The 62,500-nt window shown below is 46.7% G+C and overlaps 4 protein-coding genes across 6 annotated transcripts; 1 reads left to right on the top strand and 3 right to left on the bottom strand.

Annotated features, from left to right (window-relative positions):
• Positions 1-16,770: 16,770 nt before the first annotated feature.
• On the bottom strand, positions 16,771-24,586 carry fbxo8 (F-box protein 8). The gene is made up of 7 exons (XM_062478293.1): positions 22,711-24,586; positions 21,523-21,681; positions 21,103-21,299; positions 19,533-19,659; positions 19,102-19,220; positions 18,782-18,978; positions 16,771-18,570 (listed from the first exon to the last, which is right to left on the bottom strand). The coding sequence occupies exons 2-7, from the start codon at positions 21,679-21,681 to the stop codon at positions 18,383-18,385; spliced, it is 987 nt and encodes a 328-aa protein (XP_062334277.1). The 5' UTR covers positions 22,711-24,586; the 3' UTR covers positions 16,771-18,382.
• cep44 (centrosomal protein 44) lies at positions 23,256-26,294 on the top strand. Its single transcript, XM_062478292.1, has 9 exons — positions 23,256-23,515; positions 23,684-23,831; positions 24,224-24,373; positions 24,451-24,543; positions 24,680-24,808; positions 24,904-25,140; positions 25,344-25,579; positions 25,655-25,753; positions 25,838-26,294. The coding sequence occupies exons 1-8, from the start codon at positions 23,424-23,426 to the stop codon at positions 25,701-25,703; spliced, it is 1,134 nt and encodes a 377-aa protein (XP_062334276.1). The 5' UTR covers positions 23,256-23,423; the 3' UTR covers positions 25,704-25,753; positions 25,838-26,294.
• Positions 26,295-28,807: 2,513 nt separating this feature from the next.
• Positions 28,808-33,683, bottom strand: hpgd (15-hydroxyprostaglandin dehydrogenase). 2 transcript variants are annotated; one of them, XM_062477828.1, is made up of 7 exons: positions 33,489-33,680; positions 33,163-33,286; positions 31,968-32,074; positions 31,067-31,163; positions 29,745-29,821; positions 29,470-29,633; positions 28,808-29,335 (listed from the first exon to the last, which is right to left on the bottom strand). In XM_062477828.1, the coding sequence occupies exons 1-7, from the start codon at positions 33,579-33,581 to the stop codon at positions 29,212-29,214; spliced, it is 786 nt and encodes a 261-aa protein (XP_062333812.1). In that variant the 5' UTR covers positions 33,582-33,680; the 3' UTR covers positions 28,808-29,211. The 2 variants fall into 2 exon arrangements, with proteins under 2 accessions (XP_062333812.1, XP_062333814.1); XM_062477830.1 differs by lacking the exons at positions 28,808-29,335; positions 29,745-29,821 and having other exon boundaries at positions 29,476-29,633; positions 33,489-33,683.
• A 2,150-nt stretch (positions 33,684-35,833) lies between these two features.
• On the bottom strand, positions 35,834-57,119 carry glra3 (glycine receptor, alpha 3). 2 transcript variants are annotated; one of them, XM_062477827.1, is made up of 10 exons: positions 56,720-57,119; positions 48,123-48,247; positions 47,311-47,378; positions 43,654-43,877; positions 43,345-43,427; positions 40,810-40,947; positions 38,930-39,144; positions 38,255-38,401; positions 37,613-37,747; positions 35,834-36,405 (listed from the first exon to the last, which is right to left on the bottom strand). In XM_062477827.1, the coding sequence occupies exons 1-10, from the start codon at positions 56,788-56,790 to the stop codon at positions 36,067-36,069; spliced, it is 1,545 nt and encodes a 514-aa protein (XP_062333811.1). In that variant the 5' UTR covers positions 56,791-57,119; the 3' UTR covers positions 35,834-36,066. The 2 variants fall into 2 exon arrangements, with proteins under 2 accessions (XP_062333811.1, XP_062333810.1); XM_062477826.1 differs by lacking the exon at positions 37,613-37,747.
• Between the last annotated feature and the right edge of the window lie 5,381 nt (positions 57,120-62,500).

The raw sequence follows: 62,500 nt of genomic DNA, 5'->3' as shown, positions 1-62,500 counted from the left end.
AATAGGACTGTGTGTGTGTGTGTGTGGAGGAGTTAATCTAGCAGTAGGAGTGTGTCATGTGGGAGGCTGAGAAGCTGGGGATGTTGACTAGAGGTGCTGATTTATCCAGGAACAGCACAGGTCACACACACGCACACTCACACAAACACACTCACTCACAATCACAGCCCTCCCCCACCTCTTTTTCTGAGGAAGACATATTTGGTGTGGAGGAAGTCAGTTTATTGGTTGGTGAAACCTGTGAGATCCAGCTGTTTCCCGTACTCTGTTTGTGCATTCACACCCATTTGCAGTACACACACACACACAAACACACACATGCACCTACATCAGTATTTTGACTGACTGTGTGTGTGTGAGTGTGTTTGAGGGTTAACAAGAATGGGGTGTTTACATGGACAACTTGATGACGATGTAATTGTGACGTCATGGCAACACACCCTATACATGAAAGCAAGTGATTGTGTTTGTGTGAAAAAAGCCCAGAGAGAGATAGAGATAGAGGGATGGAGAGAACAGAGGAGAGCTGTTTTTAGACCTGGTTGTAGAAGCCTTATCATTGGACAAACAGGTCTGGAGCACATGATAAAATCCTGCTATCTGATAGGCTGAAAGGACTCAGAGTTTCCACTGGTAACCATGGTTACATCAGTGGAACAACAGGCTGTCCAGTGGAAACTAAACTACAACATATTTAGTTCACTAAATTACTAAACGTCTTGTTTAGTTAACTACTAGATACCTTTTTTCACTAACACACAAACACACACATCTGCAGCCGAAATGCAACACAATCTGAATGCATCTACGTATCTCCACTGTTGCTGTAGTAACCATTCCCGTATAGGAGCAAAGCAAGACAGGTGTATGACAACAGCAACAACACAACTGCCAGCTGTCTTGGAGTGATCAAATCTGCTGACCTCAGACCTTTTCTGTCTTATCTACCTCTATACTTTCTCTCTTTCTCTCTGTCTTTCTCTCCCTCTCTAATGTATCAGTGTATCTGATCGCCCTGGGGCCTCTGACTGAGATCATGACCCAACCAGGACAACTAAACCTGATTATACAGGAGTCTGGCTCCTCACATCCATCTCCCTTTTGCTCTCTCTTTCTCTCTTTCTCATTCTTGTTCTCTCTCTTTCACTGTTTCTCTCTGTTTCTTTCTCTATGTCTCCCTTGCTCTCTGACCTCTAACCTCTAACCTCCAACCTCTCAACTCTTTCTCTCAACCCATCTCTCTCTCTCTCGCTCTCTCTCTCTCTCTCTCTCTCTCTCTCTCTCTCTCTCTCTCTCTCTCTCTCTCTCTCTCTCTCTCTTTCTCTTTCTTTCTTTCTTTCTTTGCCTGACCGACTTCTGTTGTAGTCACAGACCAGGCCAATATGAGAGCAGTCTTGTACATCCATGTATCTCACTGACCCCTTACACACACACACACACACTCCCACACACATACACTCCCACATGTTACAACAGCACTTAGGATCCCTCATCCCCACACCATAACACTACATTCTTTATACTAGACAGAGGGAGAGAGAGAGTGTGAGAGAGAGAGACAGAGAGACAGAGAGGGAGGGAGGGAGGAGAGAAAAGATGGGGAGAGAGGGAGGGAGAGAAGATGGGGGAGAGAGTAGAAGCAAAGATAGAGAGAGAGAGGAAAGGAGGAAGGAGAAGAGAGAGAGTTTAAAAGTGTGTCAGACAGAGCTTTTAAGAATATAAACAGTATTGGAGTCTGCTGGCAGAGAATCAGAGAGACTCAACTGTAGAATGGATGACTGCTCTCTTACTGACACACACTGCATACACTACACACACTGCATACACTACACACACTTCATACACATACCCACATGCATACACGATACAGCCACTTACACAATACACAAACACATAGAAACACACACGAATATGCACATACATACACACGCCACACATACACTGTACTGGGTTCGTTATTGATTTATTGATAATACATAGAACCATAAATACTGGCTCAGACATTGCATGGATAACTTGAAGTTACTGTAATATCGTGTATGTTGGTGTGTTTTTCCCTTATTTTCCACATAGGTACTGATATCGGTGGATCCTGGCCAGTGTATTTCTGACCACCAGAGAGACAAGCGTGTGTGTGTTGCTCCCTAAAATAGACTGTCAGGCTCCAGTCTATTACCCAGAAGGCAGTGTTTGACAGGCACAAGCCTAGAGTCAAGGGTCAGGATCTGTCTGACCCTTCTAAGTTCACCCCCCCCGACCCTGCTGATCCAGACCACACTCCCTCTAACCCCGCCTCTCACCCCCCAGACCTCCAGGGAACACAACACAACAACCACCTCAGAATCATTCTAAAAATCAATCTAGAATCACTACAGAATCATTCTACAATCCCTCTTGAAATAATTGTAGGATCCCTAGAATGATTACAAAATCATTGCAGACAGTCTAGGATCTATTAACATGGCATAACCAGTAGGCTCGATCTGACCCGACTTCTAGGAGATAGCAGGGTCACAGGAGAAGGGGCTGATGGGAAACCACAGGACTACAGGTGAAAGTGGTTTAACCTGTCGTCACTGCACAGATCATCCTTCTCTCTTTTTTCTTTCTGTCTTTCTTTCTGTATTTAATTCTTTTGGTCTGTGTCTGTCAGTCTTATTCTGTGTATTTCTGTGTGTTTAGGTTTTACACAGACTTGGGATTTTCATACGTCAGGTAAACAATATATTGTATGTCGAGAATGTATATTCTGAAGACTGAAGCTGTGTGTGTGCATGCGTGTATGTGTGTATATTTGTGGAAGTGTGTGTGTGTATGTGTGAGAGCAGAGATCAGAGCATCTGTTCCACTCCACCAGTCTTTAGTACATCTCTACATAGCTCACATTCCTCCACACACTTAATGGAGCCTACTAAGGTGATGTGTGAGTGTGTGTGTGTGTGTGTGTGTGTGTGTGTGTGTGTGTAGGGGGTGAATAGGTTGCTTTTATTGTAGCCAAGTTAAATGACTACTATAGATAATATGACTGCACACACACAAGCCCTCAGTGGTCAGTGCTCTTTGAAGTAGTTGTGATTTAAGGTCCAGTGACCACTGAGCCCATAACGTAATTTATCTCCTATCGCAACTGCGCACACACACATGCACACACACACATACACACACTAATGAATCTGGTTCTTCTTGAGACAGTAGACCTCACCCCTACCTGACCATCTGGCCTGGAAACCCCTCCCCAATCTTCTTGTCCTACCTGCCCTGCCCCCCACCCCTGCCCTTCTGCCCCCCAGCCCTGCCCTTCTGCCCCAAATGACTGACTTACTGGGTGAGAAGAACAGAATCACTTTCTTTTATCTGGTGGAATGCACACACACACACACAAAGTCACCGACTTATAGAAGAACAATTCACCTTGACCTGGGAAACGCCCTGACCCCAGTTGTCATGGTGACGTTCTTAACAGCTTGTTAGTGGAATTGGTTGTAATGCTGTAAAAACACCAACTGCCACATGATCACAGGGACATCCGTGTCCATGGAAACACTTCCTGTCAGATGAAGGTTGACGTGGAAACAGGATGAACTCTTACTACTGTTTTCTTTAATTCCTGGTGGGAAACTGTTAGGGAAGGAGAGAGTGAGGAGGAGGAGGGGGGAGAGAGGGAAGGAGAGAGGAGAGCGAGAGAGAGGAGGGAGAGAAATGGTGGAGTAGAAGAGAGGGAAGAGAGAGAGAAAAGGAGAAAGAGGGAGAGAAGAAGAAAGAGAGAAAATGAGGAAGGAGAGACATTGAGGGAGAGGGGAGAGGAAAGAGAGAGGGAAAGAGAGGGATGTTGAAAAAAGGAGATGGAGGACAGTCCCTCTACTCTCTGGTCAGTAGGTAGGTGGCCTTTGGCCCAGAGCTGGTTATAACTAAGTTAACAAACTCATACACACACACACACACATACACAGACACATAAACACACACACACATGCTACAAGCTAATTCCCCCACAGGCTGCTGGTCACTCTCTGCCTAATGATGCCATTTAGAGGTGTCAGACTGGAGCCAGAGGGAATCTCACACACACACAGTCACACACACACACACACACTCCAGTCTAAACAACAATCTTCTCCTTTATCAAGTGCCTGGCAGGATAATAGAGCACAACAGGTCACATGATCACTAAAGACGGACGCCGATCATTTAGCCTGGCTCTCGGCGGGCGCCAACCATTACTTCCTGGCATGGTGTGTGTGTGTGAGTGTGATTAACCTTTGGTCCACCTAGAGAAAGCCATCAATTACAGATCAATTAACTCAAATTACCCTTAAAAGACATCAGAAATGTATCGTTTTGGAGAACAGATATATGTTAATGTTACACCCCAAATATGTATACATGTTACCCTTTAGTAGAGACATCCAGCCAGCTAGCCAGTCAGCCAGTCAATCAGTCAGCCAGCCAGCTGGAGTATGTCAGGTCCTAACAGGACATTCCTTCTGTAGTAGTGTAACCTCTCCTCTCCTCCTGATAACACTGAACCCCGACTGGGACGACTACACACACACACATACATACATTCAAACACACTGACACACACACACACAGACAGACACACACACACACACACACACACACACAGACACACACAGATACGAGATAGAGAGACTGTGTGTGTTATCTGGTCACATCCCAGGGCTTTTGGTGAGCAGTTTAACAGTGGTTCTCATGGTCTCAATATCTGGTTTCAGCAGTCTCACTAGAGCCCTCCTCCTCTCCTCTCCTCTTCTCTCATCCTCTCTTCTCCTCTTCCAGTGCCACCATTATCCTTCAGCAGGAGTTCAGGGACTTGGCTTCTGCCTTCCGCATGTGTAGAGGGGAGGTTTCTGTGTGTGTGTCAGGGATATAGGTGGAGGACCAGGGATGGTTTTGGGGGCTCACACATATGTAGTCCAGATGCCAGGGAAATGTGTGTGTGGGAGGAAGGGGAGGCAAAGGGGGGTTGGGGGGTGGGGGGGGCAATGCCATTTGACAAAAACATAAGGAGGTGCCGAGCGGGGGGGCATAGCGAACTTTCAAACTAGACTGTGTTCACTCTGGATTGTATGGTTGGACTCGGATAGACCTGGTTAGACCTGGTTCTGACCAGGGTTAGTTTGTTTGATATAGACTTGACTAAAACGGGGTAAAGTTGGTTAGACCAGGGTGGGACCTGGTTATAAAGAGTTAGACCTGGTCAGATTAGGTTAGACTGAGTTAGACCTAGATAGATTGAATCAGACCAGTGTTAGGCAGGATTAGATAGCAGGGTGTTTATCTTAACTGGGGGCTTAGAGGGAGCTACACTAATGCAGGGAAACTGGGCAGAGAGCGAATCACCTGACCAGAGTACACACACACACACTCACACACACACCCTGGCTCCCTGCCCTTGTCCATATTAGAGCATCATATCTGCGGACCAGCTCAGTGTTCCTCTGAACAGCCTGTAACACAGAAACAGTCCCCTTACTGGCCTGTAACAAACAGAACTATAGTGAAACAATCCCGTAAGCTTAACACATACTCCAGGGGTTAGGTGATATCCTGTTAGAGGATGAACCAAACCCTCCATTACAACTAGTTGACACACAAACACATACACACCCATGCACCCCTCATAACACACACGCACCCATCCACACACACAAACATCTCACACTCACAAACACACACCCACACACAGCCCCCTATACACAAATGCACATTGCTTGCACACACGCTGCAGCCCCCCATGAACACACACACACATTATCAACGTCAGCTGTTTAAATCAAGCTGTTAGAGAAGGTAGAGTGTCTGTTTCTTGTCTCGGTGAATCAGAGTCAGTTCAGTAACATGTAACTCAATAGAGATGCTCATATGTCATCTGGATAAGAAGGTTAGCTGACCAGTAATCTCTGCTCTGGGAACTACATCCCCCAGCAGCCACCAGGGCAACCAGGAACCAGGAACCCACATTGCAGCCAAATCTGGTTAACTCTTCACTGCCCCCAGGCCAAAGGCTGGGCAGCAGACAGGGTTGAGTGTGTGTGTGTGTGTATTGTGTGTGCATGGGCAGGAGGGGGTTAACTAAGTTAGTGTAGGGACAGTCAAGGGTCTGGCTTGTGTCACTGTGATGTCTGGTTCGACAGGGACAACCATGACGTTTCCCTGAGTTGGCCATCAAGAACACACACATCAACCTGGAGTATACATCACTGCTGCTCACCCCCCCCATCTCTCTTTCTCCCTCTCTCTCTCTCTCTCTCTCTCTCTCTCTCTCTCTCTCTCTCTGGCTTTTTCTCTCGCATTGTGTACCTGTCTTACCCTCCCTCTCTGTAAATGTGTGCATGTTTGTGTGAGTGTGTCTTTGTGTGTGTGTGTGTGTGTGTGTCAGGCAGAGTGATGGTGTCAGGCCAGAGCAGTGTTCTGATCTAATTAGCAGCAGAGGCAATCAGTTCTGATTTACAGTTTCCTGCCCTCTTCCTCTCACCCCTCCGCTCCCTTCCTCACCCCCCTACTCCCCTACTCCCCTCCTCACCCCTTTTTCCCTCGCCCCCCTTACCCCCTGCCACACCAGACCCTCAAATACTGTACACAAACACACACACATACACACACGCACACTATCACACACACACGCACACTATCACACAAACACAACGGACACAAACGCATGCACACACAAACACACACTAACATGACACACACACCCTTCCCTATCAGCAGTGTTTTGTGTTCGGGCGGTCAGTTCTGACTGTAATTATCTTCCATAGCCAATCACACGCATCCTTCTGACTCCACTGACTGTGTCTGTGGGGGGGGGGCATGCATGTGTGTGTGTGTACGTGTGTGTAAGACAGCATACGTATGATATGGCACGTTCTCTCTTTTGCGTTTAAGGGGAAAATGGTTGATTTCCGAGCGGGCAGGGGCAGGGCAGCACAATGGGGTCCTTTCAGCTCCGCCACCCACGTCTGGACATGAAAGCTGGAGGTCGGGTAACCCTGGCAACCCCTGGCATGAGGACACACTGCTGCTAATGTCTACTGACTGGTAGAGAGAGAGAGAAAGAGAGAGAAAGAGAGAGAAAGAGATAGAAAGAGAGAGAAAGAGAGAGAGACAGTGTGTGTGTGTGTGTGTGTGTGTGTGTGTGTGTGTGTGTGTGTGTGTGTGTGTGTGTGTGTGTGTGTGTGTGTGGTACCATGCTAGGATAGGCTTGGGTATTGATGTCTCAATGAGATAGCATTTATCTCAATTGCACCAGGCTAACAAGATAGCTGTTATCATGGCTCTATAAGGCCAACAAGATGTTGGTGTGTGTGTTTGTGTGTGTGGTCAGGAACAGGAACAAGTCCAGCTGTGCCCCTCAGGGTCCAAGTAACCCTCCCAACTGTCAGCCTTGTTAATGGGTGTGTAGGTGTGCATGTGTGTGAGTGTGTGTGTGTTCGTGTGCGTGTGCACATCCGTGCACGTGTGTTAACCAGCTGGCTAGCAGGTCAGTAGTCATGGTGATTTAGGAGGCGTGACATCAAGGGATCTAATCCCATTAGCCCCGCCCTGGCCAGACAACCCTCGCCATGGTGACCGATCAAAGCATGGGGGGGTCACCATAACGATATGGACGACTCTGGGATGTCCAGGAGATCACAGAGACGAGATAAGAGAGAGGGATGGAGAAAGGAGATAGGAGGGGGGAGAAGGGTGGATGTGATTAGTGAAAGAGATAAGAGAGAGACCACTACTTCTAGCTCCAAACCTCACTGGGAATAGTGCTGTCTGATGTGTAGGATTATAGAGATTTACCAGAATACCTGGAACCTTAAACATGTCAACACACTAATGTTAGCAAGCTATGAAGCTATGATGTGCTTCAAACACACACCAATCCTAACTACACACACTACCTCTAACCTAAACTACACACTCTCGCTCAAACCCCTTGTCCTATCACTCTAGCGTTGTCTTTATCTCTTTCACTCTCGCTTGTCAGTGAAAATAATGTAGTTATTTATAATTTGTCACACACCTCGTGTGTGTTTATGTGTGTGTGTGTGTGTGTGTGTGTGAGGGGGGGGGGGGTTGGTGACACAACATGGTAACAGAACACCAAAGAGCTCTCCACATACCTGTCTACACACACCACACATGTGCATACACACAACAAAATACCCCTCATACACATACACACACACACGCCTGTCTACAAGTCTTCGTCCTGTCTGGTGTTGCTGTGACAACCTGACATCACCCTCTCCACTCTGTCACTCCCAGGTTGAGAGAGGTGTCTGCTGCTCACTGGTGTTTGAGTGTGTGTGTTTGAGAGGGAGAGAGAGATCAGAGAGAGAGAGAGAGAGATCAGAGAGAGAGAGATCAGAGAGAGAGAGAGAGAGAGAGAGAGAGAGAGAGAGAGAGAGAGAGAGATCAGAGAGAGAAATCAGAGAGAGAAGGAGAGAGAGCAGAGGGATGGGGGAACCTCAACAAGTCTAGTACTGGGACTGCCTACAAACATGGGGGATACTGGGATGGAGAGATTGATGGAGGGATGGAGGAAAAGATGATGGATAGCTGGAGAGATAAATGAAGAGATATATAAAGGGATAGATAAAGGATGGAAAGACAAATTAGGTGCAGATAGAGGGATGGGGGATTCAGAGGAAGCGATATTAAGGGATGGAGGATTAAAGGGAGAGATAGATGGTGGGATGGAGGCTGGGTTGTGGTGCTATTATACTGTGCTGCAAGTTACCATGGAGACTGTATCCTGGCACCTTGAGTGATGGGGGAGAGATAGAGATGCTCAGGGTCTCTCTTGTCTCCTAACACTCTGCTAGGCTTCTGTCACATATGTCTGGAAGAGCTGGACTGACCGTGGATGACTGAATGGGACTGGTCGCCACCTAGCGACAATGGAGGGGATTGTCCACTGGCGAACTGGGGACATGAAGAGTGATTGTTTAGTGAGGATTTTTTGATGTTTTGTATGGTTCACCAAGGAAAAGGTCAGTAGAAATGCTGAGTGAATGTTGATATTTTCCTCCTAACGGGAAATGTTAGAGATTGTCTGATTATAATTGGATGATGTAGTATTTGGGAACGATTCGCGTGAGCGTGCTGAGACCATCAAGGACAACGACTCGATGAAAACTCTTGACAGAACCTGCCAGAACCGCGTGCGGTCCGCCAGGATGCTCGTGCTTATTGAGGATGAACCGAGTCCACGTCGCATGAGGCCAGGAAGAGTACGAGACTAACAGACACTAACACGCGCAGTTGGAGAGAACCTTGCATGCGCCATCCGAACAGGCCAAAATGCGATCAGGAATTAATTAACTTAGAGGACGCCATCCCTCTGCTCTGGGTTGTGTCTCGCGCTCACGGTCATGTACTATATCCCGGAGGCTATGGGGATGGGAAACTCGAGACCATTAAACCCGAGCCTTCATTTTCAAAATTGATTATCAAAGCCAAATTCAAATCTGCTTGCTCTTTTGAAATATGTACCTTCCATTAATTAAATATTACACTAATGGCTGTGTGTAGCCTATATAAATATATACGGGTTTGATTGCTTGATTCTTTTAACTAGGACTTATGACAGTGAGATCAGGCGAGACGACAATAAATTGTTGTTATATCCTAAACAACAGAATAAACACAGAGGCTTAATTTTAGATTATGGCTTCTTTCTTGGGCCAACGAATGGTAGCCTAAATAAAACAACAGGCTAAAAGGTAGGCCTATCTTTAAACTTTCACATGTAGTCTATTCATTTAGCAGACGCTTTTATCCAAAGCGACCTTGTAGAAAATACAGCCAATAATGAAGCACCAAAAGTGCGTGTTATACAACAATAACAAAACGTTTTTTTAAATGTTGTTTCTATTTTCTACTATAGGCCTACCGTTTAATAGTTTTTCTCGCGTGTAATTATATGGCCCACCTTTTCATTTTTTGTTATTTACTTTGTAAACACAATAATATTATTTTGTGTGATTCAAAGCGAATTCAATCTGAAAACAAAACTTGTTTTGAAATGCTAGGCTAAATGTTTCTGCAGCCACAGGTCTTGAAACAGACTAAAGTATGACGTCAGATAGTGAAAATATTATAGGCTACTGTTTATCATGTTCTACTTTGGATAGCACAGTAATTTATTACTAATGTACTACTACTAATTCACAAGCAACACACACACAAACACACGCTAGTAATTTCTTCCAAACAGAATTAACAAATCAAGCCAACTCATTATTGATATCAGGAAAACAGTCTAAAAATGTATTATTTTATCCTAGTAGACATAATTATGAATAGGGAGCTTTAAATATTGTAAAGATATTCTTACCTCCTTGTTCATGTGCTTAGGCTAAATATGATTGCCTTTTAGGCAATCATATTTATATATATTATTTTATCTAGACTAAATATTTGGTAGTTTCTTCAAAACAGGTTTTTTCTTCCAATTCTTGCCATTTATTTTATTAATATAACAATTTAATCGAGTATAAGGAAATTATACACGTTAAAAAAACTTTATTGTAGGCCTACAATTATTATTTAGACTTCTGTTACTTTTCTACGGCTGCGCGTTTCACCCGTGTGTTCGGTAACCTAATTTTATGCTGATGAAGAGATGCAGCCCGTGACTTTTTATCAATGACTTGTTTGAAATTAATAAAAAATGCATCCATTCTGTTTCTCAGTTAGCCTACAAACTGTCAGTTTTATGAATGTCCTCAGACTTGTTTTCTGAGATTGAAGCTTACAATAAAGAAGCCCAGGATTATAGGTAAAATTCGGGCTTCATGGCTCTCAGCGTATTTTCTTTTTCAAATTTAAGGCCCTGTCTTTCTCATTGCAGTCACGGCTTCAAATTATGGGTTGAAATTATGAATATTTCCTGTACGTCATTTAGGTGGGAATATAGATGAATGTGTGTAAAATTAGTCATATTTTCCTCTCCAGAATCTCTAAGCGACGTGTTTCGAAACGTGATTATTTACCTCTGATTGAAATAATTATGATTGAACGAATCGATAAAGACATTTCAAATCAGCCCCAGAAAAACAAACACATAATTTAGACCTCATCATCAGGCTGGCGGTGTAGTAGCTTTGATGGCGCGCGGGTTACAAATGTGTATGTTTTGTAATTAAGCGCGCGCTCACCTCTGCCTTCTATTAACGCAGCTCTCCGGTTTTACAACGTAGTAATGTGTGAAAACACGGACGGCCCAGTGGTGACCAGAGTCAATTAGACGAGGAGCAAATCACTCGGTCCTGCACCGATAAGGAGGAAATTACCCGTAATGGCACGATTAATCACGGAGCCGTTTATGTATTTCAGTAGCCAGACCCTGGGACGTATATCATTCCCGGTTCCCCGCGAACATGGCGCTCTCATTGAAGTATTAAACAAGCAACACGTCCGCGGCTTATGTCGGTGTGTCGGCGGGACAACAAATCAGCTCAGGCCTTTATCTGAAATGTGCGCTTAAATATTCCTCACACGGATTGAAAGAGAAAGTCCAGTAATTGTTTATTTACTTGGTTTTTCTGATGATGTTCTACAGCCCACTGAACACAATTATCCATGGGAGCCTTTTCAGTGTTTACATGTTTACAAAAACCTACAATTGTCCACAGCGTGCCTTCGTTTTTGTGTGTATGTGTTTAGGCCTATATTCCACCATGTGTGTGTTTGTGAGTGTGGAGTCAAGTGTGTATGCATGTCTGTGGGTGTGTTTGGAGTGTGGAGATTTGAGTGTGTGTGTTTGTATGGAGGTTAGAGTGGGTTTCCACAGTCCCATGGCACTATAGACATAACACATCCCTCTGACCTGGTGACTGCACCCCCCTTTCCCCCCACACACACACACACTTGAAAATGTAGTCCAGTCCTGCCCTGCCCTGGTCTCTATGCTGCCCTCAGATCAAACAGTTTGACATGGGAAAGAGTCTGGTAAAGGAAGGGGCATGTGTATGTGTGTCTGCGGCAGAGTTGAGGGTGAGTTTGTGTGTTGGGGCGGCAGTGTGTATCGCTATGCTTGTGTGTCGGGCGGCTGCAGAGTGTGTCAGTGTGGGCAGCTGTATGTGTGTGTGTGGGTTTGTTGGTGGAGAGAGGCTGTGTCTGATGTGTCTGTATGTTGGGAAGGGGGGCAGTATTTTAGCTATGGGCGTGTGTGTGTTTGTCGGGGCGGTTTTAGAGCTGGCAGACAGGCCAGGGGTAGATCTAGAGGAGATAGACCGGTCAGGAGCAGACAGAAAGGTCTAAAGCAGATAGACATGTTTAGAGAGACAGGTCTAGAGTAGATATAGACAGGTCTAGAGAGACAGGTTTAGAGAGACAGGTTTAGCCAACAGGCATAGTCTGGTACTGGTAGTGGTACTGACCAGTCTCTAGCATTCAGTTCCCACAGAAGTCTACCCAGGGTTGGAGAGTAGAGACAGGAGAGAGACTCCAGAGTACAGACAGGGCTGTGGAGACAGGATAGTAGAGACATCAGACTAGAGACAGAGTATTCATGTGGAGGCAGGTGTTGCTGAAGGACCCTGGTATCCTGACACTTCCCCACAGCTGCTCCACATCTGGCAGAGTTGACGCACCCTCACTGACTCTACTGGAGGGGGTTTGGGGGGGGGGTTTGTGGGGGGGGGGGACTACATCGGGGCACCATGACGGTCTTTCCGGGGGGTGGGCAAGGGTGGGCTGGCAGGAGAGCGATCTGTTCTGCATGTTTTCATATTGGTTTTTTTACACAGGAAACTCATGTGAGCACAGGGAGAGCGTGTCCCCAAAGTGGGAATCGAACCCAGGACCTTTTTTCTATGAGGCGACAGTGGGGAGAGAAGGGTTAGGTTGGACAAAGGAAGCCAGTAGAGCAAATGAGCGGGAGGAGAGATGGATGAGGTGAAGAGAGGTGAAGAGAGAGATGAGAAGGGAAGAGTGGAAAGCAGTAAGGGTGAGGACAACATGAGGACAGAGACTGAAGCATGTGTACGTGTCAGAGGTGAGGTGGTTAGGAGGTTAGGATAGGTGGCACAAACCTGGGAGGTTATAGGTCTGAACATAGGCTGGAAGCTAGAATTGGTGGCCCTGAACAAAGGCTAGGAGACTAGGAGGCAAGGATAGGAAGCATTGAACAGGGGGAATAGGATAGTAACACTGGAGCACAGGCTAGGAGTCTAGCATAGGTGGCACTGAACACAGGCTGAGATGTAGACTGTAGCCTTGCCTCACTCAGAAGGCTGTACAGTGACCTCATTATCTGAGTATGGAGAGAGGCCCTGTTTGTGTGTGTGTGTTTGTGTGAAGGCTGCAGGAGTTGATCACAGATTTAGAATAGTTTGCCATTGTTAGCAGCAGAGTAACAAATATAGCTCAATCACACATGAAGAGGGCATCAATTCAACATCACCTCGCCTTGATGTCCACACAGCCAATTTATAGAAGTCTGGACTGTTTAAATTTGGGGTAGACAGTTGAAATGGCCATCGTTGCTTTGATTATTTGTCTGCGTAGTACTTTTCGGAAATTAAATGGGCCTACTTCATATCGTTCTCAAGACCGAGTAAACAAAATAGACAAAAGAATAGTAATGTACAAACGTCGGGCTAAACGTCGCGCTATTGTTTTCAAAAGTTTTTTCGCTGTATCATATATCAACACAAAGATTAATTGTCATGCTATTTTGTCTATGAAATTGTAAAAAATCAATACAACAACGGACTAGGCTATAGCTCGTGGAACAAAGTGCTACGAATTGCCTTCTGCAAATAGGCCTATTTTCTTTTTCAATTTACGTTGCGATTTTTTATTCTGTTTCAAAATGTGAGTAGGCCTGTAGGCAATTTGTGTATATAAATTATAAGGAAAGAAAAAAAAATATTGTTAAAAAGCCTATTTATATATATTTCGCTTTTAGTAAGCCGCAAATAGGGCTAGCCTAACTGCAAATTGGTATACAATTGTTCACACAGGCCTATAGAAATTAGTATATAAAGGTTATATCAAGAGATTGTTTTGAGGTAGGTCTGTCTAGATGAGGTTTGAGGTCGATTTAATCCTAGATTGCAGATGCTTGGGTACCGGAAACAATCACCCAAACGCGGCATTTCTACCGATGGCGTCTGGTTTATAGCGGCTTTATGAAAGATGACACGACAGACAGACGGGACCGGCTTGGTCTATCACAGTCTGAGGAGTAGAAGCCGTTTTCATGTTTAATGCTTCTCAAATTCAGATAGGCTAACTTTCGAATTATATTTATGCGCACTATAACCGGTTTTATTCTCTAAACGGTCAGCCTCACCTTCGACAATTTCCCCTTTCCTTTCGTAATAAAAACATTAAATAGAGCTATAGGTCGGCCTTGGCGGGGCCCATGTGCGTGGGGGTGTCGCGAGAGATGTGCCGAGGTCGAGGATATAAACGTTATCGGCGTGCGTCTTAGATCAGGTTCTGTCCTGACAAGACCCGGGGATTCAAACATAAAAACTGTTTATCTAAAACAGTAATCAGGGCATGCCAAAGCTCTCTGCCAAACCACTCTGAAAAGATGGACTAGTTGATTGTCACGTTAATTAAGAACTATTTTCAGACTTCAAACCCAGCAGATATGGACAATAAAAACGTCAATATTCTGTAATCGTAAATTTTTATATAATACTATAAGGATGAAAAAAAAATGAACGAAGACCAAATATCCTATTACCGTTGAAGAGGTAAGCTATTTGGATTTTGGCTGGGGCCTGGGAGGTGCGGTTAGGGCTGGTCTCGAGAGCATCACCAACCTTTTGGCATCTGCTTGACATTTGGACTCGCGCGGGGGTGCCTCGCGTGAGTTACCCCCGTTAAGACGCCTAAGCAACCAACATTTTCAATATCCCAGGCTGGGGCGGTTATGGCGCTGCCATGGCCAAATAATGAAATGAGACGCAAGCGGGGCAGTTAAATTGATTTTGGGTCATGATGTCAGGAATGATACTGGCGAGGGGCCGAGATTCCCACCGTGTTTCAGATTACCATAATGGTTCCAGCATGAGACGGTTTTGAGATGATGGCCTGTTCACCGGAGAGGGTGCAGTCACCATTCACAGGCCCACTTCGTCCATTCCTTTATCCGGACTATATCTGTTTTGTATTTTTCTTGACCTATTTGTTTTTATATATGCAAAACTATTATTTCAGTAAAACTATGTTTTTATTATAATGTTTTAAATTAGGCTTTAATAGACTCAATAATATTGTCTCCATTTGTATCGAAATAGACCAATATTATACTACTCAATCAGATTATCCTATAGGCCTAGTTAGATATTTATAGCTAGGTTATATTCATTTTTCGAGAGAGTTTTGGAAAATATAAGGCATAGCCTACCTATTCTAAAATTGTCATTGTAGATTGTTTATCCAAATAATTGCAATACATTAGGGTAGTTTACTGTATTTTTTTTATTGTAACCCACAGTAATAATGATTATAATTATGTTTCGTTGTCTAGGCAATTTATTACCTTTATAGCGTGTTTAAAATCCAGAGTTCTCCCGCACTCACCCGTGGCCGGCACGGGGAGGCTGGCGTCTCCGTGGCTATACCCGCCCCGCAGGTCACCATGTTGACAAACTGCAGAATGTGGCAGAACGTAAGGACGTCATCAATCATGTCAAATTACGGCCGGCCCCGGTGTCAGCCACAACGAACCAAATGCCGTTACCTGGATAAACACGCGCAACTGATGGAAACGCAGGGCTGTTCATTAGTGGCGGGAAACGGCCTCTGCTGATGGACGAACATCAGCAGAGCACTCAGAAAATTATGAACTGATGTGTGGTTTGATTATCAAAATATGTGGTCTAATAGGCCTAACAGAAGGTCAGGTTTGAGCGTGGTGACCGAGGCCTTCCGTGTGCGCTATGGAATTGCGCGTGACGTGATGTGGGTTACTAAAGTGGACCATGGTCTCATAATGTTGGCCTGGTGTTGTTCTATCAAAGTAGTTCCAAACCTCTGCTTTTTAAAATCTGGTCTCCCTTTGGTCTTTTGTAGTAATGAAGCTTCCTGCTCCTCTCTCTCTCATTGTCTCTCTCTCTCTCTCATTGTCTCTCTCTCTCTCTCTCTCTCTCTCTCTCTCTCTCTCTCTCTTTTTCTCTCTCTCTCTCTCTCTCTCTCTCTCTCTCTCTCAGCCCAGCATGTGTGTTTATGTGCTTGTATGCATGTGCATGCCCGTGTGTGCTTCTTGTGTGTGTGATATCCTTGACAGCCTCTCTGATGCTCTCTCTTTTCATTTTCAGCACATAAAACACATGCAGTCAGGGTCAGAGGTCATGTTGTGTCTGAAGAACATTCACCTCCCTCTCCTCCTCTTTCCTCTCCCCTGCTCCTTCTTTTAAACTCCTGTCCCAGGAGGAGACCATGACTGTGCCTTACATTCCTTCTCTCCTTTCTATTCTCTCATTTTTATTTCCCTCCTCACCTTAGCTCTCCTCCTGTCCCTCTCTGCCTGCCAGTAGGAAACCATGGAGAGAGACCATGGAGAGAGACCTTAACCACAGAGTGGAAGGATCAACCATGGTGGATACATCAGCAAAAAAAGCAGTGATCCAAATACCTTTATTACTTTTTACTAATTTAGCAGACTATTATCTAAAGATAAATTTGGACACTTCAACACAACTGTATGAAGGAAAGTCCTCTGTTATGGGCTGCAGGATGCAGGGTTGTCCAGGGTTAGTCGGGGAGGAACAGACAGCAGACTCCAGATCAGTTTTCTCCAGGTTTATTTGTATACAATCTAGTAGTGGCAGCTGAGCTATGGACATGGTTAACAGGATTTGGTTTTAGCTCATCTGTTTTAAATCAAACTAATAAAACATTGAGTATCCTACAAACAATCATAAACAAACAACTTGTGGGGTAAACAAACAAGTAAATCATGTGAATCATGAACAATTAATTGTTGTTAAACTAGACTTCATGACCATTTTATAAATATAACAATAATATTAATAATCTCAAAGTTTAATTCATGTAGGTATCGGAGTCTGCCAGAAGGCATGTGCGTACATGTGCATCTACACACAGATGTTCAGGATACCAAGATCCTACCAGTGCAACAAACAGTCTTACAGTGAGGGAGAGGGGGAAATACTTCTGTTATAAAACTCCAAAGAAAAAGCATACGCTTATAAATCTCTATCCTTAAATATATACATGATGTGCAAATAAAACCAAATCAGGGTTTGAATCATTGGAGACATGGATTCTGTCTTCTTTTCAGATCCCAGAGTCAGTTCTGTCTTCACGCCACAGGCAAGACTGTTGGCACTCTGCCTAGCAACAACCAGACAGTGTAGCCTTGACAACAGACAGGACACACATACACAGTGGTTCAGCTTGATACTGCTTCTCCTCAGTCAGTTCAGGATGCAAACACACAAACGACAAACTAAACACCACTGGATTGAAAATATGACTTCTTTGGGGAAAAGGGAAAAAAACAAACGATATTTTGGGACCATATCCTGAATTAACTGAATGTGAAGTGATTCATCCCTTTGAGGTTGGTGTAGAACCAATCTGGGTCAATTACAATTTGCAGTCAAATATTTGACAGTGCACTTGACTGATCTTACCCTGCAATGGTCCACAACCTAACTGTGAGGCAAGTCAAACACACCTCTTGCTCCAAATACTTCCATCTAACTGACCCAGGTGTGGTGTGGGAAGGGACCATGGGGAGGAGCTTTCTGTGGAGAGGGTAGGCGGTGGGAGGCTGGACAACCATAACAAAATCCTGAGTTAAAGTGCTCAGTTGTTGATCAATACCTCTTCTAGCCATGCTATCAGCATGCAGACAGAGACACGGATGGTGCCAGACAGTGCTGCTAGCTTGCCTAGCTGGGTCAAGGCTGCTAGCTTGCTAACCTAGTAGAGATAGTGGAGCAGCTGCTACAGTAGTTTGCCTAGCCAGAAGAGTGGAGGGGTTGCTAGCTAGCTTAGCCTGGACAGTGGAGAGGCTGGTAAAGTAGCTAATCTAGCCAGGACAGTAGATAGGCTAATAGCTTCTAGCTAGCTTAGCCAGGAGAGTATTGGAGAGGCCGACAGTTGACAGGTGTGGTGCGAGGACAGGCCCTTCTCTTGGTTAAGCTGGATGCTGTTGGTCATGTGGTTATGCTACTAGAGAGTGTCCATCCTGCTGCAAACTTCTGAGTCCTCCCCCTATGGAAGACCATTGCTTGTGTCGCCGTGTTCCGACCTGCGCTACTATTGGTTAGAATCTTCAGGAAAGGTTAGCCTTCATTTCAATCCTCCCAGTGTCAGTGCAGTCAAAGGCTCCTCCTATTGGACGGCTGAGTGGCAGTGGGGGGCGGTGCTAGGCAGCCACATGGCCAATGAGATAGATGTTGTCGTAGAGATGGCCTACGAAGTCCTCACTTATGTTATGTGCCGCTCGGCGCGTATTCCTGATGAACTCCCTCTTAGACATCTTGTTCTTGACGTGGGGGCTGGTCAGGTCTATGGACAACAGGATGAGGGAGTAGCACAGCACGTACACTGCATCTGGGAGGGTGGGGGTGGGGGGGGTGAGAGAGATTTCCAAGTTAAAAGTTGGGCTCTGAGGGGGATTAGTCACAAATCAACAGACTCCAGTACTAAGCCTAGGGATTGGCTGAACATGGGCAGCCAGCAATGTTAAGCCCTGGTCAGTGCTGGCCTCCTTCAGAACTACACATGACCTCCCTCAGAACTCCCAATTCCCTGCAGTACTTACCAGGGCTGAGGCCCAGGTCCCTGACCAGGCCGGGGTTGCAGGCGCAGAAGCGTTGGGAGAACTTGGTGATGAGGGTCTCCAGGTACTCTCCTCTCTCCTCGGGTGCGTGTATGTGCCGGAAGAACTCTCTCAGTGCGTTGGGGAGGAACTGGTTACTGAAGTTATGGAGCTTCACCAGCTCATCCAACACATCTCTCCTAAGGGAGGACACACACACACACACATTATCAATCACAGATATTTGTTCTCCAGTCTAGCAGCATATTTTACCACAGTAAACATCACCACCACCACCACCATCGTCTTCATCACCAACATACCTCTGGTCGAGGTAGATGCGCAGCATCTTCCAGTTGAGTCTGCGAGTGTAGAAGATGAACTTGGCCAGCTCTGTGGGGTGGTCGGTCAGGATAGCTTTAGACATGAAGTAGTGGATGCCCTGTAGAGAGGAACACACACACACATAAACACACACACACACACACACACACACACAGTTAAAGCCAGAGAGAGAGCAGGCCCACCCCTTGCAGAGCTATCGTGTTTCCGTTAAGTGGAAGGAGTGTAGTAGCAGTAATCCTGCAGATGAACACACTGGTAGCCCCTAGCCCTGACCCCTGACCCCTAACCCAAGACCTGTGTGTATGGGGTGTGTGTGTGAGAGAGATAGCAAGCTAACTCCTGAGAGTCATGGTAAAGGTAAGTGTGTAAGTGTATGTGTGTAGGCGAGGCATGTATATGAGTGAGCTACCTCCTGAGGGTCATGGTTGAAGGTGAGGCTTCCCTCGTCTAGCTGCAGGAACAGTCTCCTGTAGGAGAAGCCAGCAGGCAGCCTTCTGTTGTAGATGGAACAGTGCCCCCACGTGGACTTACACAGACTAGCAGGACAGAGACGTAAAGGATTTAATTACATTTACATTTATTCATTTAGCAGACACTTTTATCCAAAGCGACTTCCAAGAGAGAGCTTTACAAAGTGCATAGGTCACTGATCATAACAACAAGATAGCCACAAAAACATTGCGAGTAGCCAAAACATGAAGCACACATTATGAACAACCAAAGTAAGTGCCAAAGGGAAGAACCATAAGAGCATGTAGTTAAACAAGTTACAATTAAACAACATGAACCGCTATAAGTGCAAGTGTACCTGTGGAAAAAACAAGCAACAATAATAAAAACAATATATCACAGCGAGTACAAAAATTTTAAATCAGTTACCACTAACCACAAGAGCAACATGTCTCTAAGCAAGAGTCATTGTGATCCTTGAGGAAACTAACATCGGGTCAAGCGAAACATTCCTAAGTACCGTTGTACTCCCGGAACAAGTGCGTCTTGAGCCTTTTCTTGAAGGTGGAGAGACAGTCAGTGTCTCTGATGGAGGTGGGGAGTAGATTCCACCACTGGGGGGCCAGACAGGAGATGAGCTTGTGTTGGGACCGGGCGGTCTTGAGCGGTGGGACCACCAGGCGGTTGTCTGAAGAAGACCGTAGGTGACGGGTGGGGGTGTAAGGCTGCAGGAGAGACTTGATGTAGACGGGTGCAGTCCCGTTCACTGCTCGGAAGGTCAGTACCAGGGTCTTGAATCTGATACGGGCCATGATAGGTAGCCAGTGGAGAGAGATGAGGAGCAGGGTAACATGGGAGCGTCTGGGTAGATTGTAGACCAGGCGGGCCGCTGCGTTCTGAATCCTCTGAAGAGGGCGGGTTGCACATGCTGGGAGACCAGCGAGCAGCGAGTTGCAATAGTCCAACTTGGAGAGGACAAGTCAGACAGGTACCTCCTGATCTTCCGGATGTTGTAGAGGGTGAATCTACACGACCGGGAGACTGCAGCAATGTGGGCCGTGAGGGAGAGCTCGTCGTCCATGGTAACCCCAAGGTTCCTGGCAGAAGATGAAGGGGTCACCGTCGCAGATCCCAGGGTGATTGAGAGATCGTGGGAGATGGAGGGTTTAGCCGGGATGATGAGAAGTTCTGTTTTGGCGAGGTTCAGCTGGAGGTGGTGCTCGGTCATCCAGGCGGAGATGTCTGTGAGGCAGGCCTCAATCCTAGCTGAGATCCCCGGATCGGTTAATTGGAATACATAAACAAATCGATCGACCGGTAGTACTTTAGCAGTATTTTGGTACTGCTAAAGTAGTAAACTGCTGCAGTAGTATTTGTTGTGGCCCAGGCCTGGTAGTAAGTCAAAGTCAAATGCACTGAGTAGGGTAGCGTCATCAGGATAGTGAAATTCTTATGACCTCGCAAGCCACATCTACAAAGAAGCAACAAAAAAAATAAAAAATATCACTATAAAAAGTAATCATACTCACCCCTGCCACAGGTACTCGTCGTGGCCCAGGCCCTGCCAAACGCAGGAAGCCAGGCAGAGGTCAGTGGGGTTCAGGTAGGACAGGATGGTGATGCCCAGCTCTGGGGGCAGCATCTCCAGGTCTATGAAGCTGCCATGCTCTCTGCCCCCCCGTCCTGCACGTGCCCTTAGGAGGTGGTAGATATCTGTCCCTGGACCCTGGGGAGGGAAGGGGCAGAGACAACCTCAGTTTGATAACAGTAGGTATGGGTGATAGGTGGGTGGGGGGTGGGATGAACAGTACACAATGTTGGGTGACTGAGATGTTATCATGTTGATATGATACACATGTATCTGTCACACTGGAAGTGAAGTCCTAAATGTTGTGTATAAGGGTTGGCGGTCTCCGTGGAGACCAGGAGCATCCATGCTGCACTTGTACCTGGCAGTGAGGGCTCCTTCGAGATGCGTGGTGGGGCAGGGGGCCATCAGGGGGGTCAAGCATCGCTCCTTCTCCTCTGGAGCGGAAAAGATGCTCTGCGTACTCCTCCTGCAGCTCCTGCTGCTCCCCAGGGGGGAGTCTCCACAGAGCCTGACCCATCTACACACACACACACACACACACACACACATGAACCTACACAGAGATAGACTTATACCATACTAATACTGAGGCTTATACTCTGAGGGCAACCTAACAGGGGAATCCCCTGAATCAGTGCTGACCTAAAGCAGCCAATGATTATGTCCTCTGTCAGGAGTTCTTCCTGATTGTGAACCAATAGCGTGATGGCAGCTGATGCTATCTGGGGCCTGATAGGCAGAGCCAACCTGCTGAGACACATGGACTGTGACAACTCACAGCAAACACACAACACCGGGTTCCTAACTGGTCAGTCTTGGGTTTTGAGGCCTGCTATAATACCAAACTCTGGACTTTATACTTAAGAGAGTGTGTGTCTGTAAGTTCCATGTCCTACAAAGGCTAATATCCTGCTGATCTGGTCAAATCTGATTTTGCTGGCTGGCTGGATGACTGGCTGCACCTGCTCATTGTTCAAAGCAAGGTGTTTTATTATCACTGGCCCTGACAAGTCTACAGACCATACCAGCTCTACAACATTCCCCTGAATAAACTGCAGCCAATGCACACTTTCTTGCATCTAACAACTAAGGGGTGTGTGTTGCCCTACAATGGAATGCATGGAATCATAACTAGCTAGATTAGCACAACTTTAAACTGATTTACAAAGTAGGGACGCAGAAGGCTATGCTAGCTGACTCCACAGAGACTGCCTGACATCAACACAATCTCCTGAGACTGAATATGCCCAACCAGGCAGAGCACTAATGCATTCTCCGCGAACATCAGAGGACGTTTGTGTAACAGGATAAACATGAGATCCATGATCTTATAGCAGACGTCAACATTAAAGTATGTTCAATAGTCGGTGATAATTTACATATCATGCTCGGTTGACCTGAACTCCTCTCCTTTCGTCAGCTCCATTGGTCTAAATCCGTGTTAGGGCCATTCACGCAGAACGGCCATTGGTTGAAGTTGTTGTCATTCACAAACTATTGTTTTCATTGCTTACGATAGATTCCTTGATCCACATATTGACCCTACCTGAGTTTGACGGAATGATTCGACCGCCGCCGCGACTTGCGCCGTGGTTAGAACGTCAACAGCTTCGGTTGGAATAAATGCGCTCGTTCTATCTGTTGCCAGAAACTCTCATCTCCCTTGAAATCGCACCGAAATATAATATAGTCCCGCTGTCCAAGAGAAAAACTCCACTCAGTCAAGCACACAACACAGCTAATCCTCCCATCACTCAGGCAGTTAACTCCCTCCTTTCTACTCTCACCCGCATTCCCTGCTGTTCAGTTTGACGTGTGTTGTTATTGAATCAAGTAACTCCGTCTGTAAAATATGAATAGCACATACGACATAAATAAATATAGTTATCTTAATGACAGATCCTGAATATCCATCAGTTTATCTAATGAAGATTTAGCTGCGTATATTTCTTTGTGAAATATGCAAGCTACATTCACGATTTAATACTCTAATATGAGAAGACGCAACTTGCGTTGGAATGAATGTACGTATCTCAATACAAGTATGTGTTCTTGTGACTACATGCCATGGCAACCAATGGCGGCGACGTCTGTTCATTACCCGGCAAAAACAAAACGACACTCTGAAAACCCAGGAAGTATGTCTGTGTCTAAATAGCTAGGTTGCTAACGTAACACTCACCCGTCTTAAAGTACAGTAGAAGCTGAATACCGTGTAATAATTCAGAAAAATGTCAGTGTAGCTATAAAAGTGATACAATGATGTCTACCGGCGATCTGAAAGGGTGTCTTCGCAAACTAGATACTCAGTTGCGAGCCGTGAAGTATCCACGGGACGTTGACTACAACGGGTAAGTAGCTAACCCGACGTTACGTTACTAGTAGCTAGCTAGTACGGTAGTAGGCTAGACTAGCAATGTCGGTCAGACCGACATGTTATACGCAATTAAAACCATTGGGAGCTTTAGCTAGAAGCACTGGTCCCGCGAAATGTTAAACATCACAAACTGATTGCGCAGGTTGGCGAAAGGAGACGCGTCATCTTGTCTGCCCATAGTGAGCTACGTGTTCACCTCCTTCTCTCCGCTTCTGGTCGAACAGCTCGTGGGGTTAGGGGTCGAACTGACCGGGAAGAGCGACCTGCGGTTTACAGAGACCGTCTACAAGGTACACGCGCCATCTGAGTCTCACACCCTACACTCAATTATAGACAATCTATACGTTAAACACCACCTGTCTTCCTGCTGCATTGGGGGGGGGGGGGGGGGGGGGTGTTAGCGCAGCATATGTAGGTTTAATCTCCTCACCGACACATGTGGATAGCAAGATGTTTGTGTGGTTGTAATTTAGATCAGGCTATGCTAGCCTTTTGACAGCATCAGTTTTGTTGCTGACAGAGAAATTGTGTGCAGCTGGTGAAGTCAGCCTGAAATGTCCTTGGCCTGCTCCTGTCTCTCCAAGCCTGACTGATACTGGTGTGAACAGAAGAACTTACTTATGTGGCAACATAAAAACACACAGGTTCTAAGGGACTAGTTTCAATTATACCCTGTCTCTAGGTGCTGAGGGACCAGTTCCATTATAAACCAAGCCTGACTAAGCAGCAGTTCCTGGCGTTTGGATTCTCTGAGAGGAAGGTGTGTTTGCTGTGTGACATCATCAGCCTCGTCCTCCAGAGACACAGAGAGCTTCATAAGGCCAGCTCCAAGGTATGCCCTGGTCTTCTCAGGATCCTGTTATGTGTGGCATTTGCATGTTCCATGTGTGTAACTTGTGTGTGTTTCAGCCCAAGAGCAGGCCAGCGTTCCAGACAGTGAGGCCATTATCAATGGAAGGTGCTTCCAGACAGGCCTCTTCAAACAGGCCTACTGACTCGACAGTACGCCCCTCTCACAATCATACATAATCACACTCACCTGACATGTGCACACTCACTTTACAAACACACAGACAAACAAACCAACCACCCTTACACACACTCGCAAACACTGAGACATTGGTTATCTCTCTCTCAGTCTTCTGATTGGCCACTGGTTCAGTGCCACATTGGAGGCGCTGCCCTGACCCCCGCCCCCCTACCCTTAGATGAGCTGGATGAGGATGAGGAACAGTTCTATAACACAGCTCCCAGAGACTGTCTTAGGGTGAGACCTAACACTGACTACACACACACACATATAAACACACATATACACACATTCCCTCGGTCTGTTAAGTGTGTGTGTGTTTATCTGTTTAGGAGGAAGAGGGGAGGCTTGCAGCTGTGGAGGCCCAGCTGGGGCAGTGTCTGGCTGGGTTGGAAAGGCTGGCTGCCCTGGAGGCTCGTCTAGAACTCATGGAGAGACAGAGAGAGGAAAAGGAGAGAGAAAAGAAAGAGGAGGAGGGGAAGAGGGGAACCATCACTATTGACAGACAGAGCTGGATAAACCTGGAGAGCAGAGTTCTTCTGTTGGAGACTAAACTGGAGCTTGCTCTGGTAGGTGTGTGTGTGTGCACATGTACTCCAAGCGCCTATGAGCCTATAGGCAGTGAGAAGTAAAGCAGGTGTTGAGCAGATTATGTCATCAGAGTTTCTTCCTCACTGTGTGTTAACTAGTTCCAGATGCACTCGGGGATAGCTGGAGGGTATGTTGTCTGTCTTCTCTCTTCTCCTAATCCATGATCTCTCTGATCATCCAGAAAGACTCCTCATTGGTCACTAGAGGAGGAAGTGATGCCATGGCATGTGCAGTGAGATCTGCATCCTCAGGTATGATTGAACCAGAACTTGACCTTACCAAGGACCAGACCCAAGTCCAGCACCAGACCCATGATCAAGTGATTAAGCACAGCTCAGACCCTGAGCCCCCCCTGTTCTCCAGTCCCACTGGCCAGCAAGAGAACCTCCAGGAGAGACTGGAGAGGATCAGAAACATGTAGGCACACACACTCAGTCAGGTTTATAGACAGAGGAGCCAATTGCTGCCGGTCTGACTGTTCTATCTTTGCAGGATGAAAGAGACATGCAGCCTGCTGAACATCGTGGAACCCTGTATATAAACACCCAGGTTCCTGCTGAAGAACATGGAATCCTGTATATAAACACCCAGGTTCCTGCTGAAGAACATGGAACCCTGTACATAAACACCTAGGTTCCTGCTGAATATTGTGTTATCCTATAAATTAACACCCAGGTTCCATACTGAAGAACATGCCTATGTGTACTCTCCCCGATCCTCATCTGATCCATGAGACGGACAGGGAGGACTCACCCATGTGAAGTCACATATTAACCACAGTCTTTGTTTTTAATGGAATTATGTAAATAATTCTTTGATAAAAATATCAAGCTTTAAAAGTATTAATACTTATCTGTGTTGTGTGTTTGACCAACAGGTGGTGCCAGCGCACCTCTGCTGCTCCTATTATGTTGTTTACCTCTAGTGGACACTTCTGGGCACTGCACAGGCCACACTGACAAACAATAACAATGTACTGTGTCTGCCAAGACGCTCTTAACTTTATCTTTTTTTGTCCTTCCTCCACTGAGCTAGCCTGTGATACTCCTAGCTGTGCTGCAACTGTTTCCAGATGTGTGTGTGTGCGCATTCAGATGTTTTAGCAGAGCAATAAAGTCTTTAATCTCCCCCAGCTCTGCTGACTTGTTTCACTTGGCGAGTCCCCATTCAGGCTCTCTCGCTCTCTTTCTGTCTCTCTCTCTGTGTCTCTGTCTGTCTCTCTCTCTCATATACATACACACACACACAACCAAAGCTGTGGGAACAAACATCTGTGGTCTGTGACCTAGCCTGTAGGTTTTAAACTTGAGTTTAGAATGATTTGTGAAATAAATATATAGTTTGAGGCATGGTTCTCTTTTCCCCATGTATGGCCAATATGCTGGGTGTGTGTAAGATGTCATCGTTTGAGTATAGATACCTCATAGTTTATGCATGTGTACACTTTCATAAAGTACTGTAAACAATGTGTTGTGTGTGTTATGGATCCAATTCCCCCTATAGAGGCCTCCAGACCGCACAAAGGCCAGATATCTGTCTCCATCTGTTTAGTTGAAAGAAAATGTGGGCCGATCACAGTGTAAAAACGAATCCCCAAAACAGATCAGAAACTCGTGTTCGAGTGCAGATTGAGCCTTTTTTTTATGAGGTTTAAAGATCCTTTAGAGTGGAATTGAAAACGAGTTTAAGTTCACCACACCACAGAAGAATGTGTTATTAACTACCCACTAAGTTATTAATTACCCTAAGTCCACATTTGCGACAAAGTTTTCGCGCTTTGCACATGCTTTCAGGAACTAATTTCACACGTATGTAATGTACTGAGAAGCAAATAATTTGCTTTACAGGATCTTTAAAGTAGTTGAGAATACCCTTCAGTTGTAGTGGACCAGTTGGGTAGTAACGCGTAACCTGTGTTCTGGGTCTGGCACCATGTTCACCAGACAGGGAGTGTGACACGAACATTCCATTGGTCTGTAGACAGGCTGCTGAACCCTGTCACCTCTATGCCACCTTGAAGTGGGACACCTTGAAGTGGGACACCCTGGTGACGCGTCAGTCCAGAAAGCATCGATTAACTCCATTGAGGTGTGAAATGTGAGCTGAGAGCAACATCACTAACATCACTCTACACTGAATTATTACCGGAAGTAATTCACTTTTAAGGAAATGTTTTTGTAAATGTGTTCTGGAACAAACAACCACTTCTGTAATCTGTTGACACACTTACAATGTCTCGTAAGTGTGTGGTCTTCCGCAAAACATTGCTTTGAGATTTGAGGAAGTCAAGAAAAATTAATAATAGTCATTTAGCTTTATCAGCTCTGTGCATGTGCTGTAGCATCTGCCTAAAGTGCACCATTTTGTCATCCGAGTGTTGGATGTGTTGAGAGTGTGGTGGTTTCATCCAACTCCTCTTCTGCCCCTCACTCCTTCCTCTCCTCTTTCATTTCCCTCCTTCTCCTCCACCTCCTCTTCCTCCTCGCCCTTCTCCCACTGTAACTGGTTGGACCGGAACATGGCAGACAATCACAACAACTGACATCTGCCAATAGGTTAAGCGACAGCAGCAGACAACTGGAGATGGAGTTTGCTCGCTCTCTCTCTCTCACACACACACACATTGTCACAAGACCCAGTTGGCTCAGGTCCCACAGACCCCTGTGAGATCATGGCCGGTCAGAGTTGTTTATATTACTCTGCAGATAAAGCGGTGTGGACCCACACACACAAAGTCCTTCTTTTCTGTCTGTTTCTGCCAAACATAAGTGTATGTACACAATTCCACAGCTTGGTTGATGCTAGGTTATAATGTGCCTCCCCAACCCTGCCCCCTAAGATTTTAAGATGTCATTGTGACGGGTATGTAACAGACGTGGTCTTGCAAGTTCCGGACCGAGTTTTCCGGACCGTGTTCATCCTTCACCGAGGATCGAACACGCCATCTCTGACTTCCCAAGCGCCACCACTACCAGCTACGCCAAAGAAAAGCTAGCTATTCAATGACGCAGGTGGCCTGTTACATACTTGAGGAGTGAGTTTCACCGATTCACACCGGCTACATCAGCCTGTCAATCACATCCCACAGAATGATGAGGTCATCAGCCACAATGCTGGGAAAGTTGACCACTATGCAGATATGGCACACTGATTGTCTGCATGTGTACATTTGTGACGCTGATCCTGTTCAGCCCATGGGGACTATAGTGTGTGTGTGTAGTGAGAAGAGGGTGTGTTGACTAACTGCCTCAGTGAATATTTACCTAACAGATTAAACTTCCCTGACCTTCCGTCAGAAAACCTCGACAACAGCTTAACTCTTTCTGCCACACGGTGTGTGTGTGTGTGTCTGAGCTCAGTTGTCAGTGCTGGTAATTACATGGCTTTGCACTCTTGCTCCACTGTGTAATCAGCCACAATCAGAATCAAGAGGAAGAGACAGACGGAAAGAAGGGGTAGTGTGTGTCTGTGTCATAGTTTCATGTCACACACCAGTCTAGTAATAGTCCTGTTGCAATATGCCACTTCCTCCTCCTTATCACAATCTTGTATTCTTTCTTCTCCCTAAGCTGACACACACAAAAATGTTACCCACCTTGAATATGCACCACCTTCAGCTACTAGACACAAGAAAACACAGAGAAATGACAGTTCATGCTAGTTTATTTTTTGGGACTAAAACAGATAAGTATATATAATTACACATATATACAGGGGCAAACACTGCTTTAAAAGATTTTAAAAGAAGTTCTGTACATTTTAAGATGTAAAAACCACAAACAACATGATAACGAGTCGAGCCAGAATATGATCCTGCTGGTCCAATCAAATGGAAGGATTCAATAATTGCAGCCGTCTCCATGTGCGTATGAAGGAAGATTAAGCAATGCTGGGTGTTGGCTGTTGGTCCAAGAGCATACTAACTCTTCTTCATGGTTGATGTTAGTGCCATCCTGAACTTCCTGCCTGTGTACTGGCGCTGCATTGTGTGCCTGGCAGCAGTAACTCAAGGGGCAGTCATCTGGCGAGACGGAGGTGGGTGAATGCATTCAGGCTGACAGGGGCTCGTAGGTGTGGTAGTGGATCCCTTTAGAACAGGTGATCTTCATCACTGCTCCATTCAGCCTGCTGTCTGTGATCATCATCATCATCCCCTCAGCCACCAGAGATGGTCTGGAGGGGGTGGGAGGGTACATATGTTTATAGATAACAATGAAGGTGATCACAGCTTCATTCATTCATGGTCCAAACAAACGCTCCACTCTCCTCTCCACCCATTTCTCTCCTTCCCTTTCATGTTTACTTACGTCAGGACTCCAAACTTGTGCATGCGGTGTTTGAAGTCATCTTTGAACTTGACAAACTTGCCCATGTTTTCCTCCAGTTCTACAGAATGGAGCAGGGGTGTGTCCACAAAGGCTGGGCACAGAGTGTTGATCCTCACCCCATAGTCACCATGTTCTGAGGCGTCCTAACACACACACACACACACACACACACACACACACAGAGGCATGTCCAGACATGTGTCTGTTTAGGAACTTGAGAGACGAGCATGCGTGTGTGTGTGTGTGTGTCTCACCGCCATTGCTCTGGAGAAGCCTATGACTCCATGCTTGGTGGCTGTGTAAACAGGCTGGTGAGGGGAGTGGAAGAATGCTAGGGAGAGGGGGAAACCAAAAGGGAAGGGTTACTGGAGGTACATCTGTATAGAAACAGAGTTCATGTTTACCATGCCTTATCACAGCAGGGCACACACACACACCTTAGCACCTAGTGCTTCTGTTTGGATCTCATCTATCTCCTTTCGTCTATCCTCTCTCTAGCCCTCAACCTGTCAGGGAGTGTGTGTGAGAGAGAAAGAGGTTGCCTTAACTGATCTGATTGTGACAGCTGGTTTGACCACAGGAAATGTCAAGATCATTATAAATAACTGACTGGTTAGCTGGCTGGAAGCCTGTTGGTTCTTTCTAGGATTCATGTTGTCCCTGCCTAGAAGCAGCAGTGATCCTAAAAGGCTTTTCCAGACCTGCCAGCTAGTCAGCCAGCCTGGGAGAAGGTGTTTAGGACTATTGTCTGAAATGCTGAACAGGCCGCCAGCCTGTCTCAGTCCAACTCTATCACTTTAAATATTTACAGCTCAAGCTTCCTCAGAACCTTGGCTGAACTGGAGAGCTAGGAGATTTAAGGTAGAGTGTGTGTGTGTGTGTAGATTAGAGAAAGTGTATGTTGCTGCCTGTTGTGTGTATGTGTGTGTGCAAATGTGTCCAGACATGTGGCTACCTGTTGTATGTGTGTGTGTGTGTCCAAACATGTTGTTCCATGTTTGCTCCAGATGGCCCCTGACTCTCAATGAGTGCGCTGCTGATATGGAAACACTCACCCATCTCTCTCTCCTTCACATTTGTATGCACACACACGCACACACACACAGCTGAACAAAGTATGTTCCTATGTAGCCCAAGCCAAGCAAAGACCTAGAGAACCTAGAGAACTACAGCTCAACCTTTGTAAGAGTTGAGAAGCAGGAGGGGTGGGCAAGGGGAAAGAGAGTGAACTGTCCCTTAGAAATCTGGTGTTGCAAGAGCTGTGGTTACAAATATACTTAATCTCCTTTACTGGAATGGGGGTGTGTATAAAGACAGAGGGAGAGAAAAGTTGGGAGTTTGCGGTATAGGAGGTCATCTTAAACCGACAGTTGACACACAAATACTGTCTCCCTTTCTACATTTGTGACTCGTGATACACTGGTACTGGCTTTGTCATGAGGAGGTTGTGTCTTGTGCCAGGCTGACTGACACTGGAACAACAGTCCCACAGGCTCAAAGACAGCTCAGGGCTCAGGGCAGACCAGCTCAGGGCCGAGGACAGACCAGCTCAGGGTTCAGGGGAGACCTGTCCTACCTGCCATGGATGACACATTGATGACAACTCCGCCCTGTTTCCCGTGTTCTTTACTCATATGTTCCAGACCGAGGTAGGTTCCTTTAATCACTGACGTCTGGAGAGAGAGGAGCACACACACACACACACGGTAGGTGCTCTGGTAGAAAACATCTACAGAGAGAGAGTGGTCTGTGGAACTAGAGCATCACCGCCTATCTGATCTGTGTGTGTGTGACTAGCAGTCATGGTCTAGTTCACCTGAGACATGGTGGGGATGTCCAAATCAGTAACATGCAGATGTGTTACTGGGCCAGTCTGAGTTCACCTGACTAGCAATCAATAGTTGGTTAGTTGGCACTCTGACATTTTAGGGGGAAATATTTGTCCTTGTCTGCATGTTTTTTCACGTGTAACACAGACATTTGAGTTCTCTGTATTGAACTACATTCTCTGCACAGAAATCCTCACAACTTTCACAAGTTTCACTTACCTTGTACCATGGTTACAAGGACATGAGGCAACTCATGATAACTAGGATGGAACCCTGTGCAACTCCTAGTAACTAGGATGGAACACTGTGCAACTCATAACTAGGGTGGAACACTGTGCAACTCATAACTAGGATGGAACACTGTGCAACTCATAGTAACTAGGATGGAACACTGTGCAACTCATAGTAACTAGGATGGAACCCTGTGCAAGTCATAGTAACTAGGATGGAACCCTGTGCAACTCATAGTAACTAGGATGGAACCCTGTGCAAGTCATAGTAACTAGGATGGAACCCTGTGCAACTCATAGTAACTAGGATGGAACCCTGTGCAAGTCATAGTAGCTAGTAACTAGGATGGAACACTGTGCAACTCATAGTAACTAGTAACTAGGATGGAACAATGTGCAACAAGGATGTGTAACTCACAAGGTTGACCTCAATGGTTTTCTCCCAGTTTTTCTCGTTGTTGATGCCGGCGTTGTTGATTACGATGTCCAGACGACCAAACTGATCCACTGTGCTCTGAAACGCTTCTGAGGGAGGGTTGTTGTCAGTGGGCTCAATAGATACTAAATGGATCCCAATAAAAAAATGTTTTTCATGGGGCACGTTATTCATGTAGTACCTCCAATGATGGAGGGGGAGGAGAAGGTTAGGACAGCACAGAGGCGTCAGGGAGAGACAGATGTACGTGTTGGTGAACATAAAAGATAATGTCAGGAGGACCGACAGGAAAAACGCGGCTCGGCTGCCAGCCTCATAAAACTGCATCCATATCATTGTTAAGGTGACTAACACGGTGTACACTTTACGGGATTTTTTTTTCAAAACCGGCAGAACAGTTTTGTTTCAACCCAGAGACGGTATAACTTGTATCTGCGTTCACCTGCCGTTACACAAACATTCCTCACAACAACTATCAATTATAACTGCCCCTCCTCTTCTCCTCCCTCCCTGTATCACCTCTCTTGTAAGAGGACAGACCAAGCAGGTGTCATACTGGATATTAATCCGCCTGACGAATGTCTGCTGGGTGAGCTAGCTAAGTAGCCTACGCCAGCGTTGTAAAGCTCGTAACTTACAAAGGTATGTTAGCTAACTTTCTCAAGGTATGTGAACTACTTACAAGTGGCGTTATATCGATTGAGTCCGTATTTACATTTAGCAGGCGCTCTTATCCAGAGCGACTTACAGTAAGAACAGGGACATTCCACCGAGGCAAGTAGGGTGAAGTGCCTTTCCCAAGGACACAACGTCATTTCGCATGGCCGGGAATCGAACCAGCACCCTTAGTCCTACATGTCGCCAGCCAGGTAGTCCGTCTAAACTGCGAAAGGAATTTACTATCCATACTAGCGCAGATGAAGGATTGGAAACATTCCTGTGCCGAGGCCTCGGGCGGATTGGAATGCCTTTTAAAACAAACATATTCACTTTAAACTATGTTTAAACGATACATGTTAACAGCGGATAGGTTGTTAAATTGGGAACACTTACCGAAATCTAAGCACCATCATAAACTCTTTAGAAGTCTAGATCATGATATAGAAGACAGCACAATGCATGAAGGAATTGCTGTGCGGAAAGACAACATTATTTTAAACAAGCTTTTTCTCATCACCTTGAAACTTAGCCGCGTCGGTCACGTCGCACTGGATGAAGCTGCAGTTACCGACTCCAAACTGCTCGTCCAGCTGTTTCTTACACTTCTCTCCTACCTCTTGATTTAGATCCACTATGGAGACCTGTGGATATATAGACGCATGTCCAGTTGAATCATTTATTTGGCAAAAGTTGGAAAACACATTCTAGACGAGAATTCTTTCTTCAGAGAAATCTTCCTCGGTGACGCATCAAACGAAAGCCGCGAGCGTGGAAAAAGACGCGGGACATAAAGTGATAAAACCCGTGAACCGGTGTGTTTTAGCAAATTAACAACGTTCTAACCTTAGCCTCGTTCTTTAGCAATGACTCCACAACAGCACAACCGATGCCCTGCGCGCCGCCGGTGACCAGTGCCACTTTTCCGCGTAGCGCCATATCCAGGATACGGTTGTTTTGTGGAACGTCGCGGCGGGACGGTACCTATGTATACCTGGTTTACCCGTCACGAGGGGGCGGCGTGTGGTGTATCTACTAAATAAACTCCCGCGGATAATGGCAGCGTCTCGTCTTTCAAGTTGTCATACCTGCCCTCCCACAAAGAGAGAAAGAGAGGGGGGGGGGGGGGGGGGAGGGGGGGGAGGGGGGGGAGGGGGGGGAGGGGGGGGAGGGGGGGGAGGGGGGAGAAGTATGCTGATTTAGACACTTCCTCCTGGTAGAGTGAAGTCTGCAGCCTATTAATCTGCCAACCTACAATCACACACCACAGTCTGCAGTTTGGCAAATAAAGCCTCACCCTCAATTTAGGATTCAAACCTGCAATCTTTTGTAATATGTCCCTTAGGTCACCTGACAGGTGAAGCAATGTATCTCTAGTTAGGTTGATGTCTGTTCCGTGTGTGGGTCTGTGTGTGGTAAATCACCTGCACTCTTTCAACTTGTCTCAGTCTCTCCCTGTGTAAGGTACAGCCGGCAGGACCTGCGAGTGAGTGTGTGTTCATGGGGTTGTGTGTGTTTCAAGTGTGCTTGTGTGTTTCAATCAGCATTAAGTCACACAGCAGATGAAAGTCACCAGATCTGGACTGTGTTGGTGTGTCCTCTGCTGTACATTATTGACCAGTCAAAGCCTTTCCTTGACCTCCAGCAGTGGCTTTATTTCAGATATGAAAAGTATTTACAGATGTACACAAAGACAGCATGTGTTTTCACACGCATGTGTGTGCTCTTTCCTCCCAGTTCACAGCAACACGACACAAACATGTTCAACACAGTCCACCTTCCAAAAAAAGAATACATTAATATCATCATGCAGAACATTTAGTAACTTTGTTTTTGTACAAAATAAATGATCTTGTCACATGTAATATAAATGTACAATAAATATACTTCCTGGTTTCCTACTGTGTGTATAATAGCGTCAAACACTGACGTGAAGAGGTGGGTATTCAAATCTCTAGACGTGGGTAAGCTCATTAAGAAACATGTCGTGTCACATGTAAGAAAGCACGTTAAGTAATGTGTGTGCATGGGAAACTGTCCTGGTACCTGTTCTAGTACCTGCTACCTGTCCCAGTAGCTGTCTGGGTACCTGGTACCTGGAACCTATCCAGGTTACCTGTCCTGGTCACATGTCACAGTCAGAGTAGTAACCTTGATTATAACAGTCTTTTGAGAGTCTGGTCAGGAAGGAGAAGCCTAGGAAACACAGGTCTGTCAGGCAGTGAGCTCTCTGTGGTGAAACTGGATACTGTGTGTGAGTGTGACAGAACCCCTGATAAATACCCAGTATGTGATGCACACTTTTTTTTTTTTACATCAGTTTTCTTCAAACCAAATAAAACAATACTGTATGTAATATCACATATATATATATATATATATATAAATCATACTGTATGTAATATACCCTCTTTAAAAAATAATAATTATATAACCATCTTGAACAACTTAAATAAAATTTTCAGTCAAGCAATGCATACAGCTCTGTTATTTATAATAACTGAATGTCTGTAATCTCTCAGTACATTAACTTTGTCCCCCTAACAAAGAACAGGTACCAGACCAGCCAGATATAAACCCGTGGGAACACTGATCTATATGTCCATCGGTAGACCGCAGGTAAACCTTTGTGGCATGTGTGGGTGAGGTGGGGAGGGGGGATCTAACCCCATTGGAAGGAACAATGTTAGACTGGCAGTAGAGCTGTAAGACACAGTGTTACAAACAGTGTTTAGGAGGAGTGTGTGTGCATGCGTGTGTGTGTGAATGTGTGAGCGAGTGTGTATGTGTGTGTTTGGGAGCGAGTGTGTGTGTGTGCTAATCAACAGTATCTTTGGGGTTGGGGCTGAATCGTCTCTATTCCATTCTGTTTTCCGTTTGCATAGTGAGTGACTGTGGGATTCTTGAATATATGTTTTTGCGTCTTATTGCAAAAATTATATTTTTTCTGAGAAAGCCAGTGGCAGTGTTGAGAATCTGGACTGTCAGTTTGGTGGTGAAACAGACATCTCTATTCGATATGTGCAGAAACGAGTTAGATAGCTACTCAGCAATTTTTCTTGTTAGTTAAATGGTCACTCAGCTAGTTATCTATTGCAGCTAAGGCTTAAAGGACTGTATGCTTGGGCAGTTACTCAGTCAGTTAGTCCTTAGGTGTGTCTCCACCGTGACTCTCGCCAGGGTCAGTCTGTCCAGAGAGTCTGACAAAACATCTGCTGAGTTGCAGAGAAAATATGTGTGTATGTTTGTGTGTGGGCTGAAAAGGGAGGAGGGCAAACGTGGGTCATGGGACTGTTTCAGATTCTGTCCTTTGTTTCTTCCCCCAACCTCCTCCTCACCCTACCTAGATAGTCTCCTAGTGTCTCTCATCTCCTCTTTCATCTCCTCTCTCTACCTCCCCATCCTCCCCTTCTCCTGCTGTTGTCTAGGGTTTGTTGAAGTCTTCATGTCTCAGTATTTTGTAGAGGACCCAGTAGAAGATGTTGAAGAACAGGAAGGCCAGTGGGAATCCAGCTCTGGAGACGGTGTCGATCTTCTTGGCTCGGTCGATGAACAGCTTCCTCATCTCTTCGTGGGACTTGGACCCGGGGACGGTCCCGCCCCCTCCTCCGGTTGCCGTGGGCCCCGCACCGGTTGCCGTGGGTCCCGCAGGGGTGGCGGCATTGTTAGAGGTCGTCTTGGCGATAGCGCCCTCTTTGCCGGGGGCGGAGCCCGAGGTTGCCATGGCAGTGAAGCTTAATCGACTCTCACGCACGTCCTCCTCCTGGACAGGAAACACACAGGTCAGAGGTCACGTGATACGTACTGTCCTGCCTCTCCTCTCTTCCCTCCCCTCCCCCTTCCTACTCCTCCTCTCCAACCCTCACTTTCTCAGCTTGGGGAGTTCCAGAGAGGACAGGATGACCTGGCAACAGTTAAACACACATCTCTCCCATCCTCTCCTCCAGTACCCTCTCAGCCAGAGTGCTTCTGCCTTCAGCCTGAATTATTATATTTTGTATCTGTATGTGTGATGATTTTGAAAGGATAGGCCCACATCGTTTCTGGGACAAAATGTTCTCAGCTTAGTAGACCTTAACATTCCCGTAACAAAATGTCACTTGTCATCAGAACATTTGTAGAAACAATGAAACGTTAATAGTCACAATAGGAGCAGAAAACTGGCTTGGATTGAGTCCACTGATAAGATGTCTACAAGAGATAATAGTGCATCAGTTCCACATGGGAGAGAGCAACAGTCTGGTCTGAGTCCAGACCTGTCTGTGATCTCAGGAATCTGGGATCATGTGGAACAGAGAGAAGAAAGACAGAAGAACAGGATAGAGAAGAAAGAATTTTGTTCTTTCGTTTTTCGTATTTTCTCTCAGAAATGCGCTTTAGTGTTTGCAGGAGGGAATGTTGCAAACAGGCATACTTTAAAAGTAGGGCGGGAGAGGGAGGAGAGTGTAGGGAGAGTAGGGGAAGATGGAAAGAAAGGAAAGGAGATAAAGGGTAGGAAACAATGTAGAGAGAGGAGGGTGAGGAGGAAAGGAAGGACAAACAGAGAGCACGGAAGAGTTGTGAAATCACTCAGGAGGAATGCCTCTATTGGTCTGAGGAGACACAGGCAGAGAACTCCAAACTCAGAACCCCACAACTGGTCTATGAACACATATACAGCTGACTGCCTGGTCCAACACACACACAGACACACAGACACACAGACACAAATAGTCTTAAAGACAGACACAGCTTACCATCTGTCTTAACACACACACAACTTACCGTCTGGTTAAACACACAACTGACCGTCAGGTTAAACACACATACACACACAAACACACAACTTACTGTCTGGTCTAACACACACAAACACACACAGAGCTTACCGTCTGGTCTAACACACATACACACAGGTTGTTCTACTGGGGATCTGTAAGGGGTTCTGTTCCTTTCAGGTCTAGGTTCTAGAGTGTTCCAGTGTAGTTTACCCGGATGTAGGATGAACCATAGATGTTCCCCATAGAACCATAGAGGGGTTCTGGGTTCCTGAGGCCATTAATACGACGGAGGGACTCAGCCAGCTCACAGGGGTCCACCGGCCCTCCAGAACCTCCTCCACAACCCTCCGCTTCTCCCTCGCCCTACACCCAGCACGACCAGCAGGGGGCAGCACAGGCAGCATGCAGACACACATCCACACAGCACAGTAGAAGAACAGGTGAGATGAGCAGACATGCAGACAGGTAGAGAGGCAGACGGACAGGCAGAGACAAAGACAATAGACGGACTGGACACACTGTGGAAGCAGAGACGTGATCGTTAAATAAGTAAAAAGCTTGTAGATACGTCCATGCAAGTGCAATGCAAGTCCATGTAAGAGCGTCTGCTAAATGACTAAATGTAAATGTAAGTGACAGTCCATGTCTGCTGCCTACAGTTACAATCTGTGGCCACAGGGTGTCAGTGTTGGTTTATGTCTGGGAGTCCGCCGGCCTGGGTGTAATTAGAGATCTTGGATGTATTCTGTCAAATCCCAATGACCAAAAACCTTTTAGAATCTCTAATCCTAATCCAGCCGTCAGTCACTCCCCCCCCCCCACAGTATTCTCAGATGTTCAGATGTTTCTTACCTTGGTCTTCTTCCTCCTCCGACGGAACCTCAGCAGCTCCTTGTGTTGCCGGGAGACGAAGTTGACGGCGGCGTACTCCAGCAGAGCGGAAAAGACAAACAGGAGACACACAGCCATCCATATATCTATAGCCTTCACATAGGACACCTAGAAAGACACACACACACATTTATATTGGCAGTTCATCCCAAAGACAGTCATCAGATATATATAGCTTTCACATAGGACACCTGGACACACACACACACATTTACAGGTCATCACACAGACAGGCAGTTCTCAGATGTCTATAGAGTAAGCTCAGAAACCCTTCAGCAAAGTGTAAACAGATTATGTGTGATCTAGTATGTGTTTCAGATTCAGACACACTCAGAATCGCTCTCAGTGTCAGCTGTAATCTGGCAGAGTTCTACATGAAGTTATATAAGACAACAGAGGCAGACCATGTGTCTGTCATGCGTGCGCACACACACACATACACACACACACACACACACACATACACGCACACCCACTCACACAGGGAAGGTTCCCATGTAAATGTCACTTTGTTGTTCTTACACATGAACAAATAGCCACCCCACTCTCTCTATCTCTCTCGTACACACACACACCCTCTCTCCTCTATCCCTTCTGAATGACTGACAGGTCCAGGGCTGCGTGTGATTGGCTGACCTTGGGAAGGGAGGTCCTGGAGCCGGAGCTCTGTGTTGTCATGGTGAGCACCGTGGTGATGCCCAGGGCAACGCGGGCGGGCGCGGCATCCATGTTGATCCAGAAGGAGACCCAGGAGAGGATGACGATGAGGAGGGAGGGGATGTACATCTGGATCAGGTAGTAGCCCATCTGACGCTCCAGGTGAAAACGCACCTCGATACAGGTGAACTTACCTGAGGGGGTGGGGGGTTGGGGGGAGGGTCGCAGAGGGTTAGGGTTACTGTCTCACCTGGGGGGCAGAGGGTCTGGTAAGACTAGCATCAGCCTGTGTTGGTCATGCCTTGTTAAATCTCTCTTTCTCTCTCACACACACACCCACCCACACCCACCCACACACACACATACCCCTGCAGACTAACTGTTCTGTCCGTATTGAGGCAGTGACCTGATGAGAAACTTCTAGACACTCAGGGAGGTGTGTGTGTTTGTGATCTAACAAGGCCTGACTGTTAAAGGCAAATGGTGAGTGTGTGGGTGTTGAGACACACGCAGACTCTGACCACCCTGGTCCTTGCAGACGTGGCTGGGAGACCCCACAGCAGGCCTGTGTGAGTGACAGCCTGCTAGACCACAGGAGACCCTCACGGAAGACAGACCACAGCTAACAAATAGATGACTGGGGGAGAGAGAGGAGGGAGGGAGGGAGAGAGAGAGGAGGGAAGGATAGAGAGATGAGGAAGGGAGAGATAGAGGAGGAAGGGAGAGGAGAAGCAGTGTACATTCTGTACTGAACTAACATTTGTGACATGTCCCATCGCAACATGGTAGCATCCATCCCTCCACTTTTTCAGCCCTCCCTCCCTTATTCTCAGGCATGTAGCGTGCTATGTTAATGCTAGTCTTAATGTTACATCATGGTTGTATTACAGTTTTAATCCTCATCCTATGCTGTGAAGAACAACGACCCACATACAGGGTGTGCATGTGCGTGTGTGTATCTGTGTTTGTAAGTGTATGCGTGTGTGTGTGTGTGTGTTTGTGTGTGTGCTGCAACATGTCACCTCAGGGAGCACCTGTCAATCAAAGAATCAATATCACAGTTACAGAACACTGGCCATCTTCAACCCCCCCCCCCCCTCCCCCCCATCTCTTCATCTCCGTCTCTCTCTGGTGCTTTCTTCCCAAGTTGAACAGACATTTGCCCTGAAGTCAAAAATGTCTCAAAGGAAAAACTCAGTCATAGAGTGTGACCTGTGTAACTGTGTATGTGTGTGTGCGTGTGTGTGTGTGTGTCGATTGATGAAGTGTGTGATTGTACCAGCTTGTTTTTACCAGCTGATCGCGTTTATCTTCTATATATTCACAGGAGTGCAGGCGTCTGGGATGGAAGGATGGAGGTATGGAGGGATGGAAGGATGCATAATTGAGGAAGCGAAAGGAGAGAAAACAAGATTTTGCAATCATACGCCAATTATCCCTCTCTCTCTCTTTCTCCATCTTTTTTTTCTTTCTCGTCCCCCACCCTCTCTCTTTCTTTCTCTCTCTTTCTCTCCTGCTCTGTTCAGGTAAAAGAGCTTGTATGGAGGAAGGAGGGTTAGAGGAATACATGAAAGGAGGGAGGAAGGAGGAAGGGATTGGAGGAAGTGTGGACATGACAGCTCATGAAACATGCAACTCGTTTGCTCCATAATTCACCACACACACACGTACACACACTCACATTTACAGGACACACAGTTGTAAACGTGACACATGGGAGAGTTGAGGCCACGTAGAGAGACCAAAGTAGAGAGAACAATTCACAGTCATTGTGTGTTTAGGATTGGGTGGGTTTTGAAAGATGAAGGCGCATGCTGATTGGTTGATAGCTTTCTTGATTGACTGCTCCAAGGTCCTACCTGTGTTGTAGTGCTTGGTGCAGTATCTGAGATCTGATTCATCCTTGAGAAGGAACTGTGGGAGGGTCAGCCCATCGGCCACCTGGACTGGTCCGTTCTCCTGCCACTCAAAGATCAGGTCGTTCATAGTGTAGCCAACTGGAGAAGGGGAGAGTGGCGCGACATGAGTCAGCACAGTCACATATCACCACAGAATGATAGAAGGATTTGTGTTTTTGCGTTCATTAATATAAGTCTTCATTATAACACCTTGTTATAGAACATGTATTGATCCAGAACACAGGAAGTTCTTCTTAGTGGACAGGAAATCATTGATGTTCATTTAGCTCAGTCTAGTGAGTCAATAGACACATTATGGAGAGAGGCATGAAGGTATGTGTGAGAGAACACCTCAGGTAACAGTGCTCCATTAGAAGAGGCCTTCAGTAACAATAGAATAACAGATGTCTGACAAATACTGGTCAGATTGATGAGGAGAGGAGGATGAGGGGAGGAGAAGAGAGGGGAAGAGAGAATGAGAGAAGGAGGAATAGAAAGAATTTATAACCATGGAGACGGAACTCCAGAGGTGTAGAATCGTCTCAGTGAAGATACTAAAAATAAAACCCTTTCAGTATATGAGTTTGGATGGAGGAGTCATGTCACATTTACTTCAAACAACCGTTCTCTGTTCTCTCTCGTTCTGTTCTCTCTCTCGTTCTGTTCTCTCTCTCTCGTTCTGTTCTCTTTCTATTTTTCTGTTCTCTCTCTCGTTTTGTTCTCCATCTTTCTGTTCTCTCTCTATCTCTGCCTGTCTCTGTGTTCTCTTTCTGCCTGTTTTCTCTTTCCTGCCTCTCTGTTGTCTTTCTCTATCTCGCTCGGTTCTCTCCCTCTCGTACCTCAGGGTGGGAGAGAGAGGAAACTGGAGACAAATGACTATTGGTAGAGGGGAGGAGAGAAAAGGAGAAGGAAGAGGGGGTGGAGGAGAGGAGAGGAAGAGAAGGAGATGACGTGGAATCTCAATGGATGAGTCTCTGCAGTATGACTCAAACTGACCTCAACATGACTAATAGTCCAATACAATTTTTCTAACAGTTCATTGTCCAATCAGATTAGACTACAACTATGACCCTGTTCTCCTTTCATCTCGACCCTGGTCTACGGACTAGAAAAGGGACCAGGCAAGCCCCTGGAATGGGCCAGAACCAGGCTAATTGCTGGAATGGTCTAGGAGCAGACTAACTCCTGGATGAACTAACAAATGAGGACATCTAGGGACTCCAGGCGATAGACTGCACCACTCACTCTCCCTTTGGGAGATGGAGGAGGAGGGAAGAGGGAAGGGGGAGGAGAGGGGGAGGAAAGGGGATGAACAGATGAATAAATTATGACTGAGTAATTAGAAGGGTTTCCTGCTTCTTTATATAGCTATTCATGTCTGTCTATACTGCTGTCTCTATTTCTCCATCACCACCTCTCCTTCAACCACCGTCCTCATCCTTCTATCTCCCTTTCACCCATTCTCTCCATCTCTCCATCTGCGTGAGGGTCTGTAGGGAACAGAACAAGGTGTTTGTGTAAATGCAACAAAATAAAGTCGGAATGTGTGTTCTGGGTTATCAGAGTGCTGCCCGCCGTGGGCTCTGCATCTCTCTCTGTCTCTGTGTGTGTGTGTGTGTGTGTGTGTGTGTGCGTGCGTTCATGAGTGTGTGGCCTCTGTGCTCTAAGAGTGTTCTTGTACCAGTCTGTCCCCTTCTGCTCCAGGGAGAGATGTGACAGTGTGTCCTGGGCTACCAGAGTGCTGTTGGGTCTCTCTCTCTCTCTCTCTCTCTCTCTCTCTCTCTCTCTCTCTCTCCCCCCCCCCCCCCCCCCCCTCTCTCTCTCTCTCTCTCTCTCTCTTAGTGATGTTTTGACTGGAGGGAGATAAACAGGGACAAAGTGCTGGGACAGAGGGGCTGGATTAAAAGCCTTTTCGCTCCTCACACACACACACACACACACACACACACACACACACACACACAGCCATGGGGGCATGAGGAGATGAATTATTTTTGTCTGTAGGACACTGGCACGACACACATCTCATGGTCAGTCTCATAGCGGTGAGGGGAGAGGGGAGTGGGGGGTGGCAGAGAGGTACATTTAATGACTGGGATAATGCAAGCAGCACACAAATTGGTCCATTGTATTATTTTCGAATCTATTGTACTATATTATTTTCCAGAAGTCCGTTACCTTAACTGGAGACTGGAAACAAGATAATTCCCTCACACACATGTGCACACACACACACTCACACACACACTCATGCTCACATATGCACACACACTTGCTCATCCAGGACATTCTCTCACAGACACACACACACACACAGTAAGTTCATTATACTTTTCATGGATCAGTTAATGACCTGGATACTGTAGAAGCTGACTGCTCTTACATAACCTGCTGTTGGACGATGGTCAGGGAGGGAAGAGGGGTCTGTGTGTGAGCGGGAGCCTGCGTCTGATCGTGTGTCTGTGTGTATGTAGGGTAGTGTGTGGGTGAACTCACAGCTCTCCAGCTGCATGATGCAGGTTTGAACGTCCATGGGAAAGTTCTTCAGGTCCATTGGACAGGAGAGGGTTAGCGTCAATCTGAAAGAACACACACACAATCAGCATGTTGTCATTTGACATCATTTCCTCACAGCTTCCATCCTGAGATTTGCACAGAAAAATCCACTCTCTCTTCATCTACCTCTCTCTTTCCTTCTCTCTCCCTCTCGCTCTCTTTATCTCTCTTTCTGTCTTTATCTTTTTCTCATTCCCTCTCCCTCCCTGTCTCTCTCTCTCTCCCCTCCCCTTCCCCTCTCTCCCTCACCTGATAGAGTAAAGGACGTTGCCGTTCTTGAAGATGCGCAGCAGCTTGTTGTCCGTGGTGACCTCGTGGAAGTGAGCCCCCTTCTCGTTGGCAAAGAACAGATCTGGTTTCCAGATGGAGTCCAACATGGAGGGGTCCAGATCCAGGCTGTCATCAGGGTACTCACTGTAGGCCAGGCGGGGGTCGTTCCACTGCTGACGCAGGAAGATGTTCACACGGTAGTCCTGGACACACACACACACACATCTCAACATTGTCCTGGACACACACACCTGAGCACTTCATAGCCCTGGACACACAAACACACACACATTTCAATATAGACACAATGGTCTACTCAGATCACCATCATGTCCTTCCTCTCTCTCTCTCTCTCTCTCTCTCTCTCTCTCTCTCTCTCTCTCTCTCTCTCTCTCTCTCTCTCTCTCTCTTACTCTCTCTCTCTTTCTCTTACTCTCCCTCTCTCTCTTTCTCTCTCTCTTTCTCTTACTCTCTCTCTCTCTCTCTCTCTCTCTCTCTCTCTCTCTGTCTCTCTCTCTCTCTCTCTCTCTCTCTCTCTCTCTGTCTCTCTCTCTCTCTCTCTCTCTCTCTCTCTCTCTCTCTCTCTCTCTCTCTCTCTTACTCTCTCTATCACTATTTCATTCCATTACATCTGCCACTACTACATCTTTAAATGCAGTGGTAATAAACTGTGTCCCCCCCAGGGAGGTGATGGTCCATGTATGCATCCTGTCACGAAACACACATGCATCCTCCCCCTTCCCCTCTCTGCCTGGGGGGTGAGTGTGTATGGGTGACCTCTCTTCTTCACTACCACTGACCAGAACAGGACAGGAAACAGGAGAGGACAAGAGACAGGAGACAAGAGAGGACAGGAGACAGGAGAGGACAGGAGACAGGAGAGGACAGCAGACAGGAGTGTACAGGAGACAGGAGAGGACAGGAGACAGGAGAGGACAGGAGACAAGAGACAGGAGATGACAGGAAACAAGAGAGGACAAGAGACAGGAGAGGACAGGAGACAGGAGAGGACAGGAGACAGGAGAGGACAGGAGACAGGAGAGGACAGGAGACAGGAGAGGACAGGAACCAGGAGACAGGAGAGGACAGGAGACAGGAGACAGGAGAGGACAGGAGAGGACAGGAGACAAGAGAGGACAAGAGACAGGAGACAGGAGAGGACAGGAGACAGGAGAGGACAGGAGACAGGAGAGGACATGAGACAGGAGACAGGAGACAGAAGAGGACAGGAGACAGGAGACAGGGCAGCGGAAGACAGGACAGGACACAGCAGAGGAGGACAGGATGAGACGGGATAGGACGACACGATATAGGACAGGAGGAGAAAGCCAGAGTCTAAATCCATGTTTTTAATCAACAGCAACAACAACAATCAGTGCAGTGCTGTCTGTCCCCACTGCAGCAACAGGGCAGTGTACTCTGGAACGCTGGGATGTAAAGCCTCTTATCCAGCCCATGCATCCACCTGCTGCTGCACAACACGCACGCCAAGCAAAACCACACTGGCAGTCAGCCAGTCAGTGGTCCAGCCGGCCAACCGGCCAACCAGACAGTTTTTCAGCCAGTCAACCAGGGCTATGAACGGTCCATCTCTACGGTGATCATCTCCACGGCGATCACAACACTGCTGGATCTCTGGGTCCTCTAAAGGATTCCCCCAGAGGCTCATCTACCAATCTGTCACACACAAACATGGCCTGGGATGAGGAGATGTAGAAGGGAACGAGGGCCAGATGGCTCGGAGAGGAAAGGAGAGGAGGAAGGAGGAGAGAAGAGAGGGAAGGAGAGGGAAGGAGAGGGAAGAAGAGGGAGAAGGGAGGAGACGACTCCGTTAAGTGATTCATGGACAAGAGGCTTAAGTGGGGGTGTTCCCCTGGGCCTGTGACGATCAGAGGTGTGGGGGGGGGGGGCAGAGTGTTACAACCTGTGGAACAACATCCCTTCACAGCGCATCGAGAGAGAACAAGTAAGAGAGAGAGAGGGAGTGGGATGGAGAGAGACAGAGAGGGCAAGGGAGAGAGAGATACAAAGAAAAGGGGACTGAGAGAAGGGGAAGAAGGGGTAATTACTCTTTTATTGGGTATGTGGCTGCTGGAGTATTTATAAAACCTCCATCACTTCAGTGACTAGTTATCAGAGCACTTGTGCGTGTGTTCTGTGTGTGTGTGTGTGTGTGTGTGTGTGTGTGTGGATAGTGGTAATGACAGCAGAGTCATCCCACAGCCATTGACTTATTTAGGCGGTTGCTGCAGAGGTAACAGGGTGACTGTGTGTGTGTGTATGTGTGTGTGCCTGCCTGCCTGCCTGCCTGCATGGGTGTTTAGGAGTTAATGTGTGTGTGACAAGAGAACGTGTCAGTGCAGAGTTAGCCTTGTCAGAATCAAACAGACGGCCCATCCCAGAGTGTGTGTGTACGTGTGTATGTGTACGTGTGTGTGTATTGTGGTCTGCTCAAGGGAGCCTCTCGTTTCTGTTCTTCCATCTAGACTCATCAACGCATGTGACAATCAACCCAGAGACAGATTGCACACACAAGCACACACACACACGCCATGGTGACAGTCCTCAGTAGCTGGACCCTAGGTGACCAAGCTTCTCTATAAGAAACAGTAAAACTCTTATCATCATGCTACTTAACAAATGTATGCCAAATGATTGGCATACATTCAATATTGTGAATGTATCACTCCGTAAGGTTTAACGTAAACATATTCTAAGAGATGATGGAACATGAGTCCCAGCGCGCTCGGCCCCAACTGTGGGCTTCTCCTACTGCCCTCACACACATCCTGCTGCAGCACATCACCTCAGATCAGAGCTGTGTGTGTGTGTGTGTGTGTGTGTGTGCATGCGTACGTATGTGTGTGAGCAGGGTTGTTAAAATGCCTCTTACATAAGGTTCCCTGAGGAGCAGGTCTGAGAGATGTCATCCCAGGAAACAAGTGGAGCTGACAAGTTCCTGGCCCACCGTGTGTATGTGTGTGTGTGTGTGTGTTTGTGCGTGTATCAGGCCCCTCTCCGTTTCTTCCCTGGGGTGTTAGAAGCCCAAGTCCTAGAGCACATTCCCAGTCACGCTACACCCCAATACACACGCCATACTACACACGCTAACATGCTAATGGACACACATTGCTACACAACATAACATGCCAACAACGCACAAGCCTCGTTCTGAAACAGGATGACAAGGCCAGGCCCTAGGCTGACACTGGCTTTGTCCTCTCTACTCTAAACAACAACACAAGGGAGAGATACCCTCCCTGTGTGTGTGTTTGGAGAGAGAGAGAGAGAGAGAGAGAGAGAGAGAGAGGCAGAGAGAGAGAGAGAGAGAGAGAGAGAGAGAGAGAGAGAGAGAGAGAGAGAGAGAGAGAGAGAGAGAGAGAGAGAGAGAAAGTTCCTTCCTGTGTGTGTGTTTGAAGAGAGAGAGATACCCTGCCTGTGTGTGTGTGTGTGCTTGTTTAACTCCTGTTGTGAACTATTCTCAAGGATAGTAAAACAAGGAAAAACAGGATTTTGAATGATTAAATTGTGTCCCCAAATCAAGACAAAACAAACAAAGGTTTAGGGTCAGTCTGTGTGTGCGTGTGTGTGTGTGTGAGAGAGAGATCTTTGTGAGTATGCAAGAAAGATACATACCATGGTGGTTTCAGCAATGGAGCCAAAAGAGTTGATGAAGATATTACAGGAGACATTTACAGGAGGACCTGAGAGAGAGGAGATGGACAGATTGAGAGGGTGAAAAAAAGAGAGAGAAATGGAGATGGGTTAGTGTTTGTACGTGTGTGTTTGTACGTGTGTGTTTGTAACTTGACTGACAGATCGATGATCCTTGGGCTCTCCCTGTCAGCGCTGGACGAGGAATATAGGAGGGGTGTGTGTGTGCGTCCGTGTGTGTGTGCGTGTGTGTGTTTGCGTGTGTGCGTGTGTGTGTTTGTGTGTGTGTGTGTGTGTGTGTGTGCGTCCGTGTGTGTGTGCGTGTGTGTGTGGGGCAACCCCTCTCGCCTGAGCGCTCCAGTGAACCCGGCTTCCCTCCCTCATACGTGTGGATGCTCACATGCGACCACACATCCACCCATCCACCCAGACACACAAACACACATCCACACATCCACACAAACACACACTCTGTGCTTCCATCCACACAAACACACATACTCCTTTAAGCTATGACACATAACTTTTCAGAACAATAGTAAAAATGGTATGTGTTTGTGGCGTTTTAGCCTTAGGCTGGACATCCATTTGTATTATTCATCCAACACTGGTCGTGTTGAGCCCACACACACACACACACACACACACACACACACTCGGTACACATCTCCTGCAAATGACCCACTAAAGAATTTAACAAGGATTGTTACGCAACAATAAGGTGTTTTCTATTTCTTTATAGACTGGAAATTCAGTTGGGCCTAATCCAGTTAACAGGAATAGGTCCACTGTACCTTTAAAGTTTGGGCGGATACGGGCGTCATATCCGGAGGTTCTGCCCATCAGCTTGTCCAGGAAGTCTGAGGGCGACATGGGCACTGCCCGTCTGGCATGGTCCGGTTCCTTAGACGCCACCAGGCTACACACACACAAACACACACACACACACACAGGGAGAGAGAAACAGTAGGACAATGGTCATTCCATTACTGTCTGTTACTGAAATACCTTTTGACACCATCATTCACATTGAGCAGCTACGGTAGAGATTGAATAAATGAAGAGAGGCAGGAGAGGGAGAGAAGAGGGTAGATGGAGAGTGGGGGGTAGAAACTGATGTAGAAATTGAGTGTTGAGTGCAGGAAAGAGTTCTCTTTAGTAATAGAAAATGTGCTAGTTGGGAAGAGGAGAGGAAAGTAAAGGAGAGGAGGAGACAAAAAGAGAGAATAGGAGTGGAGAGGACATGACAGGAAAGTGTGGGAGAGGAGAGCCAGTACTGAGTATTGAGACATGTTCAAGGATTAAGCTACATAGTGTAGGAGCTTAATGATCAGAGAGCAGTCTAACATGAGATAATCCACTTCTCTGTGTGTGTGTGTGTGTGTGTGTGTGTGTGTGTGTGTGTGTGTGTGTGTGTGTGTGCTTGTATGTGAGTGTGTGTGTGAGAGAGCAAGAGACAGAGCTCAGGTGATTGTCTCTCCCTCGTCTGTCTCTTCTGTGCCTGTGTTTCATCCTGATGTCCTGTTTCAACTGTCACAGCTGCTTTCAAATTCCACACACTTGCTCACACAGACACACACACACACACAATCACACCGAAAGACTGTGTGCAAGAGTGTGTAGAGTGGGTGCGCACACCACTGTGTCTCTCTGCGTGTGTGTGTGTGTTCATGTCCCCAGGCAGTCTAAACAGCCAATGTATATTTGATCAGGGAGGTAGGGAAGGTTATCTGTGTTGAAACGTAGGTACACACACACACATACACACACACACAAACACAAACACACCTCTGCACCCATACATACCCACACATATCTGCACATGCACACATACCCATCTAAAGGCCAAAGTATGCTTGGTAAGACAAGTCAGAAATAGTCAAACACTCTCTGCATGCACGATCCTTCAAACACCAACGTCCATCTTCATGGACATGCGAAATGTCAACAAACGGAGTTCGTTTGTTGACATTTTGTTCATCGGCGTTTAAGAAGGTTTCTCTCAGCACGTCAGCGACCCTGTGTGACAACAACCCCGTCCACACCCCACTGAGACATGGAGCTGAGTCGGGGCGGAGCTGATGATGGGCGCTGTAAGTGCAAACACGGAGCCGATGGCAGTTGTAGCTGTAGTCGCGATGCAGCTGTGTAGCTGAGGTGACGATGGTAGCTGTGGATAGTGGTGTGGTGGTGTGTGCACATGAAGCTGATGGGGGTTGAGGTTGTCATGTGACTTCTGGCTGTGGTGTGAACCTCTGCTGCTCTTCCTGTTGACCCTCTAATGCCTGATGTCTGCAGAGCAGGAATGACATCATGGGGTCAGAGGTCAGGATTAAGCTGCGGCGCACTGAGAAATGCAGTATTACATTGTGAGTGAGTATGTGTATGTGTGTGTGTATGTGTGTGTGTGTGTATGTGTGTGCATGCCTGCTTGGATCAGCAGTATTCATCTTAGTGAGCCAGAGAGGTCATATTTGGGCATAGGCTGTTAGGTAGGAATGATGGATGCATTCATAGTCCTGAGCTAGGCTGGCTACACACTGCTAATAAGGCCACCATACGACAGTAGGTCACCTCGTGGAGCTGCACGACAGAATGATAGGGCCCCTCGTGGAGCTGCGCGACAGGGCCTAGGATCTCCCTGATCTTTATTTACTGCTCTTTGGGAGTTGTAGTCCTAACCCTCTCAACCCTCCATCTCCCATACTGCCCTAGGCCATCTCCCTTAAGCAACATGTGGCATCCTTAAAGATCACCATGGTCAGGCAGTCAAGAAGGGCCTGTAGCTATGGTAACCACATCCCAAGGACCACTGGGGTGATGCTCCACTGGCGAGGGAAACAGCAGGTCTTTTATGAAGCGATCGATCTAGCTTGATTAAACACACACACACACACATAAGTAGTCTTCCCTGACTCTTCCAAGTCAATGCTTACATCTAACTGGATGTTGTTCAACAGATTACAGTCTGCTACACATCTGGGAACACACACTTGCACACACCCATGGTTACTACATAGGTTCAGGTCCCCGATTAGAGTAGATTATTTTGGATTAGGAGGATACATGTTTGATTAATTGAGATTAGGGTAGAATGGGTCAAATTAGCGATGAGAAGTGTGGAAGATGAGAGGTGATACGTAGAGAGAGAGACCTACCACACAGCTGTATGGACTCTATCTCCCATGGTGCATGGAGCAGGAAGAGGAAGAAGAGCAGGTTGAGAAATTACATATTCCCATGTCACATGACTAGGGACATGACCAAGTCACATGACTAGGGACATGACCAAGCAGGCACAGCCATGCTCCCTTTGTTCTCCTATACATCTCTTTCTCTCTTTCCTTCCTCTCTCCCTCCATCCCTTTTTCATGCTCTCCTTTTTCCTGTCCTTCTCCAGTATCTCTCACACACTCAATCCCCCTCCATCCCCTCCTCTCTCTCAGTGCAGTCCTTCCCCTATCTCTCTCTCTCTCTCTCTCTCTCTCTCTCTCTCTCTCTCTCTCTCTCTCTCTCTTTCTCTCCCCTCTCTCTCTCTCTCTCTCTCTCTCTCTCTCTGTCTCTCTCTCTCCCCCTCTCTCTCCCCTCTCTCTCTCTCTCTCTCTCTCTCTCTCCTTCAGTAAACTCTTCATTCTGCTCTTTAATCCATGCCCATGCTTCCAGGCATCCATATTCCCATTCCAGTCTCGTTTAAATGCATGTGTGTGTGTGTGTGTGTCTGTGTATGACTGTGTGTATGTGTGTGTGGGTTTGTGTCTATGTGTGTGTGTTTGTGTGTGACTGTGTGTATGTGTGTGTGGGTGTGTGTGTGTCTGTGTGTGTGTGACTGTGTGTGTGACTGTGTGTGTGTGTGTTGGGCGGGAGGTGGTGGGTGGGTGATTCTTCATTCCCAGGCCATGCTCTAAGTGCCACTTACTGAAAAGTGCAGCTGATGAAGGTAAAGAACCACACACACTCACATGCACACACACACACACATGCATGTACACTCTAACACATACACACTGATGATGGCCGTGTGTGACAGAGGTCTGAGGCACCGGTAAATGTTAGGCATGTCAAACACACCTCAGAAAAAAAAGATGAACTGACATTCCGTCAGCGTAGCCAGACACAAATACACACACACAGACACACACAAACAGACACACACACACATAGACACACACTCACACACGCACATGCACACATACACAATCACACACACAGAGAATTAGGTCCAAAGGGGATGTTTTATTTCAAAAGATTTCAACCCCTGAAATGCCATGCATGTGTATGACCTATCATGACTGTATCTGTTTGTATGTGTATTTGTGTATATTTACACTACAGGTGTGCTAATACTGAGTGTGACATGACAGACACTCATGACAACTAAAGAAATTGATTAATCTCCATCTCTCCCTCCTTCTGTTTCTCCCTCTGTTTACCTCCCTGTTCCACCACACAGTCTTCTAGCTATTGTTGTGTAACATGACATCTTGTTTGTTTTTTAAATTCTTCCTTTCTTTATATCTCCCTCATTCCCTCTCTCCAACCATCTCCTTCTCTCTGTCCTATCTCTCTCCTTCCTAATTTCTCTACTTATTATTTGTGCCAGCAAGACGAAACACACACACAAGGAAGCAGTCTATCTCCTTTCCTCATCTCGCTCTCTCTCTTTCTCTCTCTGTCTAACAGCTTCCGTACTGGGATCTATAAACAAACAGAAAAACATCAACACATCCACCTCTCAATATCTCTGTCAGGATTGTTGAGAAACAGAGGGAGATAGAGATGGGAAGATGGATAAATGGAGGTAGAGATGGAGGTAGGGAAGTCAAAGAGATAGTAGGATTGAGGTAGAGAGATGGTGTAACAATTGAAATGGATGGATGGAGGTAAGGAGGATGTAGATGGAGGAGGAGAAGTAGTGGTAATAGCTGACTGTTGACAGGTCATTTATCCAAATCCTAATCCTCTTGATTCAGACTGTTGGCCCAGATTTTTGTAACAGACACACACACACACAACTTACACACACACGTACACACATGTACACACAGTCTTTCCAGATGAGATGTGACAGAAAGCGTGAGAGAGGCCTGAACCTCACGACCAAAAAGGTGACTAGCGGAATCCTGGAGGTCCAGTCTCCTTTCCTCTCTCCTGTTCTCTCCTCTCCTCATCCCCCTCTCTTCTCCTCCTTTTTCCTCCTCTCATCATCAGTGTAATCCGCTATGAAGGCCAGACTGCCAGGAGGCAACATCCCTCTGCTCTGCCTTCTCTTCAGCACACACACACACACACATTCTAAAATAGTATGTTGTGTGTGTGCGCCTCTTTCCTTTCCACAATCCTAATATCTTAGATAATTCACAGGCTGATAGAGACTATTAGCTCCAACATTATCTCTGTGGAACAGTAAAATGTAGTAAAATAGAGTAGAGTAACGCGGAATAGCTCAGTAGAGACGACTAGAGAAGACTAGATCAGAGTAGAGTAGAACAAAGTATAGTAGAGATATTTGTGGAGGCAGCATCTGTTTTATCGTTCTAGCTTTGATTTTACACTTTTACTGAAACAGCTTGGAAATGTACTTATTTTGAACTCCTTGGCTTTTTCTGCGTGTGTTCTGGGTGTGTTTCTGTGTAAGTGTGTGTGTGTGTGTGTGTGACATGATATGCCCCGAGGAAGGAGCCTCTGCAGTCTAGTTCAGTTATGTGGGACCATCATTGTCACAAACACACACACACACACACACATAAAGACACAAGGTGTAAACACTGCAGATGTAGAAGTGATTGTGGTGATTATCGTGGTTCAAATGAGTTAAGTTATATTAATGTGCATATATTTGCATATATATGTGCATAACAACCCTCACCAGTGACAACCCTCACCAGTGCAGTGACATCACAAAGGGCTGTTTCTGCTCCAGATACCCTAGAACAAATGCACACACACACACACACACAGACCAGAAGCAATCCCTGTTGTCCAGCGCTCTGACAAGGATAGTCACAGAGAGGAAGGAGGGAAGAGGTGAAAAGAGAAAGAGAGCAAAAGGAGGTAGAGGAGAGAGAGAGAGAAGAGAGGAGGATGGAGAGGAGAGAGAGAAAGGGGGGGAGGAGAGAGAGAGAGAAGAGAGGAGGATGGAGAGGAGAGAGAGAAAGGGGGGGGAGGAGAGAGGAAAGGAGAAGGAGGGAGAAGAAAGGGGGTAGAAGGAAAATGGAGAGGAGAGGTGAGTAGGAGGGGGAGAAAAAGGAGATGGAAAGAGGGAGCAGAGGGTAGGACAGGGCAGTAGCGCAGTCCATTGCAACCTGCCACCAGAAGACTGTCCTGTGTGTGTGTGTGTGTTCAGAGTCAGGTTAAGCAGTGGACAGAGGGCAGATTGAAAGCTCTTCACTGCTGACACCAGTGTCACAGCTCAGATACTCTGACAAACTCAGAGCTCAGCCATCTCACACACACACACACACACACACACACACACACACACACACACACACACACACACACACTTGCTCATTCAGCAGCCATCATCTGTCAGCAGGCTTTCAACAAGACCCCTCACAGACTCTCTGACATGCCTCTATGTGTGTGTGTGTGTGTGTGTGTGTGTTTGTGTATATAAAAAAGTGCTTTGATCGACAGAATAACAAGATATGATCAAACACCACACACACACCACACCACACACACATGCAGTGGTTGTGTGTGTTGTGATTGGCAGGTGCATCCAGCCGACAGAGAGGAACCTCCAGCTTCTCCAGAGTCCTGGGGGTGTGGATGACATTAAAGCATTGGTTTGACCAGCCTCTCTGAAGCAGGCGGGTTAAACACATCCCCTAGCCACTTACACTTACTAGAACAGCGCGCAACGCTGTTCGGTTTCAAAGATCAACGAGAGAGAGCGAGAGCGAGAGCGAGAGCGAGAGCGAGAGAGAGAGAGAGAGAGAGAGAGAGAGAGAGAGAGAGAGAGAGAGAGAGAGAGAGAGAGAGAGAGAAAGAAAGAAAGAAAGAAAGAAAGAAAGAAAGAAAGAAAAAGAGAGAAAGAATAGTAGAGAGAGAAAGAAAAAGAGAGAAAGTCTGAGGTAAAAGGATGTGATAGAAAATAAAGTGTGAGAGTGAAAGCAAGAGAGGACGACAGAGGAAGAGAGTGGAAGAAAGAGAGAGGATGACAAAAAGAAAGAGAGAAAGAGAGAGAGGACGACAGAGGAAGAGAGTGGAAGAAAGAGAGAGGATGACAAAAAGAAAGAGAGAAAGAGAGAGAGGACGACAGAGGAAGAGAGAGTTTAAGAAAGAGAGAGATGACGACAGAAAAACAATGAGAAAGAGAGAGACAGGAGGATTGTAGCTGTCAGTCAGGTTTCTACACAGAATGAGCTGCTGATTCACTCTTTACAGGTCAGGGTCTTATCTGCTGTGAGTGTGTGTGTGTGTGTGTGTTTGTGTGGGTATGTATGTGTGTGTGTGATGGAGTAGGGGTCTTCGTGCACAGTCAGCCTGTTTGCACGGTGATGCCTGTTTTCCGCGTGGGAACGTTAGCTGTTTACCTCAGAGATCTACTCTAATCCCCTTGGCCAGTCACGGAACACACACACACACACACAGGAGGAGAGAGAATAGGGAGGTGCAGACGGCCTAAAGAGTGGATAACTGACCTCTGCCACACACACACACAAATACACGAACACACACATAGCTTTCTGACATGTCAAAGAACCCATGTCAATTATTAATAACTCTCTGCTTTCTAAAAATGCTGCCCAAAATATCTGCACCATGCAACGTGTGTTACTACTCCGCCCCCAGCGTGTGTGTGTGTGTGTGTAGGGTGTGTTTATGTGTCTGAGGGTGTCCCTGCCCTCAGCGTGTGTGTGTAGGGTGTGTGGGTGTGTTTCTACTCTGTCTCCAGTACACAGTCAGATCCTAATGTAGCCATTAAAGTTTGAAAGGAAGTTATGTTTCAAATGGCCCCCTGGGGACATAGGCTAGCCTATCTTAGAAAAGCACTATAAACAAACACAGGACTGTAACGTAGCTTAGCATAGTGAATGAGAGGCTGTAGATTCAGGTGGACATGGATCACTCCTGACTCCTCACTCCTGGTCAGAACAGAGCTCTGTGATTGAATGAGGGGGGGCACATGGGGGAGGGGGGGGGGGTAATAGGCTGGTTAGGGTTAAAGGAGTGTGTGTTTCACTGATCTCCACCTGAACTGAAGGTCTCCCTCCTGTTAAAAATCCATTAACCCCATGGTACAGAGAAAGAGGGAGGAGAGGAGGGAGGAGGGGAGGACACAGGGATGGGAGTGAGGGAGGGAAAGGGAGAAAGAGGGAGAGATCGAGACACAAAGACAGGAAGGGTGAGGGTGAGGGAGAGATGAAGGAAATGAGATATTGAGGTAGGGAGAAGGGGATGGGTTATTCAGCAACGTTGTTTTGTGTTTTCACTGTCGGCAATACAGCAAGTTATTACATAATAATGAGACCGTGCTCTTGCTCTGCAAGACCGTTGCTGCCTTACCTCACACAGCAGAGATGTTCTTCTTTCCAGCATTGCATGCAACTACAAAAGCTCTACAACCCCGGTGTGTTTGAAAACTGAAACTCCACCGTGACAGACGTCAGTCAATCACGGGAACTGTGAGATAGACCGGCAGGCGGACAGTGATTCTGATCTGAGCCGGCGTAGACTCGCGACTGATGGTAACGGCGAGGACTGAAGACAAGCATTAGAACACACTAGTTCGAGCTGACTAACGACTTCGGTGACGCTTGTCGGTAAACGAAACCTGTTACACCGGGAGAAGAGAAAGTTCTCTCTGCGTATAAACACGGTGGACGCTATACTACCGGGATCTGACATGCACACAGATTATCTAAATATAGGCAAAAATGCACATCATACAGAATCACGAATCGCTCTGATTATCACGTTCTGTCTAATTCGTTGGGCCGTGGCCAGCGCTAGCTGTCTCCTTGTATCAGATACGGACTGCCACCACTAGAGCATTTGTCTAAGAATTATTGCGTGACACTTTAAGAGGATTTGTAGCGGAGATATGCTTTGATCTTTTTACCGGCCGGGTCTCGTTCGTCAAACACCCCTAGAGCTCTGATATATTCTGGGATTAGGAGAATGGGACCAAGAGTTTGGAATACTATTAGGTATTAGCCACTCATTCATCCCTATGCATGACATAAGTCAAGGCCGCTGAGACACGACAGCTTCCAGTAACTTAGATAGTTCTCTCTCTCATCCGCTCTCTCTCTCTCTCTCTCTCTCTCTCTCTCTCTCTCTCTCTCTCTCTCTCTCTCTCTCTCTCTCTCTCTCTCTCTCTCTCTCTCTCTCTCTCTCTCTCTATTTTAAGATTTGTAAAAATGTTGCGTCTGTGCGTCCTTACCTAAGCAGCATTGCTAGTTCCCACGCGAGGAATCCCCACACCGCCACAGAATCCAGTAGTTTTCGTGTCATTTTAGCTCCGGAGTTGCGCGGACACAAACCCGGGGACGCCTCTGCTTACCTCTCTCCGGTGGCACGCACCGACTCTTGACTTCAGCACCTTGGACAGCGCTCCAGCTGTTTTCGCCACAGTTCAATAAACTGCAAGCTCGAGGTGCACGGTAAATGCAAATACATAGCACTGTCTGGATTCCTCATAATCTAACCGACAGCACGAGCACCAAACTGTTTTTAGCACGAGTATAACAACATGAAGGCATAGTCACTCAAACACACGCGGGAGGTACAAAACGTTTCTCACTGTGATACCGGAGAGCGCGCGGCAGTTGAAACGGTTCTTGGTACAGTCACAGACATTCTAAACGGTCGTGGCGCGCGGGGGCAGTGAAGCCCCGCCCCTGGTCCGTTGATCGACAGGCCCATCCTCCATTCCACTTTATCAATCTGCTGCCAGAGACGCAGCTGAAATTAAACTGCCTCATAGCATCCCCCCTCGTCTTCTGTCCCTATTGTCTCTCTCTTCTCCCTCAGTCCTCCCTGTCACAAAAAGCACACGGATAGGGTGGCATATCTGTGTTGTCGTGGGGAACAGGGAAGAGTAAAGATCTGTCATCACTAGGATACACTGAGAAGACACTCATAGTATTTTAGGAGTAGAGAAATGTGCTGCTCCATCATCAGTCTGTGTGATAGTTTTGGACTACCCCGGACTAGGTCTTCCCTTAGCTGGAGAGTGGTCAGAGGTCTGTATGTGTGTGTGAGCGTGTGTGAGCCTGGCAGGCTGAAGGATGAATCTTGACACTATTCACCCCGGGCTGTGTGTTCAGCCCAGCTGTGGAGAGGTGCATCTGTGGGGTACACACACACACACACATACACACACACACACATACACACACACACCAGAAGCCCTGATATAGAGTACACACAGATGTGCACACAAAGCTTGAGCAAACACACAGATTCTCTCTCTCCTTCTCTCTCTCTCTCTCTCTCTCTCTCTCTCTCTCTCTCTCTCTCTCTCTCTCTCTCTCTCTCTCTCTCTCACTGTCTTTCTCTCTCACACACACACACACACACATACACACACACTTTGTTCAGTCACAGCTGGGATGACCCTGTTCCAATGTTCTGCAAACTTGTTTTTGTCTAACTGCTCCGGAATCTGATAAAGAGTGTGTGTGTGTGTGTGTGTGTGTGTGTAAACATCAACTCACTGCCCTTCAAGTAAAACCAGTTTCAGTTTCTCTTATTTTCCTCTCTCATTCCTCTTGCTTTCCTCCTCTTCTTTTTTCTTCCCGTCTACAACCCACTCCTTCTCACCTTTCCTCCTTTCCTCTCCTTCACTTCACCCTCTCTTCCTCCTCCACCTCTTACTGCTCCTCACCCCCAACTCCCCCCCCCAACCCCTCCTCCTCCCCCTCTCCTCGGAGTCTCATCTGAGTCATGCTGGCATATGGAGTCAGCCTTTCCACTGTGTGTGTGTGTGTGAGAGCTTGTGTGTGTGAGAGTGTGTGTGAGTGAGAGTGATTGTGTGTGAGTTTGTGTCATTATGAATAATTTTTGTGAAGAAGTCTATGCGTGTGAGCATGTGTAAGAGACAATGTCAAGGAGTGTGTGTGCCTATTCCTGTGTGTATACATGTCTTTGCCTCTGCCCACTTTGCTGTAGAACATTGTGGGGTCACCACAAGGACTGGGGGAAGGAAGAGAAGAGGGGAAGAGAAGGAGGAGATGAAAAAGGTGAGCAAAAATGGGGAGACAGAAGAGGTAAATAAAAGAACGAGGTAAAGAGAAGAGGAAGAGAGGAGAGAGAGCGAGAGAAGCGCAGGAAAGGAGAGAGAGAAGAACGGGAGAGCAGAGAGAGAGAAGAGGGGGGAGAGAGAGAGGATAGGAAGAGCAAATAGGGATCTGCTCTGGTTGGATGAGGTTGTTACCATAGATACACACATATCTCTCTGTCATAACTTCAGCACATACGTCCCCCCGAAAACACACACATACACACACATACACACACATACACACACACGCACACACACACAGCTGCATGTTAAGTAGAGGATTGTGAAGGTGTCAGTGTTGGAGGCGCTGGTTCAGTGGGCTTGGCTGTTTAATCCTCTTACTGACACACACACCCAGCCCCAGTCCCAGCTTCTACCCTGCCCCAGCCTCTACTCAGTCCCAGTCCCAGCCTCTACCCAGTCCTAGCCTCTACCCAGCCCAAACCTCTACCCAACCCAAGCCAGAGCCTCTTCCAATGCGGTCAAGACCAATAGCAGGAGGTCTGCGTGTATGTGAAGGGTATGTGTGTGTGTTGGGAGTGTGTGGGTGCGTGTGTCACTGAAACATGAAACACTTCTTGTTTCCACCTGAGAGAATCATCCTGCCACGCTTCCCTAAGCTGTGTTCCTGGACAACACACACACATATATACACACACACACACATATTAAAAAATGTAGTAAAATATCCAGCAAGTTGTGAGCTCACGCATTAGACCACATTTCTAATTCATGTACTCCTGTCTCTCTCTGAAGCTGATGCTAATGTAGCTCTTAATTCCTCTCTGGGATACTCCTGACTGACTAATAGACTAGCAAGCTAACAGGCTAGCAATATGACTAACTAACAGGCTGACAGGCTAATACTATCAATGACTTAACAGGCTAGCAGACTAGCAGTCTGATTGACAAACAAGCTAGCTGACTTATAGTATAAGGGCACATGCTTGTGCGGCGACCAGTGGCAAGACAACCCATGTTTAGGATTTTGGTTCAGATTCCCCTCTGTTAGGAGTAACAGTTACAGACATTCATTCATTCCCACTGAACGCAGGGCCCTCTAATCCCTCTGCATCATCATAATCATCTGCACCATCATCCTAGTCTCTTCCACACGCATGTGCCCACCCGCAGCAGATCACCGTGGTAACGGGGTTAGGAGGGGACGTGACATGCAAGGGGACATCTTTACATGTATGTTGTAGGATTACTACTCACACGGCACATCTTCTGTGTTTGATGTGTTTCAGGCATGTTTTAGGCTTGTGTGAGCTGGGAGGGCATGTACTAGGGGTGTTGTAGGTGTTTTGGGCATGTACTAGGTGTGTTGTAGGTGTTTTGGGCATGTACTAGGTGTGTTGTAGGTGTTTTTGGCATGTACTAGGTGTGTTGTAGGTGTTTTGGGCATGTACTAGGTGTGTTGTAGGTGTTTTTGGCATGTACTAGGTGTGTTGTAGGTGTTTTTGGCATGTACTAGGTGTGTTGTAGGTGTTTTGGGCATGTACTAGGTGTGTTGTAGGTGTTTTTGGCATGTACTAGGTGTGTTGTAGGTGTTTTGGGCATGTACTAGGTGTGTTGTAGGTGTTTTTGGCATGTACTAGGTGTGTTGTATGTGTTTTTGGCATGTACTAGGTGTGTTGTAGGTGTTTTTGGCATGTACTAGTGGTGTTGTAGGTGTTTTTGGCATGTACTAGGGGTGTTGTAGGTGTTTTTGGCATGTACCAGGGGTGTTGTAGGTGTTTTTAGCATGTACTAGGGGTGTTGTAGGTGTTTTTGGCATGTACTAGGTGTGTTGTAGGTGTTTTGGGCATGTACTAGGTGTGTTGTAGGTGTTTTTGGCATGTAAATGGTGTGTTGTGGATGCATTTTTTGTAAGTGTTGTTGTTTCTGTTTACACTGGTGGTTATTAATATTAGTACTGTTCTTCCACATAGAATTTGACATGCCATTATAGTATTATTCTGTTATATTATCTACTTTGAATGACAGAATGAAACCATCAATGTAACACAAACTCTAACAGATTGTCTCTACAATGTGTGTGCATGTGTGTGTGTGAGTGAGTGTTTGTGTAAAAGAACGAGAGAGGTAGAGCGAAAGAGAGGAAGAGACAGTTGGTCCCATGCCAGTCTTCTATCAGCCTAATAGGACAGACCTGTCTAAAGCAGTGGACCAATCACTTGACAGTTCTCCAATGGGATCACACTGAGACTGATTGGGACAAACTCCTCCTCGCCTCCTCTCCTCTACCCTTCTCTGCCACTCCTCCTCCTACCCTCTCATGTCCCCTACCCCTCGCCTTTCCTTTCCTCTCTTCTCATCACCTCTCCTCCTACCCTCTCTTCTTTTCTCCTCACCTCTCCCTTCCTCACCTCTTTGCCCTCTCTGCTCCTTTCCGGGGTTCACCAGTGTAATCCATGTTGCGGCAGCAGCAGGGCATTTAGGAAGGAGAGAAACAGATTATGTAATCTGTATCTTCAGGTCATTGAAGACTGTGGAAAGGTCAGCTCCATCCATCATTCATTAACTTCCCTCAACACGTCTGCCTCCCCTCCTCCTTGTCATCTCTTCCCTCCTCCGTGTCCTCTCCTCTCTCCCCTCCTCCTTGTCCTGTCTTACCTTCCATCCTCTCCTCCCCCCTCCTCCCTTATGTACTCCCCCATTACTAATGAAAGGAGTATGAATTAGACATAACCCAGCAATGTAACATGGTTAAATATGCATCTTCCCCAACATACATGTGTTGGCAGGAACTGAGAACCATATATGGACGCCAGTCATCAGTTGAACTGCTAATGGTGAACATGTCAACTCTAGGTCCCAGTGGGCCAATAGAATTTCTACCTAATGGTGGCATTTACAGCCTGTATCGATGAGCTCCCTCGCTGTTTGCTTGAACGTTCCAGAAGGAACTGTTGCTGTCGCTTCAGTGTGTGTCTCGGCCCCACCACACTAAACATGGTGGCCACTGGCCAGAAAGGTGTTCTGAGGGACAATGCTATCATATGAGGGAGGCTTATTGTCGATGCCTGTTAGCGATGCACTAAAGTTAAATTAATGATTCATACCTGCTACAGTTTCTCTCCCTGCAGCTGGTCTCCCATCTGATTTGACTCGATGGAACCAGACAGGCGGGAGGAATCAATCAATAACTAACCAGCTACTACATAACCATGCATACCAACCATCTACATTACCCTGCATATCAATCTGCTACTACATTACCATGCATACCAGCCAGCTACACTACTCTGAAGACTAACCATCTACAGCATTATCCTGTTTCTCAACCATAACAGTCAACAAGCTAGTGAGATTTTGCCTTAACCCAAAGCCTTGGCCTGAAAAAAGTTCTCCCCTTGTGTAACCAACATTCACTTGTAAAACCGCAGCAGAACACGTCTGGTTGGCCGAGACAAGTAGTGCTTGATTGGCTAGGACCAGACATGTGAGTATCTGGTTGGCTCAGACCAAAAAGTGTTTGGCTGAGAAATGTAAATATCAGTTTAAGAGGAGAGGATGTGAAATTAAAGTGAGTCAGTGTGAACAAGCTGAGAAGAAGCTCCCGAACAGCTTACAATCATTCTGGGGGAAATAAGATGTTCATGAATATTCATAAATGCTATTTAACATAGAGAGCAGTACCAGGGCCAATCAAGCTTCTGTCCGCATGAATAAATGATGACTGGCTTTTATAGTGGATCCCTTTATCCATTATGAGATAGTATATTGGAATCAGACTGTTATAAATAATACAGAAAGCGAGAGACAGAGAGAGAGAGAGAGAGAGAGAGAGAGAGAGAGAGAGAGAGAGAGAGAGAGACGGAGAGAGAGAGAGAGAGAGAGAGAGAGAGAGAGAGAGAGAGAGAGAGAGAGAGAGAGAGAGAGAGAGAAAGAGGGAGAGAGGGAGAAGGGAGGTGTGGGAGGTTTAATTTGTTT

The sequence above is a fragment of the Osmerus eperlanus genome, chromosome 14 (genome assembly GCF_963692335.1).
Source record: "Osmerus eperlanus chromosome 14, fOsmEpe2.1, whole genome shotgun sequence".
NCBI classification, from domain to species: Eukaryota; Metazoa; Chordata; class Actinopteri; order Osmeriformes; family Osmeridae; genus Osmerus; species Osmerus eperlanus.
Note: the sequence above shows the minus strand (reverse complement) of the source record. Positions and strands in the feature narration are given on the sequence as shown.

Bases quoted from the DNA above. Each gene is read 5' to 3' on its own strand.
- fbxo8 (XM_062478293.1), bottom strand. From the start codon at position 21,681: ATGGGTCAGGCTCTGTGGAGACTCCCCCCTGGGGAGCAGCAGGAGCTG. The intron at 19,660-21,102 runs GTGAGTATGATT...CTGTCCTGCTAG, and splicing joins GACGAGTACCTGTGGCAGGG to TCTGTGTAAGTCCACGTGGG. The intron at 19,221-19,532 runs GTAGCTCACTCA...TCCTCTCTACAG, and splicing joins TCAACCATGACCCTCAGGAG to GGCATCCACTACTTCATGTC.
- cep44 (XM_062478292.1), top strand. From the start codon at position 23,424: ATGATGTCTACCGGCGATCTGAAAGGGTGTCTTCGCAAACTAGATACT. The intron at 23,832-24,223 runs GTACACGCGCCA...CCCTGTCTCTAG, and splicing joins TTACAGAGACCGTCTACAAG to GTGCTGAGGGACCAGTTCCA. The intron at 24,374-24,450 runs GTATGCCCTGGT...TGTGTGTTTCAG, and splicing joins TTCATAAGGCCAGCTCCAAG to CCCAAGAGCAGGCCAGCGTT.
- hpgd (XM_062477828.1), bottom strand. From the start codon at position 33,581: ATGGCGCTACGCGGAAAAGTGGCACTGGTCACCGGCGGCGCGCAGGGC. The intron at 31,164-31,967 runs GTGAGTTACACA...CTCTCTCTCCAG, and splicing joins AAACCATTGAGGTCAACCTT to ACGTCAGTGATTAAAGGAAC. The intron at 29,336-29,469 runs GTAAGTAAACAT...CACCCCCTCCAG, and splicing joins CACAAGTTTGGAGTCCTGAC to ACCATCTCTGGTGGCTGAGG.
- glra3 (XM_062477827.1), bottom strand. From the start codon at position 56,790: ATGACACGAAAACTACTGGATTCTGTGGCGGTGTGGGGATTCCTCGCG. The intron at 38,402-38,929 runs GTCAGCCAATCA...GTGTCTTTCTAG, and splicing joins CCAGGACCTCCCTTCCCAAG to GTGTCCTATGTGAAGGCTAT. The intron at 36,406-37,612 runs GTAAACTACACT...TTTCCTGTCCAG, and splicing joins ATGGTTCATCCTACATCCGG to GAGGAGGACGTGCGTGAGAG.